At 43.6% G+C, this 72,089-nt stretch overlaps 1 protein-coding gene across 1 annotated transcript; it reads right to left on the reverse strand.

Annotated features, from left to right (window-relative positions):
- Positions 1-6,472: 6,472 nt before the first annotated feature.
- SMC3 (structural maintenance of chromosomes 3) lies at positions 6,473-51,321 on the reverse strand. The gene is made up of 29 exons (XM_044297349.1): positions 50,968-51,321; positions 48,976-49,051; positions 48,744-48,782; positions 44,526-44,593; positions 43,064-43,135; positions 42,891-42,970; positions 42,314-42,392; positions 38,822-38,939; positions 38,566-38,741; positions 38,297-38,377; positions 36,276-36,440; positions 35,992-36,113; positions 35,595-35,808; positions 35,251-35,354; positions 31,875-31,974; positions 29,564-29,724; positions 29,228-29,369; positions 27,711-27,861; positions 26,342-26,494; positions 24,576-24,727; positions 24,288-24,446; positions 23,880-23,987; positions 23,680-23,788; positions 19,092-19,339; positions 18,613-18,825; positions 18,347-18,538; positions 18,068-18,245; positions 16,283-16,389; positions 6,473-6,878 (listed from the first exon to the last, which is right to left on the reverse strand). The coding sequence occupies exons 1-29, from the start codon at positions 50,980-50,982 to the stop codon at positions 6,807-6,809; spliced, it is 3,654 nt and encodes a 1,217-aa protein (XP_044153284.1). The 5' UTR covers positions 50,983-51,321; the 3' UTR covers positions 6,473-6,806.
- Between the last annotated feature and the right edge of the window lie 20,768 nt (positions 51,322-72,089).

Consider the following 72,089-nt stretch of genomic DNA (forward strand, 5'->3'; position numbering starts at 1 on the left):
TACCCTCCTGATAGAGGTGATGGCCACCAAAAAGACCACCTTCCAGGTGAGAAGACTCAGGGAAATGTTCCTCAGGGGCTCAAAAGGAGCCGTCTGGAGAGAAGACAGAACCAGGTTCAGATCCCAGGGAGGCAGGGGAGGGACATACGGAGGGACCAGAGATCGCTGAAAGAAAATGGCCAGAGCAGAGACCTGACCCTTCAGAGAGCTCAGGGACATTCCCATCTCAAGACCCGACTGGAGAAAGGAGAGGACCACTGGAACGGAGAAACGAAGGGGAAAAAACACCTAACTTCCCGCAAAAGGCAAGAAAGGCCTTCCAGGTACAATAGTATATCCGGGAGGAAGCTGGTTTCCTGGCTCTTATCATGGTCTTCACGACAGAGTCTGAGAAGCCCCTCTTCTTCAAGATGGAGGTCTCAACAGCCACGTCGTTAAACGAAGCAGTTGTAAATTCTGGTGGAAGAGCGGCCCTTGAGACAGCAGGTCATCCCTGAGAGGAAGAGGCCACGGAACGTCTGCCAGCATCCGAGTGACCTCCGAGAACCAGGCGCGGCAAGGCCAATCGGGGGCGATGAGTATGGTCGGGATCCCTTCCGCCGCGACCCTGCAAAGAACCTTTGGGAGTAGAGGCAGTGGTGGGAAGACATAGAGGAGCGCAAAGTCTTGCCACGGAGGCACCAGAGCGTCCACCCTGTACGCCTCCAGATCCTGAGCTCGGGCCAGGAACGTGGGAACCTTGTTGTTGAGCCTGGACGCCATCAGGTCCACGTCCGGGCGGCCCTAACGGCGACAGACGTCCTCGAATATGTCCGGATGCAGAGACCACTCTCCTGGATTCACCCTGTTGCGGCTGAGAAATTCTGCCGTCCAGTTTTCAACCGCTGGGATGTACACTGCAGACAATATTGGAACATGAGTTTCCGCCCACTGGAGGATCCTTTTCACCTCTTGCATCACCGTCCGGCTGCAGGTTCCGCCCTGATGATTGATGTAGGCCACAGCTGTGGCATTTTCCGACTGGACCCTTACCGGGAGACCCGCTGGGAGTGGGGTCCAATGAGACAGAGAGGAAAATTGCTCTGAGCTCCGGAGAACGCCACCCCAACCCAGGAGACTGGCATCGGTGGTGACGACTGTCCAGGAGATTGGGAGGAAGGATCTCCCTAAAGCCAGATTCTGAGGGGACAGCCACCACGGGAGTTCAATGCGAACCCGAGGAGGTAGGCGGATCTGAGAGTCCAGACCCCTCGATGTCCTGTCCCAGAGGCCGAGTGTGAACCTGGGCAAAGGGGACAGCCTCGAATGAGGCCACCATAAGCCACAGAACCTGCATGCACTCCCTGATGGAGATACACGGGGAATGCAAAAGGCGAGACACCGACTCCTGTATCCGTGAGAACTTGTAATCCGGAACGAATACCCGGGCTGCAGTGGTGTCCAGAATCATCCCCAGGAAGGTCCCCCTCTGGGAAGGTTGGAGAGAGGACTTCGGGAAGTTGATCAGCCAGCCGAACTGTTGCAGAGTCTGAACAGTGATCCTGACGCTGTCTTCGGCCTGGGGACGAGAGGGAGCCTTTATCAGTATGTTGTCCAGGTAGGGCAACAGGTAGGTAGGGTGCGAAGGAGCGCCATGAGCGGCGCTAAGATCTTTGTTAATACCCGCAGGGCTGTCGCCAGCCAAAAGGGAAGGGCGACAAACTGATAATGACGGCCGCCAATGGCGAAGCGCAGGAATCTGTGGTGAGATTCTGCGATAGGGACATGCAGATAGGCGTCCCGGATATCCACTGACACGAGGAACTCCCCTGGAAGAAGAGAAGCAATAACTGAGCGGAGGGATTCCATCCGGAACCTCCGCACCCGCAGGGACTTGTTTAAGAGCTTCAGGTCTAGGACCGGACGTACTGATCCCTAAGGCGGTGGGGGCGCCCCTTCGGGCGGAGGACTGCACGGGAGCTGCGGGGTGGGCAGAACTCTCCTGGAATTGTGCCCGCGGGCGCCAGGAAGGTTGAGGCTTAAAGGAAGGCTTCTTGCGGGAGTCCTGAGAGCCGCCGGAGGAGGGGGCTGTCGCAGACCTGGAGGAGGAGAAGTGCCAAAAGGACTGGTTTCTAGAGCCAAAGGGGGCGAGCTCTGAAGGCGCGCTTGGATCTAGGATTGGGGCAGGTGTGTGCTCTTGCCCCTCGTAGCGTCAGAGATAATCTCGTCCAGCTTAGCACCGAAGAGCCTGGAGCCTGCAAAGGGGAGGTTAGTGAGGGAGCGCTTGGAGGAAGCGTCGGCGTCCCAGACCTTCAACCAGACCACCAGAGAGTGCTGATGTCCAATGAGGCCTCACAGAGGAATGTTGTCACTTGGGACATCTGGAGGACGAAGTTCAGGGTGTCCGCAGAGGCATCCTGCTCCACGAGGTCCTGATGATGGCGCTGCAACCACACCGAAAGCGCCCTGGCTACCCAGGCCGAGGCGAACGCGGGCCGCAAACCTCGCCCGCCAGAGTAAAGATGGCTTTGGAAAGAAAGTCCAAATGCCTGTCAACGGAGTCCTGTAGGGAGGACCCGTCCGGGATTGGTATTGCCGTATTCTTAGCCAATCTGGCCACCAAGCCTTTGAAAGGACCTTGGCGAACTCGCCATGAATGGGGAATGTGACTGCCTCTGGTGCGCCACCCCTTCTGGAGTAAAAAAAAGGGGGAATTCCTGGCTACTAGCAGAAGGAGGTTCCCCCTAGATGTCAAAAGTGTCACGGACCGCTGTGACCAAGCCTGCCACCATGGTAGAGAGCTTAGGCAAGGGTTCCGGCTCCGTGTCCTTGTCCGAGCTGGACCTTTCCCCTTCAGACCTATAGTCCCTTCGAGGGGGAGAGGCTGAACACGCCTCCAGGCGAGGGGGAGAAAAAGAGTCATCCGAGGAGGGATGCTTCTGCGTACGCTGCCTCTTAACGGTCGAGCGTCCTCTGTGGGGGGTACCGGGAGGTGGAGCGGTGCCAACCACAGGCACCGCAGGCGGTGGATCCGTGCCCGCCATGCGTTCCATAAAGGCTATGGCCACGCGCGAGACTTGGGCATAGTCCGCAGCCGCCCTAGCTATGGCAGAGGCCCAAGAGGGCTCCGAAGGGGCGGAGGAGGGACTGGGCTGGTTTGGTGGAGGAGGTGGATGATCCTGTCCCGAGGCGAGGCAAAGCAAGAGTCACAGGAGCCTGTAACCGATAGTGGCAAGCAGCAGACCTTACAGGATCCCAGTGGGACCTGAGGTGTCGCTTCAGGTTTTTGGGGGGGCCCCAGGTCTTGGCATGACGGCGGCAATCCCGGAGTCAGGGTCTCCTACAGTTTTGCGGAACACTATCTGTCCTACCGTGACATGTGAGGAGCTGGAGTAGCAGCCAAGCGTGGAGAAGCGCTGGAGCTGACGCGATAGGCTCCGCCCCCAGTCGCGTCACAGATAGCGCGCGCGGGAAAACACAAAAAAAAAAAAGCCAGACCCCGACTTTGAAAATGACGCATGCCGAGCAGGGGTTAAGGAGCCCTCCAAACAAAACGGAAAAGGCGCAGCAGCATGGCGCTGCGAATAGCCACTGCCCCAAGAAGGAATCCCTCCTCCCTCTCACCCAGCAGGCCCTCCCAGATCCACAGGTAAGCACTAAAGAACCGTGTCACAGTGTGAGCCACGGGGGTAGGAGGAGTTTGCAGGAGAGCCATTGTACTTATCTGAGTCCTGCAGTCTTCACCCTCTGTTCCAGACCAGCAGGGGGTCACCTCTTCAGTCATCTGGCACAAGGAGTGGCAGTGCACTGGATAGAGGGCAGGACTAGGTGACCACGGATCTGGTAGGCCACCGGAGCTGCAGGTCGAGCCCGGTTCCACTTATCTTCTGGGGGGAAAGGGAGGTAGCCTGGGACGGTCATTCGACCCGAGCGCTCGCTCCGCTCAGAGACCAGGGATGCACCATGCGACCCTGCGTCCTCTGTTTAGAAAAAAAACAAAAAACAGGAGAAGTAAAAACTACAGGGACAACCCTGCAGGAGCAGGAGTGTCACCTCCTTATCCGACACTAAGCTAAAACTGAGGTCCTCCTGTTGGAGCATGGGGGTATAGCCAGTGGAGGAGGAGCATTTTTTTCTTATTTGCATTGTGTCTCCTCCTAGTGGTAGCCTAAGCCAGTGGTCGGCAAAAAGCGGCTCTTTAGAACCTTCAATGCGGCTCTTGCGGATGGGCGGCCGCGCAGCCATATCGCGCCGCTCAAGCTGCTTGCAAAAATGTCCGTCATGCGCCTCCTGCCCAGTCTGTCTACTCCTTCCACTTTATGAATGAAGCAGGCAGGTGGGGCAGGAAGCGCATGACGGAGGGTGAAATGTCACGCTGTGCACAGCAGCAGAAGGGCGGGCAGCGGCGCTCTAGTTCGGCTGCCCACTGCCGGCCATGTGAGGAGTGGTGGAGTGGTGAAGAGGCCGCCGCTCAGGAGACTTGGAGCGAAATGTCCTGCAGCAGAAAGGTAGGAGCTGCCCCCTGGTGTGTGCACAGTGCCGGGCACTGCACCGGCCCCGCCGCAAGTGTCCCTGCCTCCTCCCTTCCCCCCACTAATACATTACTTTACTTACTAGAAGGCACTTATGGGGGATATCTGTGGAGGGCACATATATAGCATTTTATGCTATATGTGCGTCATCCACAGATATCCCCTATAAGTGCGTCATCCACATCTGCAGACAAGTTTAATAAAAGTAAAAAATGATAACGATAAGATGAAATAATAATCAAGATCCAAATAAAAGAAAGTACATATAAAAAGTATGTAAAAACACACTCTGGGCTCATGCCCACGAATGTAAGGGCGCCGTGCCTGTGCTGCAGACCGCAAATAGCGGTCCGCAATGCACGGACACAGACCATGGGGCAGCTGCATGAGGATCGCGGACCCATTCACTTAAATGGGGATGGCGATCCACATCCGACTGCCCGCAACGCAAAAAAGTAGCGCATGCTGAAGTGAATGGGTCCGTGTGCAGCCCGCATCATGGACCTATTCACTTTAATGGGTCCAGGATCCGGGATATATGAGTGCTACAGTGTGCTTCCGTGGTGCTTCTGGTTGTGCCTCCGCACCGCTAAAAAGTAGTGCATGCGCTACTTTTTTGCGGTGCGGAGGCACAGCCAGAAGCACCACGGAAGCACACTGTAGCACTCATATCCCGGATCCTGGACCCATTGAAGTGAATGGGTCCTTAATGCGGGCTGCACACGGCCAGTGCCCGTGTATTGCGGACCCGCCGTATGCGGCCTGCAATATGGCAACGTCGGGCACACGGTCGTGTGCATGAGCCCTAATAGTCCTCACTGGTACTGTTGACAATATTTTAGGTTTTAAAAATGTGGCTCTCGAAAGAAATTTCAATCGTGGTTTTGGGGATATTTGGCTCAGTTGACAAAAAAGTTTGCCCACCACTGGCCTAAGCTATATCCATGGTCTGTGTCCCCCAATAGAATGGGCGAGAAAAACAGGTTCCACTGCTGAACTAGTGGCAGATTTTGCCCCTGTGAACATCCGATTCTGCTTTAAATCTGCAGCAGAATCAAAGTTGTGGAATTCATAATGTAAATGTTACAGGTTAGATTTTACTCTCTGCCTTGCAAAATCCATATCAACATGCTGCGAATATGGAATGTGCACTGCAGTTCAAGTACGGCTTCTGTTTCGCTCTGCTGTGTACATGTTGCAGATTTTCGTACACAACTCCACTGCAGAAAATCTGCAACTTACCTGCTACGCGTGGCTGTATGTATCTGTAGGTTGGTTTCTCACACAGCATTTTTCAGTTTTTGAAGTCCAAAAACATAAGTGCACAAAAAGCTGCGTGTGAAAGGGGATTTCCATCCATGGACTTCTATGCAATAAAATGTGCCATAAGAAATGTAAACAGAGGGCCATCCCACCATGGAGACCCCAACCATCCAGAGAATCCTTGCCGGTGAAAGGTCATTGAGGGATGACAGCTGAGGTTGGTGAGGACCCAACCAGCTGTGGCTCATTATTGATTAGATTATCCCCCACCCCCCAAGTCATATCCTCTACTGCAAGTATAAACGTGGACGCCTCACTATGCAGAATAAAGTGCAATGTGATCTCTCAGAAAACCTGGGGAGTGGAGGGAGGAAACTGAGGATCCAGGAACATCATTTACTATAAGCGCCTCTCACACCCCCATAAAGTAAATGCAGTAAAATGTGCAATAATTATGGACGTATGAACCCCTCCTGGTGATGTGCGGAGCCTGAGCTCACTGCACTATATCAGGAATGTCAGATCGGCTCCTGTAATCGCTCTCCACCTCATATGACACTCTGGAATGAGCTCTGGGATTGCTGTCTGATGATTAAATGCCGTCTGTCTGGAGCTTCAAGTGGATCCTCTCCACGGGGAAAGGCGATTACCCAGACACTTCCCGGTGGGCAGCAGCGCGAGAAATCTTACACAAGGTCTTTATTAACCAAAGCCATAAAATCAACAGTTTATTGACGCTACTTAAAAGGTTCACACAAGGCAGGAATGGTAAAAACAAGGCTTGAAATGCAAATGGTAAAGCATAAAAACATGGCGCGGGAATCAGAAACAAACAGATACATAAAACCGCGTAACGACGAAATAGCGCAACTTCATGGTACAAAACATTGAAAAATCTGCGCTACAACGTATTAAAACAGCTCCTGAAACGAGACCAAATGAGAGCGAAATTATACAGTTATAAATATACAGAACCTGGTGCAAATATGACACCGGGTAACACTTTGTACAGCGTCCTGCAGGGGGCGGCACTCAGCCGTGGGTAGTGTCATCCTCCACAAAGTCCTTGGCCTGTTCGGCTGTGATCACGTCAATATGACTGACCTGGGGGGAGAAAGAGTAAAATGAATGACTTCCTCCCTGTTTCTTCAGAGCACAGACAGTGATATCACTCATGCCTGGCATTTCAAGTGCATCTGTGAACATGTTATCTTATCAGAGAGAGGGGCGGCACATGCCTGCGAGCGGCTGCGTTATCCGACACTGGCAGGGAATTCTGCCCCTGTAACAACAGCCAAGTCTCCGCTGCGAGGACGGCTTCCTATATCACTGAGCACATACTTACAGGCTGCGAAAATACAGGACGCACTGCGGAGATTACAGACTGCATTTCTCCAAGGTTTATTTTTATACAGCAGGGGTTAAAACACTGGAAAAACAACCTGTCTTCTATTTAACCAGTTCAGGACCGCACTATTTTCTCTTCGCAACCACATTTTCAGTCTTTTTAATTTATGTGGTTACGAAAGCAACATCTTTTTCATTTGGTAGTGGGGTCGAACTGGGGTCGAACTGGAAAAACCCTGCAATTCTGCCATAGTTTTATGGAGTTCCATATGTGGTAAAACTGACTTGTTTTCCATATATATTGATGACCCATCGTCGGGATAGGTCATCAGTGTCTGACTGGCGGGGATCCGACTCCTGGCACCCCCGCCGTTCCGCTGATTGAAGAGGAGATTTTTACATTAATATTAAATATTTAGAAAGGCTCCACCAGCAGACTACTGGAGCTCAGCCTTTCAGTTACCAGCTGAAAAAAAGGAATAAATCAATAGTAATATAGGCTGGCTCACAGTATTTTTGCATAAAATTTTTATTAATGCACTAAATCAAAACAAACTGACTTGTTAGCATATCAGCATACATACATAAATAAATGTGTGAAATAGGTATATAAGTGCGGAGCTCACGCACAAACCTAAATAGCTGGAGTACTCCTAAGAATAAGACCTAATGGCTAGAGTGAGGCTGTAGACAGACACACTTTGATGGAAACATAAAACAGATAATATCAACGTCCTATAATTTTAAATGGGAAATCAAAGAAATTTTGTCATGCAATAGTAAGGCAGTAATCTACATTATTCAGTGCCCATGCCCAAAACAGTATATTGGCCGTACTAAAAGGGTATTCAAGACCAGAATAGCCGAACATATCAATAATATCAAAAAACAATCTGAAACGCATCCTCTATCCAAACATTTTAAACTATATCATGCAGGTGATCCCAGTAATATGAGCTATATGGCTATTCAATCGGTCAAACAAGACTGGAGAGGAGGAGACTTTGTGGCCAAAATGTCTAGACAGGAGTCCAAGAAAATATTCGAGTTTGGGTCCTTGATGCCTCAGGGTCTCAACTTGGAGATTGAAATTTTTGGGTTCCTTTAGGTGAGATGGGTTGGTGTACACGGGGAGTCAATGCCGGGCTGTTTTCCAGCGCATTGACCCCTCCTGCATCCCTTCCCTTCTCCCCCTAACACCACACTCCAGACATCCCAGCATGTGATATAATGTCATTTTTATTTGTAATTTTTAAATATATATTTTTTCAACATGTATTTGTGTAATGTAACATTGCAAGATGTATGTTGCAATGTACTGGTGTTTATTGACCACCTATGCAATATAGGGTGAAAACTGAGACTGTGTAGTCATCCCAGTTCGCAATCCGATCCACATGTTACATCAAATCTCCCTAATGCTACAATCCAGTCATTCCAGCATGTGCTACAATTCAATTTTAATTGTTTTTATTTTTATCTTTTGTTTCAGCATGTATTTTGAACATGTATCTATATAATGTGATAGTAAGATATATGTTGCAATAGATATGTGGTTAATCATTGTCCATGCTATACAGGGTGGAGATTGAGACTGTGCAATTAAGCCCAGTCCGCAATCAGACCCATATTTTATATCAAACCTAAAAGGGTATTTAAAGTCAAGACTTGTGTCTGCATTCAGCATTCTACATTTATCTACTGAAGAAGGAACTTGTTTCCGAAACGCGTCTAGTGTGTATAAAGACCTGGCTATTGGTGCGGTTTTTACAAATACGCAAGAAGAGGATTTTTCTTCAATCTTTTTCAAGCCTTGTAAGACGTCCTATACCGCTTCAAAAAGACCCCATCTATGAACTATAGGTAAAGTGGACTAAATCTGTGTTGATACATTCAACGTTGCCGCAAATACAAAGTGAACTCTGCTGTGTCCACTTCCGCTGGTCCGACAAGTTCAGGCAATTACCAGCTCAGCTCAGCTTCCGCCAGCCCGACGGCTCTAAGCGCCTACTTCACTAACCAGCGATTGACTATCTAGCTGGACACGTGGGACGCTGAGCGAACGGGTCTAAAGTTTTGCTCCGCAAGTAACAAGTAAGTGGAGCACCGCTGACCGGAGGAAGTGCGGTTACTATTTGTCCCTGTGGGAGATCACAGCAAGGACGCTTTTGAACCTTTCTGGTTCCAACTACCCGGTAAATCGGCATTTAATGTTATGGACATCTGAGCGGTCTAATTGAATAACTCTTGCAGCCTCACTCTAGCCATTAGGTCTTATTCTTAGGAGTACTCCAGCTATTTAGGTTTGTGCGTGAGCTCCGCACTTATATACCTATTTAACACATTTATTTATGTATGTATGCTGATATGCTGACAACAAGTCAGTTTGTTTTGATTTAGTGCATTAATAAAAATTTTATGCAAAAATACTGTGAGCCAGCCTATATTACTATTGATTTTTACATTAATCATGGGATAACCTCTTTAACCACTTCAGCCCCGCTAGGTGAAACCCCCTTCATGACCAGGCCACTTTTTACACTTCGGCACTACACTCCTTTCACCGTTTATCGCTCGGTCATGCAACTTACCACCCAAATGAATTTTACCTCCTTTTCTTCTCACTAATGGAGCTTTCATTTGGTGGTATTTTATTGCTGCTGACATTTTAACTTTTTTTGTTATTAATCAAAATATAACGATTTTTTTGCAAAAAAATGACATTTTTCACTTTCAGCTGTGAAATTTTGCAAAAAAAACGACATCCATATATAAATTTTTCGCTAAATTTATAGTTCTACATGTCTTTGATAAAAAAAAAATGTTTGGGCAAAAAAAAAAAATGGTTTGGGTAAAAGTTATAGCATTTACAAACTATGGTACAAAAATGTGAATTTCCGCTTTTTGAAACAGCTCTGACTTTCTGAGCACCTGTCATGTTTCCTGAGGTTCTACAATGCCCAAACAGTAGAAAACCCCACAAATGACCCCATTTCGGAAAGTAGACACCCTAAGGTATTCGCTGATGGGCATAGTGAGTTCATAGAACTTTTTATTTTTTGTCACAAGTTAGCGGAAAATGATGATGATTTTTTTATTTTATTTTTTTCTTACAAAGTCTCATATTCCACTAACTTGCGACAAAAAATAAAAAATTCTAGGAACTTGCCATGCCCCTCACAGAATACCTTGGGGTGTCTTCTTTCCAAAATGGGGTCACTTGTGGCGTAGTTATACTGCCCTGGCAATTTAGGGGCCCAAATGTGTGAGAAGAACTTTGCAATCAAAATGTGTAAGAAATGACCGGTGAAATCCGAAAGGTGCACTTTGGAATATGCGCCCCTTTGCCCACCTTGGCTGCAAAAAAGTGCCACACATGTGGTATCGCCGTACTCAGGAGAAGTTGGGGAATGTGTTTTGGGGTGTCATTTTACATATACCCATGCTGGGTGAGAGAAATATCTTGGCAAAAGACAACTTTTCCCATTTTTTTATACAAAGTTGGCATTTGACCAAGATATTTTTCTCACCCAGCATGGGTATATGTAAAATAACACCCCAAAACACATTCCCCAACTTCTCCTGAGTACGGCGATACCAGATGTGTCACACTTTTTTGCTGCCAAGGTGGGCAAAGGGGCACATATTCCAAAGTGCACCTTTCGGATTTTGCAGGGCATTTTTTACACATTTTGATTGCAAGGTACTTCTCACACATTTGGGCCCCTAAATTGCCAGGGCAGTATAACTACGCCACAAGTGACCCCATTTTGGAAAGAAGACACCCCAAGGTATTCCGTGAAGGGCACGGCGAGTTCCTAGAATTTTTTATTTTTTGTCACAAGTTAGCGGAAAATGATGATTTTTTTTTTTTTCTCTTTTTTCCTTACAAAGTCTCATATTCCACTAACTTGCGACAAAAAATAAAAAATTCTAGGAACTCGCCATGCCCCTCACAGAATACCTTGGGGTGTCTTCTTTCCAAAATGGGGTCACTTGTGGCGTAGTTATACTGCCCTGGCAATTTAGGGGCCCAAATGTGTGAGAAGAACTTTGCAATCAAAATGTGTAAGAAATGACCGGTGAAATCCGAAAGGTGCACTTTGGAATATGCGCCCCTTTGCCCACCTTGGCTGCAAAAAAGTGCCACACATGTGGTATCGCCGTACTCAGGAGAAGTTGGGGAATGTGTTTTGGGGTGTCATTTTACATATACCCATGCTGGGTGAGAGAAATATCTTGGCAAAAGACAACTTTTCCCATTTTTTTATACAAAGTTGGCATTTGACCAAGATATTTTTCTCACCCAGCATGGGTATATGTAAAATAACACCCCAAAACACATTCCCCAACTTCTCCTGAGTACGGCGATACCAGATGTGTCACACTTTTTTGCTGCCAAGGTGGGCAAAGGGGCACATATTCCAAAGTGCACCTTTCGGATTTTGCAGGGCATTTTTTACACATTTTGATTGCAAGGTACTTCTCACACATTTGGGCCCCTAAATTGCCAGGGCAGTATAACTACGCCACAAGTGACCCCATTTTGGAAAGAAGAACAAACCTCTCCTTCCCCATGGGTCAATGTGCAAAGCGCAAATCGCCCAAAGATGTGGCGAAGTGCGTTATGCACTTTGTCCCATGTGAAAGGAGACGTTTGCAGCAGCAGTGAGTGAATGGGCCCTAATAGCCCTGTGTGCCTGTCCTGGTGAGATGATCCCTATGCTAAGTGTACCTGTGAGTGGTACTTCCGGAAACACTCTCCAAAGCATAGGGCAGGGTGGTCCGGACAGTCAGGACAGAAATAGCGGGTGTCACGCCTTATTCCACTCCTGCTACAGACACGACATCTTTTTCGGGGTGACGGTTGGGTTGAGGTACCAGGAACGACATTGGGGAAATGTCGCTCGTGTAGACGGCTAACTACACTGGTGGTTGGGGCCACGGAACCTCCTGGATACAGGAGGTTCTCGATGATCTCTTCCTGAAATTTGAGGAAGGATCCAGTTCTCCCAGCCTTACTGTAGAGAACAAAACTATTGTACAGAGCCAATTGAATTAAATATACAGACACCTTCTTATACCAGCGTCTGGTGCGTCGGGAAACTAAATACGGAGACAACATCTGGTCATTGAAGTCGACCCCTCCCATGTGGAGGTTATAGTCGTGGACTGAGAGGGGCTTTTCAATGACACGGGTTGCTCGCTCAATTAGTATTGTCGTGTCTGCGTGAATGGAGGAGAGCATGTAAACGTCACGCTTGTCTCTCCATTTCACCGCGAGCAGTTCTTCATTACACAGTGCGGCCCTCTGCCCCCTTGCAAGACGGGTGCTAACGAGCCGTTGGGGGAAGCCCGCGCGACTAGTTCGCGCGGTACCACAGGCGCCAATCCGTTCTAGAAACAAATGCCTAAAGAGGGCCACACTTGTGTAAAAATTGTCCACATAAAGATGGTACCCCTTGCCGAATAAGGGTGACACCAAGTCCCAAACTGTCTTCCCACTGCTCCCCAGGTAGTCAGGGCAACCGACCGGCTCCAGGGTCTGATCTTTTCCCTCATAGACCCGAAATTTGTGGGTATAGCCTGTGGCCCTTTCACAGAGCTTATACAATTTGACCCCATACCGGGCGCGCTTGCTTGGGATGTATTGTTTGAAGCCAAGGCGCCCGGTAAAATGTATCAGGGACTCGTCTATGCAGATGTTTTGCTCTGGGGTATAAATATCTGCAAATTTCTGGTTGAAATGGTCTATGAGGGGCCGAATTTTGTGGAGCCGGTCAAAAGCAGGGTGGCCCCTGGGACGGGAGGCGGTGTTGTCACTAAAGTGCAGGAACCGCAGGATGGCCTCAAAACGTGCCCTGGACATGGCAGCAGAGAACATGGGCATGTGATGAATCGGGTTCGTGGACCAATATGACCGCAATTCATGTTTTTTTGTCAGGCCCATGTTGAGGAGGAGGCCCAGAAAAGTTTTAAGTTCGGAAACTTGGACTGGTTTCCACCGGAAAGGCTGGGCATAAAAGCTTCCCGGGTTAGCGGTGATAAATTGTGTGGCATACCTGTTTGTTTCGGCCACAACTATGTCTAAAAGCTCCGCAGTCAAGAACAGCTCAAAAAATCCCAGGGCCGAACCGATCTGAGCCGTCTCAACCCGAACTCCAGACTGGGCAGTGAAAGGGAAAACTACAGGTGCGGCTGAAGTTGGGGACTGCCAATCAGGGTTTGCCAGCACCTCTGGGATTCTAGGGGCTCTACGGGCACGTCTTTGCGGTGGCTGCGACGGGGTCACTACTGCACGTGCCACCGTACCAGTTTCAACTGCCCTTCTGGTGCTCGCTACTTCACCAGGTTGTACGGCAGTGCTGGTACTAGGTCCAGGAAGGGCTGCGCTGCTGGTGTATGCCTCACCACGTAATCCGACAGCACCAGCCCCACTCTGCTGCTCTTGAAGCGGATCCTGCGCAACCTGCGGTCTAGCGACACGGGGCCGGGTACGCCTGGTGGTATCAGGGACCTCAGCCTCCTCGTCCGAACTTTGGGTCAGAGAGCCACTGCTTTCTACAGGTTCGTATTCTGACCCGCTGGATTCATCAGATGAGGGCTCCCACTCCTCATCCGACTGGGTCAGAAGCCTGTAGGCCTCTTCAGAGGAATACCCCCTGTTAGACATGTGGGCAACTAAATTTAGGGGTATTCCCTGAGACTACCCAAGAAAAAAAAAGCAAGCCTGTCTTACAAAGGGGAGGCTAGCGAAGTACCGGAGGCCGCTGCGGTTGATAAAAAATATCAAAACTGATTTTTTTTATCGCCGCAGTGCGTGTAAAGTGAATGTGCAGTGATCAAAAAAAAATTTTTTTTTTGTCACTGCGGTGGGGCGGGTGTGGGTGAACACACGTGTGGGCGACCGATCAGGCCTGATCGGACAAACACTGCGTTTTGGGTGGAGGGCGAACTAAAGTGACACTAATACAATTATAGATCTGACCGTGATCAGTTTTGATCACTTCCAGATACTATAAAAGTACAAATGCTGATTAGCGATACGCTAATCAGCGAATAACGGACTGCGGTGCGGTGGGCTGGGCGCTAACTGATCCCTAACTACCTAACCAAGGGACCTAAACTATACCTAAAACCTAACGGTCAATAACAGTGAAAAAAAAAAGTGACAGTTTGCACTGATCACTTTTTTTTCACTTGTGATTGACAGGGGTGATCAAAGGGGTGATCAAAGGGGTGATCAAAGGGTTAATTGGGGTTCAGGGGGGTGATCAGGGGCTATAGTGTAGTGTTTGGTGTACTCACTGTGAAGCCTGCTCCTCTGCTGGATCCAACCGACGAAAAGAACCAGCAGAGGAGCAGGCAGCCATATAACAGATCATATTTACAAATATGATCTGCTATCTGGCACTTTGATTGGCTTTTTTAAAAATCAGCAACCTGCCAGCCACGATCATTGGCTGGCAGGTTGCTGACGAAATACCTCTCGATGAAATGCCGGCGCGAACTGCGCACGCGCGGGCGCATACTCGCGTCATCTCGCGTATATGCGTGACTGTGCGCAGCGCTGCCACCTCCGGAACGCACATGTGCGTTAGGCGGTCCGGAGGTGGTTAAGTCTCCTTAGGGGACTTGAACATGTGATTGTCCCATAGACTGCAGTGAAATATCATTGCAGCCTATGAGACATTCAATATGTTCCTATGGAGCCCTGCTTCTTTCAGAGGGACCGAGGTTACCACAGCAAACTAATGGCTTCCCTGTTCTCAGCATACGGAAGGCGTTTAGGTCACATAAGCGCATCACTCCTGGGAAAAATTCCCTTAGATGCCGTGATCACAACTGACCAAGGCATTTGAGGGGCTAAATGTCTGATCAGTGTTATCACCAATCACAGACACTAGCCCCAGGTATCTGCTGTTTAAAACAGAACAAACCCGCTGCGCTCTGGAGCAGGGCCAGTGACATCAGGAAGGGGTTAATTACGCTTGTGAGGGCTCATTTTTTACGGAGAAATCTGTAGTTTTTATTAATACCATTCTGGAGTGTGTATGACTTTTTGATCGCAAATTTTTATATTCTTAAAAACTTTTTTTTCACACTTATTTTTAGTCCCTGTAAGGGACTTTAACATGTGACTGTCATTGCAGTTTATCCAAGAAATGCTACATTCCTGCGGCAAGCAGGACCTGATAAGAATATTGCTAAACTTTACTATGACAGACCTCAGCCTTCAGAAGGTCCAAGGCTGTCATGGCAACCAAACAGCTCCCTCAATACAGGGGGAGCTGTTTGGTCAGGGACAGTCAGATGCTGTGTTCACAATTACCCATCGCATCTGAGGGGTTAAACGGTTAATCCAGGAATGCTTGACCTATCCTCAAAAGTCATTATCATCACATCAGAGGGGGTCCAAGTTCCGGCATCACCGCCGATCAGCTGTTTCACCATACATGTACGGGGCAAGTCAGGAATTGATTAAATAATTTTTTGTCTTTCTTTTGAGTGATGCAAGTGACTTCATTTTTATGCCTCTTCTTATTTTAGTATTTATGTTCAAATTTTTTAATTTATTAAATAGCACAAATCTGAAATACATTTTTAAAACTGTGTGCTCTTTCCATTATGGGCCTTCATATACGGCATATATAGTTTACTGCTGGCTTTTTCTGTACACGCTGTCATACCCGACCTGCCGAGGGCATTTCATCACTACATTACTTTTTATGCAATGAGCGTTAGTTACGTCCAAACGCATCTGTGGTTTTAATTATGATCGACAGTCACGTTCCAGGGGTAACAACTAGCAAATCAGAAGAGTCTATGCCAGATGTTTAACCTTTTAGATGCCACAGTCAATAGTAACCGTGACACTTAAAGAAGGCTCTATCATCCCACAGGCCCTAAAACAGCCAACCACACAGCTGACGTGAATCTGGGTTACAAATATATACATGGGGCGTATCCACACCAGACCCTTATAGAAGTAAGACGTATACTAGGACAACCACATAGTTTATGTAACCAAAAGTTGCTGAAAGTCTCAGTTTTCAGAAACCGTCCCAGTGTCCTGACCGATCACATCTCTACATTATATCCGCCCTGTATAGAATAAATACAGAATTATGTTTAACTTCTCAGCACTTCTAGTTACTCACCTTGTTCCTAAATTTCACCCCATAGAACTTGTCAGCAGATTCCAGCAGTTCTGGCCTGAAAGTCGTCGTAATGAACTGAGCATGAGAAGCAAGTTCCATGATCATATCTGCAGGGGGAAGGAGACAGGGATTACAAGGGGGACCTGCGAGGAGATCGCTGCCAAACTAACACTAAAACAATTGTATCGTTGTAGTACCGATAAAACCATTAATATTTACAGATTCTGGTGGGCAGAACACAAGATAGCGGTCAGGCCTAGGGGTGGGTGATATGGCCTAAAATCTATATTGCGATATAATTGTAAGCATGTGCAAAAGGGAATATAGATCGCAATATATTCTATATTTCAGGAGGGGTTAAACTTTTTTTTTTTTTCATTTCTTATTTAATAACTTTTGTCCTATTCACCCCGATAGATCTCTATTATGGTGAATAGGACCTCACACTCTCCCTGCTGCCCTGTGTATAGTGCACACAGCAGCAGGGAGCCGACTATGGCAGCCAGGGCTTGAGTAGGGTCCTGGCTGCAATGGTGACCAATCGGAGCCCTGCGATTACACTGCTGGGGCTCCAATCAGAAGCTGCCACCCTGGGGCCACTGCCAGCAATGATTTAATCGTGTGGAGAGGGGGGGGGGGGGGGGGGGGGGCGCAATTAATATAATACTTAGAAGAGGGGGAGTAAAAGGCAGGGGCTGTGGCCACTGCGCCACCAATAAATATAGTTAATATGCCTGAATACAAACGTAGCCTGCATGTGTCAGCCATATCTGGCCTCTATTACTGCGCGCCGTGATCCGGGTTAATTGCGGCGGATCACGGCGCGCACAGTAATAGAGGCCAGGTATAGGATATGGCCGACACATGCAGGCTACGTTTGTATTCAGGCATATTAACTATATTCATTGGTGGCGCAGTGGCCACAGTCCCTCCTCCTCCTACTCTGTTCTTATTGGTGGCGCAGTGGCCACAGTCCCTCCTCCTCCTACTCTGTTCTCATTGGTGGCACAGTGGCTACAGCCCCCCCTTCTCATCCTAGTTTGTTCTCATTGGTGGTCAGCAGAAGCCGCACACAGTGGGGAGGGACTCCCTCCTTCTCCACTGTGCCGGCTCTGGAGAACATGGTGCGTGCCGAGAGCGGCACATGCCATGTTCTACCGCGATATAAACGAAATCTCTATCGTTGGCCAAATTTATATCGTTTATATTGCATATTGTCTATATCGCCCGCCCCTAGTCAGGCCGATACAATTTTTTATGCCCCAAATGTTTTAATTCCCTTAAAGAATAACTACACTTTTTTCAATTTTTTTGTATATCATAGGGACATATCAGAAGTGTTGATCTGAATCGCGAAAGGCAAAGGCTTATTTTGGAGATCCGGTGACGTACCGGGCTCTCCATGGGGAAAGCTAGGAGGAGGAAAAGCCTCATTCACACGTCAGTGTTTTGGTCAGTAATTTCCATCAGTGACTGAGAGCCAAAACCAGGATTGGAGCTACACAAAGATCCGGTATGAGGGAAAGATCAGCTCCTGTTCTGCATTTAGAGCCGCACCTAGTTTTGGCTCAAAATCACCGATAGAAATCACTGACTAAACACTGATGTGTGAATAAGGCATTACAGCGAGAATTTCATTTTATGAACTATTTCACTACATCTGGTCACTAAGGAACTTAGTGGCCTAAAAAAAAAAATGAACCACTGGTAAATGCCCCTTTTTATGTGCACCCATACTTGAATTAACACTACAAAAGCTAAGCCTATTTGTGAGCCATCTCATACCTGACACGGCCTTCCTGTGCTGAGCATCCAAAGCCTGGTCAATCTCATCAAAAAGGTAAAAGGGAGCTGGATCACATTTCTGGATGGCAAATATCAGAGCCAATGCCACCAAAGACTTCTGACCTCCGGAGAGCTGCTGCATCTCTCTCATCTCTGCCTGTTTCCCCGTGAACGACACCTACAGAAGAGACACCGAGGAGACAGTTAACATCTTCACATCATATCCACTCAATCTGGAAAGTCTTAGACAAAACCGGAGAGATAACAGTTATTAGTTACCCGTATCCCTACGCCAGTGAACTGGTCGACAGACGGCACGCTGCTCTGCGAGCTGGAACCCTTCTCGCTCTCCGCACTGCCCTCCCCCTCATCTTGAGACTGACTTCCTTCCACATCTCCTTTCTTCATCACCAATGTGGCCTTACCACTCGGCACCAGCTTTGTGAACACTTCACTGAAGTTCTTGGACACCTGGGAGGACAGATTGTCAGGTTACAGCTCTAGAGACCGGAGCAACATTAGAAGAATCAGGAGAAGCATCAAACCTGCTTGAACGTCAGCTGGATGGCTTCATATTTGCGGAGTTCCAGGACATTCATCAGCTCCATGATTGATTTATGGCCTCGGTCAAGTTCCTCTTGACGTTTAATCAGCTTCTCTTTCTGCTCCGAGAAGTTAACAAACTGGTCCAGGGCCTTCTTGTTGACATGGCTGTACTTCTTCAGCTCGGTGTTACACTGCTCTAACTTACGAAATAACTGGAAACCAAAACAGCGAACACAATCAACAGATTATTGGCCTGACGACTTCATCACAGCTGACAAATCACTGACATCAAAGACTACAGGGTGTGTAAATTTATTTTCTGGTTTGTAGGTTAAAGAGGTCTTTACATTTACCCGTGGACAGATCAGCAGAGTTATTAAAGTCACTGCAGTAACAGTCCACAGAAGCATCCACGTGTCTGGTACTGCAGCTCAGCTCCGTGCAAGTAGTGCCCATTGTTTAGCCGGTGCTGAATTACCTGCTTTAAACTCAGGGTCTGATACTTTTCAAAAGCCTCCTGAGGAAGTGAGCCCAACTCTCTTATCTTCTTCATACATTCCTCTTTCTTCTTCAGAAGCATGCCTTGCCGGTTGGTCATTTTCTCCAGTTCTTTTGTGTCATGGTTAATGGCGTCCATATGATCCTTCTCCATGTTCTTCCACCGATCCATACTCTTCACAAGGTCTTTTATCTCTGCTTCAGTTTTATCGATGGTAACATCAAGACCTAAAAAAAGAGACATCTTCATGAGAGGCCATATATATACACAGCAGACATAAAAGCCTACAGGCATCTCCAAACTCCAATATACACTGCCTGTCCAAAAAAAAAAAAAAAAAAGTCGCCACCTGGATTTAACTAAGCAAATAGTTCTGAGCCTCCTATTGGATAATTACTACATGGGCGATCATCTTTCAGCTGGCAACAAGTTATTTAACCCCGACTGGTGCAATGAGTTGCTTTTCATTTCTTATACAACCATGTCGAAAGACACATCTCGTGGTCATGGAAAAGATGTTAGTCTGTCTGAGAAGGGTCAAATTATTGGCATCAAGGAGATTGCAGAAACTACTAAAATTGGGTTAAGAACTGTCCAACACATTATTAAAAACTGGAAGGATAGTGAGGGCCCATCGTATTCGAGGAAGAAATGTGACGGGAAAAAATCCTGAATGATCGTGATCGGTGATTACTTAAACGTTTGGTGAAATCAAATCGAAGAAAAACAACAGTAGAACTTAGGGCTATGTCTAATAGTGAAAATAAGAGCATTTCCACACGCACAATGCGAAGGGAGCTCAAGGGATTGGGACTGAACAGCTGTGTAGCCGTAAGAAAACCACTAATCAGTGAGGAAACCAGAAAAAAAAGTCTTCAATTTGCTAGGGAGCATAAAGATTGGACTCTGGAGCAATGGAAGAAGGTGATGTGGTCTGATGAGTCCAGATTTTCCAGAGTGATGGGCGCATCAGGGTAAGAAGAGAGGCAGATGAAGTGATGCATCCATCATGCCTAGTGCCTCCTGTACAAGCCTGTGGGGGCAGTGCTATGATCTGGGGTTGCTGCAGTTGGTCAGGTCTAGGTTCAGCAACAGTATGTGCTCCAAGAATGAGGTCAGCGACTACCTGAACATACTGAGTGACCAGGTTATTCCATCAATGGATTTGTTCTTTCCTAACGGCACGGGTGTATTCCAAGATGACAATGCCAGGATTCATCGGGCTCAGATTGTGAAAGAGTGGTTCAGGGAGCATGAGACATCATTGTCACACATGGATTGGCCACCACAGAGTCCAGACCTTAACCCCATTGAGAATCTTTGGGATGTGCTGGAGAAGGATTTGCACAGCAGTCAGACTCTACCATCATCAATGCAAGATCTTGGTGAAAAATGTATGCAACGCTGGATGGAAATAAATCTTGTGACATTGCAGAAGCTTATCGAAACAATGCCACAGCGAATGTGTGCGTTATACAAAGCTAAAGGCGGTCCAATGAAATATTTTTGGTGGCGACCTTTTTTTTTGGATGGGCAGCGTATCGTCTGGTGAAGAAGAAAATGACACTTCCTACAATACAATACCACCAGAGCAAGCTCTGTACAAACAGGCGGGTGTTACTGGAAGTGTTCAGCTCTGAAGCCTGCAGAACAGTGACTGCAGCCCTGGAATATAACAGTCTCAGAACAAGATGATGAATAGTTATATGGATTTATAAAGTCTCAATGTAAGGGTTAAAGTTCGCTTAGTGTTAATATAAAATTGTGAAATTAGTTACTATTAAAAGTAAGTGAGGGGATTCGATACCTAAAACCCACAAACATACATGAGATATTAGCCGAGTAGATGTGTATGTTAGAGGCAGTGGTGCCTCTCAAATAAAACTACAATCACTCAGGCTATAGCTCTGAAAACGGCAATTTGTGCCACAAACAAGCCGCACAGCAGTGCGGTATACGCCAAATTGTAATGGTTATTGTCCGTCGCCATCAATTGGCATATACAGTCAGGTCCATAAATATTGGGATAGACACAATTCTAACATTTTTGGCTCTATACACCACCACAATGGATTTGAAATGAAACTAACAAGATGTCCTTTACCTGCAGACTGTCAGCTTTACCTGCAGACTGTCAGCTTTACCGGCAGACTGTCAGCTGTAATTTGAGGGTATTTACATCCAAATCAGGTGAACGGTGCAGGAATTACAGCAGTTTGCATCTGTGCCTCCCACTTGTTAAGGGACCAGAAGTTATATGACAATTGTCTTCTCAGCTGTTCCATGGCCGGTGTGTGTTATTCCCTCATTATCCCAATTACAATGAGCAGATAAAAGGTGCAGAGGTCATTTCCAGTCTCCTATTTGCATTTGGAATCTGTTGCTGTCAACTCTCAAGATGAGATCCGAAGAGCTGTCACCATCAGTGAAGCCATCATTAGGCTGAAAAAACACTACAAACCCATCAGAGAGATAGCAAAAACATTAGGCGCGGCCAAAACAACTGTTTGGAACAATCTTAAAAAGAAGGAACGCACCGGTGAGCTCAGCAACACCAAAAGACCCGGAAGACCACGGAAAACTACTGTGGGGGATGACCGAAGAATTCTTTCCCTGGTGAAGAAAACAACCTCCACAACAGTTGGCCAGATCAAGAACACTGTCCAGGAGGTAGGTGTATGTGTGTCAAAGTCGACAATCAAGAGAAGACTTCACCAGAGTGAATACAGAGGGTTCACCACAAGATGGAAACCATTGGTGAGCCTCAAAAACAGGAAGGCCAGATTAGAGTTTGCCAAACGACATCTAAAAAAGCCTTCACAGTTCTGGAACAACATCCTATGGACAGATGAGACTAAGATCAACTTGTACCAGAGTGATGGGAAGAGAAGAGTATGGAGAAGGAGAGGAACTGCTCATGGTCCTAAGCATGCCACCTCATCAGTGAAGCATGGTGGTGGTAGTGTCATGGCGTGGGCATGTATGGCTGCCAATGGAACTGCTTCTCTTGTATTTATTGATGATGTGACTGATGACAGAAGCAGCAGGATGAATTCTGAAGTGTTTCGGGCAATATTATCTGCTCATATTCAGCCCAATGCTTCAGAACTCATTGGACGGCGCTTCACACTGCAGATGGACAATGACCCAAAGCATCCTGCAAAAGCAACCAAAGAGTTGTTTAAGGGAAAGAAGTGGAATGTTCTGCAATGGCCGAGTCAATCACCGGACCTGAATCTGATTGAGCATTTCACTTGCTGAAGACAAAACTGAAGGGAAAATGCCCCAAGAACAAGCGGGAACTGAAGACAGCTGCAGTAGAGGCCGGGCAGAGCCTCACCAGGGATGAGACCAGCGTCTGGTGATGTCTATGTGTTCCAGACTTCAGGCTGTAACTGACTGCAAAGGATTTGCAGCCAAGTATTAAAAAGTGAAAGTTTTAGTTATGATTATTTATCCCATTACTTTTGGTCCCTTAACAAGTGGGAGGCACAGATGCAAACTGCTGTAATTGCTGCACCGTTCACCTGATCTGGATGTAAATACCCTCAAATTACAGCTGACAGTCTGCAGGTAAAGCTGACAGTCTGCAGGTAAAGCTGACAGTCTGCAGGTAAAGCTGACAGTCTGCAGGTAAAGCTGACAGTCTGCAGGTAAAGCTGACAGTCTGCAGGTAAAGCTGACAGTCTGCAGGTAAAGCACATCTTGTTCGTTTCATTTCAAATCCATTGTGGTGGTGTATAGAGCCAAAAATGTTTGAATTGTGTCGATGTCCCAATATTTATGGATCTGACTGTATGTGCGATTGCACACAAGAGAACGATAGTGCTAATGGTCTATGGGGTGGTCAATAATGCCTCTGGCTGATATACACAGTCAGCTACTCAGGAGACCACTGTATTGAATCTAAAGGGGTTAATAGGCATAGGGAGAGCAAGTCAGTTTGGGACGATAGTTAGGGTAGTAATTGGGCTTGAGGTTTAGGGGTCTTTGGTTTCGGCTGTTATGCCTATTAACCCCTGTAGATTCAATACAGTGGTCTCCTCCAGAGTAGCTGATTGTGTATATCAGCCAGAGGCATTAACCACCCCATAGACCCTTAGCACTATCGTCCGCTTGTTGTGTGCAGTCGCACATATATGCCAATTGATGGGACAGACAATAACCATTACAATTTGGCATATACCGCACTGCTGTGCAGCTTGTTTGTGGCATAAATTGCCGTTTTCAGAGCTATAGCCCGAATGATTGTAGTTTTATTTGAGAGGCACCACTGCCTCTAACATACACATCTACTCGGCTAATATCTCATGTATGTTTGTGGGTTTTAGATATCACATCCCCTCAATTACTTTTAATAGTAACTAATAAAAGTATAAGTTTTAGCACCTCTTCTCTTCCGTGATTCTCCTTAGTGCCGAGACGCACTATTTTTGTTTACTAATCTGGCCTTCAGTGAATTGATAATATAAATTGTAGCTTATAATTATCTGCGATACAAATTAATGAGCCAGGGTATCCAAGACTTCCATCACCCATCAGTACAGTGGGACATTGCAGCACGCACCATCTGACCGCGCCAGTGTCTCCTTCACCCGTTTGTTGATGGCCTCCAGTTCAGAAGTAGTCGCTGTGAGAACCGTCCCTCCTTCCGTTTCCCGCAACTCATTCAGTTCCTGTCAACAAATTACATTCATAACTCACCATAAAATCAGTAAAGGCTGTAATACACAAGTGTGGGGTCTCACTGACCCACTGGAGACTTACCTGCTCCACCTGGTCCAATCTCTTGCGCAGGTTCTCATTCAGATAAGTCTCCACACGGGTGATTGTCCCTTCCAGCTTGATTCTCTCGTTCAAAAGTTGTCGGTTTTCCTTAAGAAATGATAATATTTCTGAATGGCCCAATAGTGATCAACATGACATCTCCAATAATCAATACATTTCTCCTACAGACTTCCAAATACTGGATTAACAGCACATTCGAAATGACAAATCAGGAGTCCATGTGCATATTGTGTACCCCATTGTATCACACCGTTCACATGGAGCTTTACTTATTGCTACATCATAACATCCTTCCTGTAGTTTTCGCCATTAGTTTTATTAATCTGGTAATGCACGGACATTGTCCAGATCCAAATCTTGCTTCACACAGTTGGGTCTTTTAACTACCTGCTGTAGCTGTCGAATCTCATCATTCAGAGCATCCACCCTCTTCTGGTCATCCAGGCTAAGCTGAGACAATAAGTCTGTTCCCAGCTCGGCTTTCAGCGATTCCCGGGTCGACTCCATTGCATGTAAACTGGCCTCCAAGCTCTGTAAACTCCGTTGCTGTGAGGAAAGACACAGAGGTCAGCATGCAGTGTTCTACTCATGTAAGTCATTTCGTGCGGTGCCTAGTTTACGAGTTACCAATCCAATATACTATACACTTGACACACACACTGGGGTACATCTTACCTTTGGCATGAACGTCTTTTCTGACTGCAGTCGTTTCTCCTTCAGCATTTTCATCTCGGACAGGATACTGTCCCTGGAAGCTTTAAATTTTCTCTGTTGGGTTTCGATCTGTTGCATCTGATTCATCAGCTGATCGATTTCATTATTAATCCTTATACAGCGCTAAGGAACGTTCTGCACATCATGGAGGGTAGAGTATTTTATCAGGCCAGCTACTACAGGGCACAATGAAGCATGGGCAACAGGGAATAAGAAAAACTCTATTTTAAGGGGTTTTCTGATTACCTATCCTCAGGATAGACCATCAATAACAGGATTTTTGTGTTGGGAAGGGGGTCAACTCCTGAGACTACCACGAATCGTTTTCTTTTTAGAGCCACGGTGTAGTGGCCGCGCCTGGTTACTGCAGTGCTGCTCCCATTCACTTTAATTTCTCTTAATCGATTAAATCTAAAATTAGTTTCAGATCAGTGAGGGTCCAACCTGTGACAAAAATTGATAATTGTTACCCACTGGAGGAGATTTATCAAAACTGGTGTAAATGAATACTGGCTTAGTTACCCATAACAACAACCTAGATTACACCTTTCATTTTTCAGAGCTCCATTGGAAAATGAAAGGTGGAATCTGTGGGCAACTATGCCAGATCTACTTCACACCAATTTTGATAAATCTCCACCACTGTGCATCAGGAGATGCAACACAGCTCCATTATGAATCCTAACCCCACATACTACTTGTCTTCTTAGAAGTACCAGACAGGGGCGTAGCTAAAAGCTCATGGGCCCTAGAGCAAGAGTTCAGCTTGGGCCCCCCTTCCCTCAGTGCTTGTTGAAAAGGGGCAGGGGAGCACGTAGCCTTCCTGCTGCCTGAGGCAAACATTGAAAGGGCACCCCCTCATGCCAAATTCTTGACCTAACCCCTTCCCTACAGGCAGAGGTGTAAATTGACGAGAATGCACTTTCTATAATGCCAGTGTCTTATGTGGCACAAGGGTCTTTGGGCCCCTCAGGCTCCTGGGCCCGGTAGCGACTGCTACCTCTGCACCCCCTATAGCTACACCCCTGGTACCAGAGTATGGTGTTGGTTTGGAAAAGGTGCAGCAGGACACAGACAGCACATCACAGGACCTTGGGAGAAGGGCTGGATATTAAACATTATTTAATTTAATTCAGAGGAAGACAAATGATATTATTTTGCTAAAGGAAAGAATAAGAATTATTTTAATTATTTCTTTCCTTAAGAAACGCGTGGTATAAAAGTGCACATGTGGGTTTTGGTAGGTAGCATGTTGTGAATTAGGGGGGACATGCAAGAGTTTCTACGTTGGTAACTACACTTACTTACCTGCACCACATGAATCTATGAGGACAACATAAGGGCTAGCAACCCTCAGAGCCTGCTTGAACTAGTGTTTATGCATAAGGCCTGTTACAGAAATCCTAGACTCAGATCCGAGATCCCTACACCATGGCTCACTTTTCACAATTCTTCCTGTTCCAAACCAAATCCAGCCAATATAAGATGGGGCTGCCTGATCTGAGAAAATCCAGGATAGAAATGAGCATCTGAGGAGCAGAGACGTGTAGTTATGGCATATGGAGTTTTATGGATCCCATTGAATTCAGTGTGATCTATATTAATCTATATGCACTTTGTTCAGTATGAAAAAGAGCGAACATCACAGTCTATGGATTTTCTGTAAGAAAACACTGGTGACCCGAGACCAGCCATCATCTGCTCAGACTGGAACCATAAAAGGATATTCTCAATGTTCCTCCTCAAGTTCTCGTTCAATTTTGCCTCCAGAGCGTGGAGCTCGTCCTCTACCTTCCGGACATCTTTCTGCAGTTCCAATCTAGATTTCCTTGTGTCATAGTAACCGCCGGTCAGTGCACCACGATGGCTGACCTGATCCCCTGATGTGACAGAAAATCCAGTTAGAAAGAAAATAAAATGGACCTGAAAGCCGCAAACAAAACACAACAGTAATCACTGATGCTTAGATACACGGATTACCAGATTCAAGTGATTGCAACAAACGTTGACATGATTATACGTCGACATGATTAAAGCAGGTCAAACATACAAGTACATGTAAAGTCTAATTACACTGAGTAGGTACCCAAGGCCTGTTTCAGACTGGCGTTAGGAGATATGGCAGGCTGTCCGGCAAGGAAGAGCCTGCCGGGCGTCTCTGCATTCCGGCACTGCCGGAAGCAAGCGCATCATCATCCTGTCCCATTTACTATTATGGGGACCGGAGGCGATGCGTCCGCAACCTGGCTAATATGCCGAGAAGAGGATGGACAAATAGCACCGCGTGCAGCTGGTTTTGTCTGGCTGTTTCTCGGCATGTTTGCTGAGCCGTATTGCCGCCGGTCTCCATTACAGTAAATGGGGCCGGCGAGTGTCCAGAAGGCCGCTCCCATGCCGGAGATTGGTAACGCTAGTTTGAAGCTAGCCTAAGGCGAGTGCGACGCAGGAAGCCTCTTGTACCTAAGGAACACCACAGATGAATGTCTATTTGCTTAGTAGGGCAAAGCTTACAGTGACCAGGCTTCATCGTCACTCAATCTGCAGAAAATAAATATGTAGCCAGCATCTTCACCTTGTGTCTTTATTCCATACCCATCAGTACATCAAAAAGCAAACGTTTCAGCTTATTATGTTTTGAGAAAGGCTTGTAATAAGCTGAAACTTTGCCTTTTTGATGTACTGACGGGTATGGAAAAGACGCAAGGTGAAGATGCTGGCTACATGTTCTTTATTTTGCACAGTGCAGAGTTAGAAATAACCTTGTAATGAAGCCCCATAAATGGAGTGATGGCTACTGAAGTAGAAAAATCCAGCGTGAACAAATTAAAAGCTTGACCAATCTCATTAAGTGGAGTCTTTAGATTAAGGATTCTGCTGATGAGATCTGATCATGTTCTCAGCAACAGCTGCTGCATAAAGGAGAAATCTGATCACCTAATCCCATCTAGAGCTGCTGGGAATTCTTATTTATGTAGGATTGCCTCCAAGAACAAATTAAATCTATAAAATTACAATTTAAAATGCTAAACTGCTCTACTGACAGAAGCAGACAAGGTGGCGCAGCATTAAACAGCCAAATAAAGAGCCTGCACCTACCTTCGAGAGTGATGCAATCCATTGTAAATGCCCTGGCCAGCTGCGTGGACACCTCCATGCTGCGACAGATCAGAGTTCTCCCAAAAACATGTTTGAATGCTTTATCAAAGCGATGGTTGTATCGTAACTTGCTAATCATTGGAATAGCATCCTAGGAAGAAAATAAATATAATAAAAATGATAATGTGATAAAAATCATCAATCCTGTACCTGGTGAACGTTTGCAACTCAGTATAATAAATTATACTGGAATTCATATAGTCTAAACAGGTGTAATTCAAAACACCTTACAAATAGGGCGTTTGATGAGAGGACGTGCACATTTTATGATTGTTGTTTTATGGATCTTGCGAGTAGAATAAATCCTTGTATTTAAACTCAGTTGACAGTACTTCACTATGTCAGGCCATTTTTTCTGTTCTCTAGATTAGAGCATCGACTTTTGTGATAATCCACGCAGGATACTGAGGAATGACATCGCAAAGACGCTCATTTTTTACTACTAAATGTGAACTTATACCTATTCTGAGCAGCGTGGTTTTCTCTTTTTGTTTGGTAAGGCTACTTTCACACTTGCGTTCGGTGCGGATCCGTCTGGTATCTGCACAGACGGATCCGCACCTATAATGCAAACGCTTAGATCCGTTCAGAACGGATCCGTTTGCATTACCATGAACAAAAAAAAAATATATATATATTTTTTTTTCATGATAGTGCAAACGGATCCGTTTTTACTTTACATTGAAAGTCAATGGGGGACGGATCAGTTTGAAAATTGAGCCATACTGTGTCAACTTTAAACGGATCCGTCCCCATTGACTTACATTGTAAGTCTGGACGGATCCGTTTGCCTCCGCACGGCCAGGCGGACACCCGAACGCTGCAAGCAGCGTTCAAGTGTCCGCCTGCTGAGCGGAGCGAAGGACAAACGGTGCCAGACTGATGCATTCTGAGCGGATCCGCATCCACTCAGAATGCATTAGGGCTGGACGGATCCGTTTGCCTCCGCACGGCCAGGCGGACACCCGAACGCTGCAAGCAGCGTTCAAGTGTCCGCCTGCTGAGCGGAGCGAAGGACAAACGGTGCCAGACTGATGCATTCTGAGCGGATCCGCATCCACTCAGAATGCATTAGGGCTGGACGGATCCGTTCGGGGCCGCTTGTGAGAGCCTTCAAACGGAACTCACAAGCGGAGCCCCGAACGCAAGTGTGAAAGTAGCCTTAGGTGGAATCGAAAGTAAAAAGATATTATTACCCCCCCCCTCCCCAGTAAATAATCTAGATTAAAACATATCATTGCTCCCTGTCCCTAGTATATAATCCAGACTACAATGTATTATTCCTCATCAGTGTGTAATCCAGATCCAGAGAACCATGTATTCCTGCTCCCCAGCATATAATCCGGGATACAATGTATTATTCCTCATCAGTAAACAATCCAGGGTACAACTGCTCCTCACACATGCAGCAAAGTGATAGATCCAGACACTTTCTAAGCAGATAAACAATGACTCACATTAGTCTCGGGATATGCTGTATCTCTCACATCCAATTTGTTCAGAGGAAGGAAAGTAACTTCTCCGGGAAGGTTCATCTTGTTAAACTCCATCAAAATCTTGGTGCTGACTTCATCTGACTCTACAATATGGTAGAACAGCCTAAAGGAGAGGAAACAGGAGCTTTAATAGAGTGGACACAACAATAAATTAATAACATGGAAAATATCATTATAAATACGATGCTTCAGGTACACACCATAGTTGTATCCCAAGATCTCAGTCCTAACCTACATCTCCGGACACGTCTGAAGTATTGGTGCATTATGTAGGCAGGTTCATTAGTGAAACGTTACCTGTTCCCAGCAGTGACCTCAACACAAGTGTAGAAAGCCGCCTCACAGTCAAAATTATTCATGACAATCCCGTGGTAGCCGTTAATGACGTGCTGGTTGATGCCTTTCCTTCTGAAGTGCTCCAGGACCTTATTAATGCTGTCAATGCCATTTAATATAGCCTGCAAAACACAGAAATGTCAGAGCAGGAAACTTGAATAGACAGACAATATTTTGTCAATTTTTATAATTTTTTTGTTTGTTTATCAAACAACATTTGAAAGACCAAAGTTGTAGATTATTTTATGATTCTTATTAAGAAAATTAAATAGAAACTGAGTAGGGAAATCAATCATCTTGCCATATAACTGCAGTTGGAATGATGCAAGTGAATGCACTGGGGAAGTCAGTATAATGAAGTGGCTGAAGAGAAGTAAAAAAGGAAAAATTCTCAAATATAAAAACATTCCTACATCTCTGTTCCACTGAGGGAATAGCTTGCTTGCAGCAATACATACTAGATTTAGCCATTGGGACTGTAAGATTAAAATCACACATGCAGTTTTTATAAATGATACACAGTTAGGTCTCATGCACAAGACCGTATGTAATTTACGGTTTGCAAATTGTCAATCTGCAAAATACAAATACAGTCCATGTTGCATCCTCATCTCCATTCCAGATGGAAGAGAATATTTCCGCAATAGCAATGGGTACAGCACACGGACCCCTTACCCGTATTTTATGTATTTGATTTGCGGACTACAAAACTGATACGGTTGTGTGTATGAGGCCTTGAAGGTTACAAATGAAAAGATAAAAAAATAAAAATAAAAAGCATTTTTCTTCAAACCTTTTCTTTCTTTTGGATCTTCTGTGAAATAAACATTAAAGGGGTTGTCCGGGTTCAGAGCTGAACCTGCACACACCTCACCCAGGCAGCCCCCCTGACTTGAGCATTGGAGCAGTTCATGCTAAATTGCGCAGGGCAAAGGCATTTTCAAGAGTTACGGAGACAAACCGGGCTCTCCATGAGGCTGCCAGGAAGCCCGGTGACGTCATTGGCACTGATGGTTGGGCTTTAGCGCTGCCCTAGCCACTAAAACGGATAGGGCAGCGCTAAAGCACGCCAATCTGAGCCGGTGACGTCACCAAACACACTGCCGGGGGGTGGAAGCTTAGTTATTGGCTTAGTTTTACTCCAAAAACGCACCAAAAGTTTGGCACATGACACTGCATTACAGAGGACCTTTCATCAGTTTTAACATAGGATAATTAAGGTATTACCTTGTAGGGTGGCCCCCACTGATGCCATGGAGGTTTTCTTGTTTTTTAAACCCGCCCTACAAGGTGATACCATAATTATCCTATGTTAAAACTGATGAAAGGTCCTCTTTAAAGGGATTCTACCACCAGATTTGGTCCTATTTAGCTGACTGACACTAGCGATGTGCTAGCGTCAGCAGTCCATAACAGTGTTCTTACTTATCATCTGTCTGCTGCCGTTCACCTTAAAAACTTACTTTTATAGATATGCTAATGAGCCCCTAGGTGCTATGTGGACGTCATGAGCACCTAGAGGGCTCCGTCCACTAACCATTTCAGCCGCCCATCGCGTCCCTCCAGCCCGCCCCGCTCCTGTTGATTGACGTGAAACTTCTCAGTATCTCGTACCAATTCCCGCGCCTGCGCCGTGCGCTTCTGTATTCGGCGCAGGCGCAGTGAGTGAATGCCGCGCTCCTGGTGCCGGCTTCCTCACTGTAACGTAGTTGGCGCAGGCGCAGTGAGGAAGCTGGCGCCGGGAGAATACAGAAGCGCACGGCGCAGGAATTGGTACGAGATACTGAAAAATTTCAAGTCAATCAACAGGAGCGGGGCGGTCTGGAGGGACGCTATGGGCGGCTGAAATGGTTAGTGGACGGAGCCCTCTAGGTGCTCATGACGTCCACATAGCACCTAGGGGCTCATTAGCATATCTATAAAAGTAAGTTTTTAAGGTGAACGGCAGCAGACAGATGATAAGTAAGAACACTGTTATGGACTGCTGACGCTAGCACATCGCTAGTGTCAGTCAGCTAAATAGGACCAAATCTGGTGGTAGAAACCCTTTAAAAAGTCACGCCCCCTTTCCGGCAAAGCCATGCCCCCTTGTCAAACAAGGCACAAAAGAGTTAAAGTGTCTAAAACACTTCATAAATGCAGTACATGTACACCAGTTTTTTTTTTGTTTGTTTTTTTAGCAAACAGCCATAAAACAAGCACATTTTCAATATTACATCTCAATACCTCAATGTGTCCTCCAGTCTGAGGGTAATGGATGAATTGCTCTCACCTTTCCGGTTGCAGCACGAAGAAGTTGCTGTTTCTTTTCCAGATCCTCTCGCTTCGCAGCGAGTGCCTGTTGCTCTGCATTCTCTTCTCGCCATAAGTAACTGAAAAAAAGGAAATAAAATGTTATCAAGCCTCAGACACCACAGTATAAGGCCTCTTGCACACAACCGTATGGCTTTCAGTATTTTGCGGTCTGCAAAAAAATACGGATGATGTCTGTGTGCATTCCGTTTTTTACGGAACGGAACAGCTGGCCCCTGATAGAACAGTACTATCCTTGTCCGTTATGCAGACAATAATAGGACATGTTATATCTTTGAACGAGACAAAAAAAAAAAAATATGGAAATACGGAACCTTCCGGGTTTTTTTGCGGATCCATTAAAATGAATGGTTCTGTATAGGGTACGCAAGAAACGGAACATAAACGGGGGAGGGAAAAAACAAAACAAAAAAACGTTTGTGTGCAAGAGGCCTAAGATAGTTTCAATGACACCATATCAGACATTATCAAATGATTTAATGTTGTCCACAACAGCTTCTGGTTTCAGTTAAAAAGTCTTAGGGCTCTTTCACACCTGCGTTCTTTTGTTCCAGCATAGAGTTCCGTCGTCGCGGCTCTATGCCGGAAGAATCCTGACCAGGATTATCCCCATGCATTCTGAATGGAGAGAAATCCGTTCAGGATGCATCAGGATGTGTTCAGTTCCGGACCGGAATGTTTTTTGGCCGGAGAAAATACCGCAGCATGCAGCGCTTTTTGCTCCGGCCAAAAATCCTGAACACTTGCCGCAAGGCCGGATCCGGAATTAATGCCCATTGAAAAGCATTAATCTGGCCTTAAGCTAAACGTCGTTTCGGCGCATTGCCGGATCCGACGTTTAGCTTTTTCTGAATGGTTACCATGGCTGCCGGGACGCTAAAGTCCTGGCAGCCATGGTAAAGTGTAGTGGGGAGCGGGGGAGCAGTATACTTACCGTCCGTGCGGCTCCCGGGCGCTCCAGAGTGACGTCAGGGCGCCCCACGCGCATGGATCGCGTGATCGCATGGATCACGTCATCCATGCGCATGGGGCGCTCTGACGTCATTCTGGAGCGCCCCGGGAGCCGCACGGACTGTAAGTATACTGCTCCCCACTACTACTATGGCAACCAGGACTTTAATAGCGTCCTGGCTGCCATAGTAACACTGAACGCATTTTGAAGACGGATCCGTCTTCAAATGCTTTCAGTTCACTTGCGTTTTTCCGGATCCGGCGTGTAATTCCAGCAAATGGAGTACACGACGGATCCAGACAACGCAAGTGTGAAAGAGCCCTTAGGGCATTTTTTTTTCTGCTGAATTTTGGCATTGACAGACGTCAATCCTGCCGGCAAGCCGCATCCTTTCTGACTCAAATTTATTTCAATGTAAGGCAGTACTGAAGATTGCAGCCTTCCACTGAACTGAAGGGAAGGCAGAAACCAGCATGACACCATACGGAGGCCGGTAAAACTTCTGCAAAAGTGTGCGGGCCATAATTCCACAGAGAAGACGCTGGGTAAACATACCGTTAGTTTATAGCGACTGTGCACAACAGAGAATAAGACAATACAGGAGATTAACTTATTTTATATGGGTAGATTTCTGTCCTGTAATGAGCCCCGATCAAAATATAGCAAGGCAATCGACACTTGTTAAGAACGTTTGCTGTGACAAAAACCTATCCTCCATGTACTGCATAGGGCAGGGGTACTCAACTGGCAGACAGCGGTCCAAATCCAGACCGCGGTTGCCAGCTGTCCAGACACCTGCAGTGGGGGGCGGTACGCCCCTGGTACGACAATCCAGAAGCAATGAGCGCTTCCATCAATACATATGGAGGCGCTCATTGCTGGAGCGCAGGGAGCTGTGGTCCTGTCACTCACTGCTCAGCTCCCTGCGCCCCTCCCTTCTTCTTCAGGCCAGCCGCGCTCTGAATGGTGAAGCAGGAAGACTTTCTCCGTGCTCCACCATTCAGCCTGCATAGCCTCCGCCTACACAGTGCTGCAGAGTGATCTGTGTCTGCAGGGGAGAGAGAACTGTGAGCTTCAGGAGCGGGACAAGGCGAGTAGTTACTGTGTTTTTTTTGTTTTCGGTTTTGTTTTTAACACAAAGGGGGCCCAATGGACATTTCTACTCTGGAGGGGGCACAATGGGCATTATTACTTTGAGGGGGGCACAATGGGCATTATTACTTTGAGGGGGGCACAATGGGCATTATTACTTTGAGGGGGGCACAACGGGCATTATTACTTTGAGGGGGGCACAACGGGCATTACTATTATTAACGGGCATTATATTATTGGGGATTTTGACCATGAAGGGGGCACAATGGGGATTATTACTATGAGGGTGGCACAATGGAGATTATTACTATGAAGGGGCATTACAACTGTAAAGGGGCACAGAGAGGGCATTACTACTGTGAGGGGGCACGTAGGGTATTCATACTCTGTCAGGAGGAACTAAGGAGGTATCGCAATGTGTCAGGGGCACTAAGGAGAATCTCATGTGTGGGGGCACCAAGGGATCACCCTGCTGTGAGGGTGCACTTAGGGGTATCATACTCTGTGGAGCACTAAAGGGATATCATACTGTCTGAGGGGCATCATTATTTTTAGGGGGCACTGAAAGGACATTCTTACTGTTTGGTCGGCAGAAAGGAGATTAGGTGGGCTTGGAGGTGTGGATTATTGTAAAAAAAGATAAGAATAATGCAGCGCTACATGCCAATGGTGTTGTCCCTCCTTATATATTTTTTTGTTTTGCACCTCGGACCTTCATCCTTCAGCAGACTCAGGTATGTGGACCTTTACAAAAAGTACTTGAGTACCCCTGGCATAGGGGATAAGTGTCTTATTGGCAATGTGTAAACTAAGCGCTGGTCACACATGCGCAACATCACGTCATTAAACTCTAAGTGGCTTTGGGAAATAGCTGTGCATGTGCACAGTGCTGCTCCATAAGGGACAGCCAGAGATAACAGAGTACAGTGCTTGGCTATGCCCCAGCAGTCCCATAGAGAGCGAATGGAAAAGCAAGGTGCATGGTCCATCTGCTGCTCTATTAGGATCGGGGGAACGGGAACCCCAGTAGTTTGACACCCACCGTTCTCCTAATTATCCCCTGTCCTGTGGATAAAGGATGACTTTAAAAAAGGGAAGGACATTTAAGGAGTATCGACAGGTCATGTCATAAATAAATAGCGGACTCTGGTACTCGCTCTGATATCTATAACAAGACCCTACGGTGAATGAAGAGCATGCCGTGAATGTCGGCCAGCGCTATAGTAGTGAATGGAGAAAGCAAGATGAAAATAAAGACAAAATGTAGTGCACCTAGCAAAGAAGCCCTTACTTTCTCTCACTCTGCAACTCATCTTTCTTATTTTTAACTTCGTAGTACTTCTTGTCCAATTCTTCCACTCGAGCTTTGACTTCACTGAGATCTTGATCCAATTTCTAAAAAGTCAAAACATTTAATACAATACGCATATACACAAATCTCTCTCTAGATCAGGGTTCATTTCTATCTATATGAATTGGGGAGGAATGAAGAGCAGCGGGGGCCTTTGTAATTTATTCATATGCTGTAACTCTTAATGACACATCTTGTTCAAGATGTGTAAAGCCCCTTTCAGATCAGCCTATTATTTTTTTAATCTCAGTGTAAATTCAGGTATTACAATAAATGATACATACTGTGTATTGCTCTAGATTTTTCTCCTTATTTGCCTCGGTGTCTTCAAGATCTTTGTGTATTGCAGCGATCTGCCGTTTTTTGTCATTTATGGCCTGGTCTAAGGACTTCAGTTCTTTTTTAATCCACTTGTCTCTTTCTTCTTTAGATGTAAATTGACTGCCACGGCCTTGCTTGGCATATAGATCTGTTCTCTCCTGGGTAGCTTGTGCCAATCTAAACAGAAATAAAAGGAGTAAAAAAAACGTGGAAATGGAAATAAAAAGACATATTTAGACGCAGCTGGATAATAACCAATTGCCTTCACATTTGATATCACCAGATGCACAGATCTTACAGCCATGACATGCAGAGACAATATACGGTAAGAGCAAGCATGTTCAGCTTATGGATACAAACCTTGCAATGCCACTTTCTTCATTCTGTTTAACACTGCTAAACTTGGGCTCCGTCTCTGCCAGCTCTTTTTGCTTTTCTTCAATCTTTTCCAGTAATTTCTGTCTCTCTTTTAAGAGACGTTTCTTAAATGTAAAAAAAAAAAAAAAAAAAAGAAGATCACATTATCCAATGCTCATGTTGCCCGAGACTGCTCAGCTACCCTGAACCCACAGCTTTGTCAGATGGGCCCAGCTACTCAATGCCGGGTCCAAAAAGCCCCACCAAACTATGTCTGCTGCAGTTACCCTCTGCTCGCTGTTCCCAGCCAGTTCATCCTGCAGGTCCTTTGCTTTCAGCTCTAGTTTGGTCCTTTGCTTTATCTGTTCCTGTCTTTCAGAGCTCAGCTGCTCCTTCTCTTCTTTCATTGCAGAAATCTTTGATTTTAACTCTCGCACTTGACGTTCAATTTCCTACAGAAAACAATCAAAAAAAATAAAAAATTGGTAAGGGTACTTTCACACTAGCGTTTTTCTTTTCCGGCATAGAGTTCCGTCACAGGGGCTCTATATCGGAAAAGAACTGATCAGGCATATCCCCATGCATTCTGAATGGAGAGTAATCCGTTCAGTTTGCATCAGGATGTCTTCAGTTCAGTCGTTTTGACTGATCAGGCAAAAGAGAAAACCGTAGCATGCTACGGTTTTCTCTCCGGCGAAAAAAACTGAAGACATGCCTGAACGCCGGATCCGGCATTTTTTCCCATAGGAATGTATTAGCGCCGGATCCGGCATTCAGAATACCGGAATGCCGGATCCGTCGTTCCGGCATGCGCATGCGCAAATCAGTAAAAATGAGAAAAATGTACAAGACGGATCCGTCGGTCTGCATGACAAGCGGAGAGACGGATCCGTCCTTGCAATGCATTTGTGAGACGGATCTGCATCCGGATCCGTCTCACAAATGCTTTCAGTCAGCAGCAGATCGGCGGATCCGGCGGCCAGTTCCGACGACGGAACTGCCCGCCGGATCACACTGCCGCAAGTGTGAAAGTAGCCTAAATAAAGTCCACAGATTTTAACACAGAGTTTGTACTGTTTAATTTCTACTGTAGCGGCATTATTGAGAAACCGAACACTGCTGCCGAGCACCACCATAGATTATAGCTGCTGAACACCCTGTGATCAGCTTATCATTGGGGATCCACACAAACGCATTTGCAATCTGTATATGCAGTGTATTTTGCGTCCCAAATCTCCTGCTAATGTTAATGAATAGGGCTAGTCACACAGGCGTTATCATTTCTGTCAGTATTTAAAATATACAGCATGTCTAAGTTTTGTGGCATTTGCTTCAAATACGCTCATTATATTCTATAGGAGCATCAAAAATGCAGGAAGGAAAGAACACGCGTGTAAATCCGAATGAATTACTGAAGCAATACTGAAGACAATCTGGTAGGTATATCACCCAGAATCTGAGCATATACCAGAATCCAGAATACCAATGGATTTTAATAGGCTTGTGTGAAAGAGGCCAATAATGGGACTGCTTAAAGAGAACAGCCCGTGAACGCATAATGCCATACATGTACAGCATTATGCGCCTGCAATTGTATGGAGCGGGTTGCTGCAGTGAGCCCGCTCCATACACAGCGGGTACCGGCTGTATCATACAGCAGGCACCCGGCAGCACTGGATGAGGAACAGCAATCACTCCAAAATCCAGTCATTTAACCCCTCAGATGCCACGTTCATCGCTAATCGCAGCATCTATGTGGTAAGGCAAAGGGATGTGGGGCTCCGATCGGTTACCATAGCAGCCCGAACGCTTCTGAAGCATTGCAGGCCTGCCATACTTCTGTAACTGCTCCCATTTCTGGTGAATGAACTGTTCCGTGCTTCAACAGTGGAATCCTTGGCAGGCGAGAGCTGCTTAAACCATTTATTGCTTTGAACATACCACAAAAATGCTACGAAAAAAAAAAAAAAGCCCTCATACAGCAACTAAATAAAAACTATACAAATTTGGCATTGTCGTAATCGTATTGAGCTGCAGAACACTGACTTTTTTTTATTTTCAGCATACAGTGAACGCCGTGATGTGTTTTTTTTTTTTTTACCCCGCAACATCCCCCCCCATTTTCCAATACAAGACATGGTAAATTAAACAGTGGCATTAAAAAATGCATCTTGTCCCACAAAACATAAACCCTGATATCACTATGTGATTGGAAAAATTTAAAAAACTATGGTTATTGGAACGTGGCGAGATGAAATGCTGACTCAAACCATGTATCAGCAGTTCCAAAACTGGTAAGACTTCTCACCTCCATTTTATCTCTGGCATCCTGCTGTGCATCTCTCAGCTGCCTTGATTTTTCACCACTTGTCTCTCTTTTTGACGATAGCTAAAGAAAAAAAAGAAAGAAAAAAGAGCAATATTAGTTACTACCAACACCTGAAGGGATGGTCATATCAGCAAGTATCTCATTTGGTGGTGTCCTTTAGGTTGGAATCCCCCTAATTTAGCAGGAGCGGAGAGTTTCCAAAAACTTCCTGAGAATTTCAGCACGCAGATGCAGGTTTGGTCACTTGCCTCGTCAAGCTTGGCCCGTGTCTCATTCAGCTCCTGGTTGTAGATGGTGTACTCAAGGGCCCTCCTCATCTTATCCCACTTCTGGTATTGCGCTAGCTCTTCCTTCTCTTCCTCCAGAGTGTGCAGCCTCTCCTCAATGTATTTCAGCAGTTCATTAATCTTCTCTCGTTTACCCTCTGGAAGGAATCACATGACATGTCACCAAACAGCGGACACCATTCAGAGACACAAGCCTGTGCAGAGAAATATTACCGACCAGTTTCCTTCATTAGTGAGATACTTTCTTCTTTCCGCTCATCGTATACTCTGGTCCCGGCGACTTCACGGAGCAGTTTCAGCCTTTGAGAGTCTGGGGCAGTGGCCATTTGGTTAATCTATGAGTGTAAATGTAACATAATTATCTATCTAGTCTCAGATTCATGGTTAGATTTAAATTGCTTTGAGCACATTGATAAACCCTTATTGAGAGGACTTTACACAATGTAATATTCACATTATGTGGCGGTTATATCTTACGATGTCAAAATCAAAGCAAGGCAGAATTGCTGTCTAAAACTCTGTTCACACTTACATTCTGGGTTCAGTCTAGGATTTTTTTTTCTCCAAAATGGCAGAAGTGACAGCATTCAGTGGGTGAAATAAAACCGCCTTTATTCTTCCAGCATATAAATCTACGTTCCGACCTGCAGTTTTTCTAAAGCTTGCAGGTCATGATGTCACTATATAAGCTGGAGAAATAATGGATGTTTTATTTCACCCACTGGATGCTGTCACTTCTACCATCTTGTGTATGTTGTCCATTAACCCCTCAGTGACCAAGCGTTTTTCTTCCTTTTTTAATCGTCGTGTTCCAAGAGCTATAACTTTTTTATTTTTCCACCTATATAGCTTTATGAGGGCTTGTTTTTTACGGGACAAATTGTAGTTTTGATGGCTCCATTTTGGCATACACATAAGTTTCTGATTAACTTTTATTAACTCTTTCTATGAGTGAGATGGGAAAAAAAAAAGCAATACTGCCACTGCGTTTTTACGTTATAAATTTTATGGCGTTCATTTTTCTGTATAAATAACATAATATACAGTACAGACCAAAAGTTTGGACACACCTTCTCATTCAAAGAGTCTTCTTTATTTTCATGACTATGAAAATTGTAGATTCACACTGAAGGCATCAAAACTATGAATTAACACATGTGGAATTATATACATAACAAAAAAGTGTGAAACAACTGAAAATATGTCATATTCTAGGTTCTTCAAAGTAGCCGCCTTTTGCTTTGATTACTGCTTTGCACACTCTTGGCATTCTCTTGATGAGCTTCAAGAGGTAGTCACCTGAAATGGTCTTCACTTCACAGGTGTGCCCTGTCAGGTTTAATAAGTGGGATTTCTTGCCTTATAAATGGGGTTGGGACCATCAGTTGGGTTGTGGAGAAGTCAGGTGGATGCACAGCTGATAGTCCTACTGAATAGACTGTTAGAATTTGTATTATGGCAAGAAAAAAGCAGCTAAGTAAAGAAAAACGAGTGGCCATCATTACTTTAAGAAATGAAGGTCAGTCAGTCCGAAAAATTGGGAAAACTTTGAAAGTGTCCCCAAGTGCAGTCACAAAAACCATCAAGCGCTACAAAGAAACTGGCTCACATGCGGACCGCCCCAGGAAAGGAAGACCAAGAGTCACCTCTGCTGCGGAGGATAAGTTCACCCGAGTCACCAGCCTCAGAAATCGCAGGTTAACAGCAGCTCAGATTAGAGACCAGGTCAATGCCACACAGAGTTCTAGCAGCAGACACATCTCTAGAACAACTGTTAAGAGGAGACTGTGTGAATCAGGCCTTTATGGTAGAAGATCTGCTAGGAAACCACTGCTAAGGACAGGCAACAAGCAGAAGAGACTTGTTTGGGCTAAAGAACACAAGGAATGGACATTAGACATGCCTGGTTCCCACCGTGAAGCATGGAGGAGGAGGTGTGATGGTGTGGGGGTGCTTTGCTGGTGACACTGTTGGGGATTTATTCAAAATTGAAGGCATACTGAACCAGCATGGCTGCCACAGCATCTTGCAGCGGCATGCTATTCCATCCGATTTGCGTTTAGTTGGACCATCATTTATTTTTCAACAGGACAATGACCCCAAACACACCTCCAGGCTGTGTAAGGGCTATTTCACCATGAAGGAGAGTGATGGGGTGCTGCGCCAGATGACCTGGCCTCCACAGTCACCGGACCTGAACCCAATCGAGATGGTTTGGGGTGAGCTGGACCGCAGAGTGAAGGCAAAAGGGCCAACAAGTGCTAAGCATCTCTGCATATAATTCCACATGTGTTAATTCATAGTCATGAAAATAAAGAAAACTCTTTGAATGAGAAGGTGTGTCCAAACTTTTGGTCTGTACTGTATATTTATTCTCTCGGTCAGTATGATTACAGTGATATTAAATACATACAGTTTTTTTATGTTTTACAACTTTTTTTGCAATAAAACCCCTTTTTAAAAAGTGTTTTTGCATTGCCGATTCCCAAGACCCATGGGAATGCAGTGCATTATCCCTATAGTGCATTGCATTTTAATGGCAATGCTACTCTAACATTGACCAGCAGGCTGCGCCATAGAGGCGCAGCCTGCTGGAAATTACTACAGCCGGGACCAGGGCCTACAACAGATGCTAGGTAGCCTTCAAACACATCGGCACCTCGCGATTGCATTTGCAGGGCACCGATGGGAGACAGAGGGAGCCGCACCCTCTGTCAGCACTTACTTTCTTTCTATGTTCCTAACTAAGCAAATGTAACAGCTTTCCAATTCACTCACTTTATCTCCAGGGGCTGGTTTCTCAGATTTCACTGAGGGTCACATGACCTGTGATGTCAGCTTCTCTCCCTGCTCTGATAAAGGTAAACGAGACGTCACTGCTGGCCACACCCCCCCTTCACTGCTGTCTACTCTCTGCTAGGATTCTTAACCCCTTCAGATGCAAAGCTCTATAGGCAGTGAGGAGACAATTCTGGGCACTGGAGCTGAATGACTAGAGAGAACATTGCACAAGAAGCAGCTCAGCCCCATAGAAATGAATGGGGCTGAGCGTGATACCAAACACAGCCATTATACAAAGTACAGTACTTGGTAAGCTGACAGAAACCCACCTGAGGGTATTAATTCTCTGAAAACTCTTAATCCCTCAAGAAATATGAATCAAATGAAATTTAAAAAGGACCTGTCACCACACCTGGCGTGTCTGTTTTAATAGCTCCATACATTCCCTATGTAATAACAATTCTGCAGCATCTATTCTTATGGCTCTATGTTGTGCCGTTCCTTTATTATTTCTACTAGAAGTTATGAATGAATTGCTATTAGCCTTTAGTAAGGGTACAGAGGGGAGGTAACCAGTTGGGGGGGGGGGGGGGGGGGGTACCTGCACAGACTCACTCTATCCAATCAGTGCTGCCATTGTCAGACTGTGCAGGTACACCCCCCCCACCCCCAAACTGGTTACCTCCCCTCTGTACCCTTACTGTAGACTGCTATAAATTCATTCATAACTTCTAGTATAAATAATACAGGAATGGCACAACACAGACATAAGAATAGTTGCTCCAGAATTGTTATTACATGGGGAATGAATGAACCTATTAAAATAGGCATGTCAGGTGTGGGGAGAGGTCCTCTTTAATGAATTTGCAGACATAATATTCTGTTTAGTATGTGTTAGACATCAGTGTATACAGTGACCATACCTTACCTTGCCCTGTTTCACGATGTAATAAGGATTACTGCGAGAAAATCCAGCACTTTCCAACAGATTCATAACATCGTTCTTACTACAAAAATAATAAGATGACAATTATAAGGATTCTCTGCAAAGACTGTATATTACAAACTGCACAGCAGACACTGTCTGGTATAATCCTGGATTAAATAAATATATAAAAATTGCTGTGTGGACTGATGAGGGATGGCCACATTTCACAGATATGCTTTGAAATTTTTGAAAGCCTGCATACAACTTCACCTGTAATATGCAGCATGTCAATGTATGTGGAATGCAGAAGGTGAAATCTGCAGCAAACCCACAGCATTTATGCTATGAATTCTGCAACAAAATCTGAATCATATGGTGCAGATTTTAATACTGCAGGGTCCCATCAGTCAAGCTGAAAACTCTCTGTCCTGTCTGACTTCCCATTTGGGCAATTAAATTATTAGCCCTAGCGAATTCAATGTTATAGAAAACCAGGGTCTCAGTCATGAAATAATGGATATACTAGGGCAGCTTATATGCCTGCTGATGCCTGGGGCACCTCAACACAAAGACTTACGTCACCATTTTCTTGTCTAAGAAATACTGATCCTTTTTGGCCCCAATAACTCTTCGAAGGGAAACCTCCTCCTTGTCAATCTATTGAAAAATAAATTAATTATTGTAATGAAGGAAAGAACATCAACCTATGAGAGCAAAAGACAAGGAGCATTTATCTGTGACATTTCTCACCGGCAGTCGGTTGTCAGAGTTATCAAATATGATTTCCACAAAAGCAGAAATGACGCGGGGCCCTGTTCCTTCCTGAAAGACAAGAAAAATCAGTTCTTCCCATAAACAGAATAAGTTTTAGTCATTATTACAGAGTTCAAAATGTGTGACCTGAAGAAGTGTTACGGGGGTCCTTGCCCCTTCTGTTACTAAGGGTTCGTTGCCATCTCCATTTTGTAACAGCAGAGGAGCAGACTACTGGAGTTACCATATCTAGCATAGCTGGACACGGCAGGACCCCCATTCACAATAATGGGATCCGTCAGGTTTTGGGCACAAATGCTGGCTCTCTGCTGGAAACTTGCCAAATCCCAATATAGTGAATGGGGATCCGGTGATGCCTGGCTATGCCGGATATGGTTACTTCAGTGAATGGGGATCCGGTGGCCCCTGGCTATGCCGGATACGGTAACTTCAAAAGTCTGTTCTGCTTCTACGTATACTGGAGCTATAAAACATAGATGTGACCCAAGCCTAATGGTTTACGCGGAACAATGAAGCAGGAGGTTGTCAGGAAGGAAATATTTCTCCCGACAAATGCCCCTTCATTTGCGTGCAGATAGGGTTGAGCGAAGGGATTCGTTCCAAAACTTTGTAAATAATATGCGCTACGGCCTTACAATGTATTGGCTCAGCTGAGGTACTAGTAATGTTAGACTTGTTTAGCCTCGTGCTTGGCCCATTAGTTAGTTTTTGCACATACATTAATGTTTCAAAATCCAAACTGGAACTCGGGTTCACTAATGGTGAGATAGGTTGAACATCTAATGAGTATTATAGCTTCCCGACTCTTCCCAGACGGCAAAAATCAGGGGAGTCAAGGATCAGTATGTTGGATTTCAGCATGTTCGGACCTTGGGGAGATAAGTCACCCAACAACGGTCTCTGGAAGCTGCTTTTTCCCCCCATTCACAACAAACGCATGCTTGGCCAACGGTAATCTGCAACTTCATGCACATGAATGATAAGTGTCAGCAGACGGCAATCTCCCGATTCCGCCTCATACACATGCATGCTCGTCAGAGGGGAGTAGGCTGCTGCCAAACTGAGAAGAAGAAAAAAATTTTTTTTTATATATATATATATATATATATATATATATATATAGAAACCCAACAGTCTGATCCTTATCTCCATCGACATCTGTTTTTGGGAGACCCCCATACACACAAGCTGGTCTCGCTGAATGCACATAATTTAGGAAAATGGGCTGCGAGACAATGACACAATCACAGCAACGCAGCACACGTGGCTTTGCAGCAAAGGGTGACTTTTTCTCCCTAATAGTTCTAATGAATATTTGCTGGAATGCAAAGTCAATACAAAAAAATAATTCAAACCAGTGAACAAATCCAACGTATGTGGAGGCAGTGTGAACTTTGAGTAATTGACCAAAACTGCTAAAGAAATCAGATTTACTCACATGTAGGAGAGCCAGGCGCTGCTCCGGGCGTAAGTGACTGAACTCATCACTCAGGACAAACTGAATGGCTGCAAAATAGGAAGACACATGAGGAGCGGAACCAAACCTGCCAAAATCAGAGACTGTGCTGAGAGTGGGATGACGGAGCATCTAGGAGATGGCGGGGAGAGCAGCTTACCAATACCACAGGAACGCACTGTATTTCAGATGCGAGTACAGTATATGGCCTTCTTGCAGCAGTGGTTTTGCAAGCAAGTTCAGTCAGTTTTATCTGCAATAGCGTTCAATTTTTTTTTCATGCGTGTGATAAAACTGAAGGTTTACAAACAACATCTCTTAGCAACCATCAGTGAAAAACGCATCACATCCTCACTTGCTTGCGGATGCCATGCGTTTTTCACTGAAGCCCCATTAACTTCTATGGGACCAGGGGTCTGTGAAAAACACTGAATATAGAAAATGCTACGATTTTCACGCAACGCAGAAGTGATGTCTTGGGGAAAAAAAAAAAAAAAAAAAAAAAAAACCAACAACACGGTCCTGTACACAGACCCATTGAAATAAATAGGTCAGGATTCAGTGCAGGTGCGATGCATTCAAGTCCTGCATTGCACCCGCGCAGAAAACTCGCTCGTGTGAAAAGGACCTAAGGGTTCCAAAAGGTTTAACCCCATAATGACCAGGCTATTTTCCATATTCGTTTTTTTACTCCCAGCCTTTCCAAAGAAATAACTTTTTTATTTTTTTTATTTCCCTTCACATAGCCGTATGAGAGCTTGTTGTTTTGCGGGACAAGTTGTATTTTTTTTTTTATGTAACCATTTACGGTTGCATGCAATGTAGTGGAAAGCTGCAAAACAATTCTGAATGTAGTGGAATTATTTTAAAAAAAAAAATTTAAAAAAATTCTGTCAGTTTTGCAGCAAAACTGGCCTGTTCCCTTCATTCTCTGGGTCAGTACGATTACAATGATACCACATATACATAGTTTTCTTGTATTTTTATATACCGTATTTTTCGCTTTATAAGACACACTTTTTGCAAGGTACTGCTTTACTTTTTTCACAAAAATTTTACAAAACCAAAATAATCCACTGATATTGCTTAAAGGAGTATTCTGGTAGGTTCAAGTTATCCTCTGTCCACAGGATAGGGGATAACTATCAACTTGGTGGGGGTCCTACCACTGGGACCCCCACCGATCACAAGAACAGGGACCCCCTCCCCCCTGCTGCTCCACTGAAATGACTGGAGCGCCAGTCGCACATGTGCACGGCCGCTCCATTCATTTTTATGGGAGTTTCGGATCTCCCAAAAAAAATTTGCGGAGCGGCCATGCACATGTTCAACCAGCCTCTCTGGTGATTTATGGGGGGCATGGGGCAACCATTCTCATGATCTGTGGGGGTCCCAGTGGTAGGACCCATATCAATCTGATATTTATCCCCCATCCTATGGATAGAAGATAACTTGTACCTACCGGAATAGCCCTTTAAATGTTGAAAAGTGTGTTTCATCCCTAACTTTATGCCTTTCGGAGATCATTTCGACTTGCTTAACTGTTCACACTGACAGATTTTAACCAGAGGTGCTCAAACTACAATCCTGATCAAAAGTTCAAGACCACTTTAAAAATGGCAAAAGCACAGCTGGATCTTAACAAGGTTCCAAGTAGAGCTTCAACATGCAACAAGAAGACATGGGAGTGAGACAAAACATTTTTTGAGCATTCAATTAATTGAAAATAACGAATCAACTGAAACAGGCTGTTTTTCAGCTGATCAAAATTTTAGGACCACAAGCCTTTAAAAGGCCAAATCTGTGCAAAGATGTGGATTCATTGTCATTTTCTGTAGTCACACCTTGTGATGGCAAAGGCAAAAAAACTCTCCCTTTTTGAACGTGGTTGGGTTGTCGAACTGCATAAGCAGGGTCTCTCACAGCGCGCCATCGCTGCTGAGGGGGGACGCAGTAAGACAGTCATTTGGAATTTCTTAAATGATCCTGAGGGTATTAACCTACAAAAGGCCACCTGTCGACTAGACAGTTAACAAAAACCACTTGTATGACATCCAAGGTGAACCAAAACTAACAAGTGGGGAATGGTATAAAAATGTAAATTTATTGATAAAAATACAAAAGATGGAGCTACTACAGAATTACAAGAATACAGAGAAGCACAGGGTCACAGACGCCACAGTTCACCAAAGTGTCAATGAATAATGACACATTCTGCAGGTACCAAAGTAAAGTGCTGATGTGCATTTAAAGGTGACCAAAATGGCCCAATATAAGGTAACTACACAATATCTACAAACGAATAATGCAATTTGCCCTGTTGATGACAGGGGAAAGGCACAGCGTATCCACACATGGCATTGAAACCGGAAAGCAGCAAACCATGGAAGTGAGATTCTCAGATGGAAATCACTATGTAAACAGTAGTAAACATGGATATATAAAGAGACTCACTATGGATACGTGCAGAGTCACTAGCAAGAGTTAGGACAGGGAGATATCAATGTAGAACGTACCTGAAGACATGATGGTGAGTGGGCGTGAGGACCCTGAGCTCAGGGTCCTCACGCCCACTCACCATCATGTCTTCAGGTACGTTCTACATTGATATCTCCCTGTCCTAACTCTTGCTAGTGACTCTGCACGTATCCATAGTGAGTCTCTTTATATATCCATGTTTACTACTGTTTACATAGTGATTTCCATCTGAGAATCTCACTTCCATGGTTTGCTGCTTTCCGGTTTCAATGCCATGTGTGGATACGCTGTGCCTTTCCCCTGTCATCAACAGGGCAAATTGCATTATTCGTTTGTAGATATTGTGTAGTTACCTTATATTGGGCCATTTTGGTCACCTTTAAATGCACATCAGCACTTTACTTTGGTACCTGCAGAATGTGTCATTATTCATTGACACTTTGGTGAACTGTGGCGTCTGTGACCCTGTGCTTCTCTGTATTCTTGTAATTCTGTAGTAGCTCCATCTTTTGTATTTTTATCAATAAATTTTCATTTTTATACCATTCCCCACTTGTTAGTTTTGATGATCCTGAGGGTTATGGAACAAAAAAGTCAAGTGGAAGACCCCCAAAAAATTAATCAGGACTGAGGCGGAGGATCCAATTGGCTGTCCGTCAAGACACTGGACGATCCTCGACCCAAATTAAGGCCCTTACTGGTGCTGACTGCAGCCCCATCTCCATCAGACGGCATCTGAGACTGAAGAGCTTCAAAAACAAAAACTTCTTCAAAGACCTCGTCTCCTTGAACGCCGCAGAACTGCTCGTTTGGACTTTGCAAGAGAGCACCAAACATGGGACATTCAAAGGTGGGAGAAAGTTTTATTCTCTGATGAGAAAAAATGTAACCTTGATGGTCCTGATGGTTTCCAACGTTACTGGCATGACAAGCAGATCCCACCTGAGATGTCTTCTACGCGCCACAGTGGAGGGGGTGCCATAATGGTCTGGGGTGCTTTTTCCTTCAGTGGAACAATGGAGCTTTAGGAAGTGCAGGGGCGTCAAACGGCCGCTGGCTATGTCCAGATGTTGCAGAGAGCATTCCTCATGACTGAGGGCCCTCGTCTGTGTGGTAACGACTGGGTTTTTCAACAGGACAACGCTACAGTACACAATGCCCGCAGGACAAGGGACTTCTTCCAGGAGAATAACATCACTCTTTTGGCCCATCCTGTGTGTTCCCCTGATCTAAATCCAATTGAGAACCTTTGGGGATGAATGGCAAGGGAAGTTTACAAAAATGGACAACAGTTCCAGACAGTAGATGGCCTTCGTGCGGCCGTCTTCACCACTTGGAGGAATGTTCCCACTCACCTCATGGAAACGCTTGCATCAAGCATGCCGAAACAATAACAGCGGAGCTACTCATTACTGAGGTCATGTTTGGAAGTTGGATTTCTGTTTTGGGTTGGGGGGGGGGGGGGGGTTCGTGTTTTTTTTTGGGGGTGTGGGCCTTAACTTTTGATCAGCTGAAAAACAGCCTGTTTCAGTTTATTCGTTGTTTTCATTAAATTGAATGCTCAAAAATTTTTCTGTCTCACTCCCATCTCTTCTTGTTGCATGTTGAAGCTCTACTTGGAACCTTGTTAAGATACAGCCATGCTACATAGGATTTTTTGCCATCTCCATTTACTCCAAGAGCCGTATAAGCAGCTCGACAAAAGGAAGCGGCTGAACTCACCGTAGAAAAAGTTGCTTTTGCCGGATCCGTTTCTTCCCACTGAAATAGAATAAGCAGAGACAGGTAAGTTACTGCACCGAGGAAGTGAGGGGTCCGCACATCACATAGAGACCGCCGCTCTGGAGACTACAGGAGCAGCTCAAGGAAGTGTACTCACACCCGGGATACCCGACCACCCTCTTCTGGTGACCAATATCACCCCTCCGTGTCTCTACTGCAGTGCTATACTCACCGATCACATTGTGCTTAGAACTGAAGGGATCCACAATGGTCTGATCTCTGTAGCTGCGGAAGCCCTGGATGATCACCTGGAAAACAGATCATCATAGATCAACACAAGAGAAGCAACTACAGACACCATCTACCCATCCCCCGACCCCTGTGCATGTGATTTATCAAAAGGTGATGATTAGAGATGAGCGAACTTCTGTTTTAAGTTCGGCGTCTAAAGTTCGGGTTCGGGTTAGCGGAGAATCCCGATCTGGAACCGGATATGGATTCTGACTTCCGTTGTGGTCCGTGGTAGCGGAATCAATAATGGCCGATTATTGATTCCGCTACCACGGACCACAACGGAAGTCGGAATCCATATCCGGATCCATATCGGGATTCTCCGCTAACCTGAACCCGAACTTTAGACGCCGAACTTAAAACAGAAGTTCGCTCATCTCTAGTGATGATCTATCCTCAGGATAACATTCACTTCAATAGGAGCAGCACTGGAGCCTCAGGAGACGCAAGGTAACAGCTGATTGGTGGGGGTACAGGGAGCCCCACACCTGAAGAGGCGCCAACAGGGGGGGGAGCCCCCACACCTGAAGAGGCGCCAACAGGGGGGGAGCCCCCACACCTGAAGAGGCGCCAACAGGGGGGGAGCCCCCACACCTGAAGAGGCGCCAACAGGGGGGGAGCCCCCACACCTGAAGAGGCGCCAACAGGGGGGGAGCCCCCACACCTGAAGAGGCGCCAACAGGGGGGGAGCCCCCACACCTGAAGACGCGCTCTCCGACAGCATCATTCATTATTACCAATGATGTCCTGCAGCTTTCTCTTATACTTTGTGTTCCATTTCATGCTTGCTGTCAGTGAACATTCCCTCTTCTACCTTTCCAGCTGGAAACAGCTGTAGGATCGTTACCACTGTATCCAGTCTAGACAATCCTCGAAGATACAATGTATCACTGCAGGTGAAATGTGACAAACTATCAGGACGGGACAGAGGCGTTCACCTCACAGAAACATAGTCCAGACTGGACACAACTGCAACAAACTCTCAGCTGTGAGAAGCATTAGGTCAGGAGAGGTATTCAGCCTCTGGATGTAAAATATCAGTGCTCCTATTCACTGACAGCCAGCAGAGGTCTTGAAGCACAGAGTACATTAGGGCCTTTTCGTATGTGCTGCTGGTTCTCGGCCAGACCTGAGACGCTCAGTCTTTACTTTTTTTGTTGAGGATTTCGGTGTGAAAGACGCAACTAAACCGTAGTCATAAAAACGCAGTGTGAACACGGCCTTACTGAAGAACCATCAGTAAGGCTCCATTCACACGTCCGCAACGTGTTTTTCGGATCCACGGATCCACAAAACGGCAATGTGCGTTCTGCATTTTGCGGACTGCACATCGCCGGCACTAATAGAATATGCCTGTTCTTGTCCACAATTGCGGACAAGAATAGGACATGTTCTATTTTTTTGCGGACCCGGAAGTGCGGATCCGCAATTTCGTGTCCCCTTGAATGGAATGAATGGGTCCGCAATTCCGTTCTGCAAAATGCGGAACGAAATTGCGGACGTGTGAATGGAGCCTAAGGCAATGATTAACCCTTAGAGGACGACCAGAAACCGCCATCAGATGCGACTCCAGTCTTTATTCAATCTGTACTCTGACAACCGTTTATTAAATCGGTTTATTAGGCGGTGTCAGAACCCGGAGAATGGCGCTCACCGCCGGTGACAATCCCCAGGAACAGCTTCTGTGGGATTGTCACAAAACACTGGAGAAATGGCAGCAAGCTGTCAGCCAACCACTGCAGCACTACAACTCCCAGCAGACAAGGAGGCCCAGGACTCTAGTGCGTGCTGGGGGAGTTCCTCAAGTGGAGGGACTACAACCCCCAGCACGCCTGTCAGTAGGACCCCACAGGGAGCTCCTCACACAGGGGCAGCCGCAGGACTCCAGGCCCCGGCCCCTCCGCGGCGCACAGGCCTCCTCCCCGCCGCTCACCTGTTTGATGTACATGGCTGCCGGCGGCCTCGGGCCCCTCGTGTGACGCTCCGGGCAGCTCAGGTGTGCACGGGCTGCTCTCCCCGGTCTTCGGTTTCTCCGCTCAGTCTCCCGCCAGCATACAAAATGGCGGCGGTCTTCTCCTTCTGAGGCGACAAGGACCGGAGCAAGTGGCGGGGGAGAGGCGCTTCTCTCAAAGACTGCGGGGCAGATACCGGGGAGCGGGAGAGCGCGGAGACACGGTTACAGGAGCGAACGAAGGCCCAGCAAACACAGGAGTTGCGTCCCCGTGCTTTCAGAAGATACAAAGAGAAGTGACTCCCCCCGGGAGATGGTACGGTCTGGCGGAGGCCGCTTGGCGCCAAACTAGCGTCAACAAGACGGAAAGCGAAGCCGCGCTGTGTGTATGTGTCTGTATACAGTGCAGACATGGATGTATAATGTACTGTATATAGTGTGCTGTACACTGTACTGTATATAGTGTGCTGTACACTGTACTGTATATAGTGTGCTGTATAATGTACTGTATATAGTGTGCTGTACACTGTACTGTATATAGTGTGCTGTACACTGTACTGTATATAGTGTGCTGTACACTGTACTGTATATAGTGTGCTGTATACTGTACTGTATATAGTGTGCTGTATAATGTACTGTATATAGTGTGCTGTATAATGTACTGTATATAGTGTGCTGTATAATGTACTGTATATAGTGTGCTGTATAATGTACTGTATATAGTGTGCTGTATAATGTACTGTATATAGTGTGCTGTATAATGTACTGTATATAGTGTGCTGTATAATGTACTGTATATAGTGTGCTGTATAATGTACTGTATATAGTGTGCTGTATATAGTGTGTATAATGTACTGTATATAGTGTTCTGTGTATAATGTACTGTATATAGTGTGCTGTATATAGTGTGTATAATTTACTGTATATAGTGTGCTGTGTATAATGTACTGTATATAGTGTGCTGTATATAGTGTGTATAATTTACTGTGTATAATGTACTGTATCTAGTGTGTATAATGTACTGTATATGGTGTGCTGTACAATGTACTGTGTATAATGTACTGTATATAGTGTGCTGTATATAATGTGTATAATGTACTGTATATAGTGTACTGTATATAGTGTGTATAATGTACTGTATATAATGTACTGTATATAGTGTGTATAATGTACTGTATATAGTGTGCTGTATAATGTACTGTATATAATGTGCTGTGTATAATGTACTGTATATAGTGTGCTGTAAAATGTACTGTATATAGTGTGCTGTATAATGTACTGTATATAATGTGCTGTGTATAATGTACTGTATATAGTGTGCTGTAAAATGTACTGTATATAGTGTGTATAATGTGCTGTGTGTATATAGTGTACTGTATATAGTGTGTATAGTGTGCTGTAAAATGTACTGTGTATAGTGTACTGTATATAGTGTGTATAATGTGCTGTATATAGTGTGCTGTGTATAATGTACTGTATATAGTGTGCTGTGTATAGTGTGCTGTGTATAATGTACTGTATATAGTGTATAATGTGCTATGTATATAGTGTGTATAATGTACTGTATATAGTGTGCTGTGTATAATGTACTGTATCTAGTGTGTATAATGTACTGTGTATAGTGTGCTGTGTACTGTGTATAGTGTGCTGTGTATAATGTACTGTATATAGTGTGCTGTATATAGTGTGTATAATGTGCTATGTATATAGTGTGTATAATGTACTGTATATAGTGTGCTGTGTATAATGTACTGTATCTAGTGTGTATAATGTACTGTGTATAGTGTACTGTATATAGTGTGTATAATGTACTGTATATAGTGTGCTGTGTATAATGTACTGTATCTAGTGTGTATAATGTACTGTGTATAGTGTACTGTATATAGTGTGCATAATGTACTGTATATAGTGTGCTGTGTATAATGTACTGTATATAGTGTGCATAATGTACTGTATATAGTGTGCTGTGTATAATGTACTGTATATAGTGTGCTGTGTATAATGTACTGTATATAGTGTGCATAATGTACTGTATATAGTGTGCTGTGTATAATGTACTGTATCTAGTGTGTATAATGTACTGTATATAGTGTGTATAATGTGCTATGTATATAGTGTCGTATCGACCGCCTCTATAAAAATATCACATGACCTAACCCCCTCAGATGAACACCGTAAAAAATAAAAACTGTGCTAAATAAACCATTTTTTTTTGTCACCTTACATCACAAAAAGTGTAATAGCAAGTGATCAAAAAGTCATGTGCACCCCCAAAATAGTGCCAATCAAACCGTCATCTTATCCCGCAAAAAATGAGACCCTAGCTAAGATAATCACCCAAAAACTCAAAAAAAACTATGGCTCTCAGAATATGGTGACACTAAAACATGATTTTCTTTTGTTTAAAAAATGATATTGTGTAAAACTTAAATATATTTTTTTATAAATATTAGGTATTGCCTTGTCCGTAATAACCTGCTCTATAAAAATATCACATGACCTAACCCCTCAGGTGAATACAGTAAAAAAATAAAGTGTAAAAAAAGCAATTTTTGGTCACCTTACATCACAAAAAGTGTAATAGCAAGCGATCAAAAAGTCATACGCACCCCAAAATAGTGCCAATCAAACCGTCATCTGATCCCGCAGAAAAATCATACCCTACCCAAGATAATCGCCCAAAAACTATGGCTTTCAGACTATGGAAACACTAAAACATGATTTTTTTGGTTTCAAAAATAAAAATCATTGTGTAAAACTTAAATAAATAAAAAGTATACATATAAGGTATCGCCGCGTCCGTGACAACCTGCTCTATAAAAATACCACATGATCTAACCTGTCAGATGAATGTTGTAAATAACAAAAAATAAAAACGGTGCCAAAACAGCTATTTCTTGTTACCTTGCCTCACAAAAAGTGTAATATAGAGCCACCAAAAATCATATGTACCCTAAAATAGTACCAACAGAACTGCCACCCTTTCCCGTAGTTTCTTAAATAGGGCCACTTATTTGGAGTTTCTACTCTAGGCGTGCATTTGGGGGGTCTTCAAATGGGATATGGTGTCAAAAAACCAGTCCAGCAAAACCTGCCTTCCAAAAACCGTATGGCATTCCTTTCCTTCTACACCCTGCCGTGTGCCCGTACAGCGGTTTACGACCACATATGGGGTGTTTCTGTAAACTACAGAATCAGAGCCATAAATATTCAGTTTTGTTCGGCTGTTAACCCTTGCTTTTTAACTGGAAAAAAATTATTAAAATGGAAAATCTGCCAAAAAAGTTAAAATTTGAAATTGTATCTCTATTTTCCATTAATTCTTGTGGAACACCTAAAGGGTTAACAAAGTTTGTAAAATCAGTTTTGATTACCTTGAGGGGTGTAGTTTCTAGAATAAGGTCATTTTTGGGTGGTTTCTATTATGTAAGTCTCACAAAATGACTTCAGAACTGAACTGGTCTTTGAAAAGTGGGATTTTAAAAATTCTAATTCAATTGAATTTTTTATCCAATTAACTGCTAATCAATTAGAGACCCCCCTAAGCCTCTATAAGGACACCTAACCCTAAGGCCTCTTTCACACGGGCGTTGCGGGAAAATGTGCGGGTGCGTTACGGGAACACCCGTGATTTTTCTGCGCAAGTGCAAAACATTGTAATGCGTTTTGCACTCGCGTGAAAAAAATCGCGCATGTTTGGTACCCAAACCCGAACTTCGGGCTTGGGATCGGTGTATAATGCACTGTAGATTGTATTATTTTCCCTAATAACATGGTTATAAGGGAAAATAATAGCATTCTGAATACAGAATGCATAGTAAAATAGCGCTGGAGGGGTTAATAAAAAATAATTTAACTCACCTTAGTCCACTTGCTCGCGTAGCCGGCATCTCCTTCTGTCTCCTTTGCTGAACAGGACCTGTGGTGAGCATTCATTCCAGGAACAGGACCTGTGGTGACGTCACTCCAGTCATCACATGATCCATCACCATGGTTAAAGATCATGTGACGTCACCAAAGGTCCTTTACCTGTAATTAATGCTCACCCCTGGTCCTTTTCAGCAAAGGAGACAGAAGGAGATGCCGGGCTACGCGAGCAAGTGGATTAAGGTGAGTTAAATAATTTGTTTTGTTTTTTTTAACCCCTCCAGCGCTATTTTACTATGCATTCTGTATATTTTGCAGGAAAATGTGCGTTGCGGGAACAAGCGCGATTGCAAAACATTGTAATGCATTTTGCACTCGTGTGAGAAAAATTGCGCATGTTTGGTACCCAAACCCGAACTTCTTCACAGAAATTCGGGCTTGGGATCGGTGTTCTGTAGATTGTATTATTTTCCCTTATAACATGGTTATAAGGGAAAATAATAGCATTCTGAAAACAGAATGCATAGTAAAATAGCGCTGGAGGGGTTAAAAAAATAAAATAAAATTTAACTCGCCTTAGTCCACTTGATCGCGCAGCCGGCATCTCCTTCTGTCTTCATCTTAGCTGTGTGGAGGAACAGGACCTGTGGTGACGTCACTCTGGTCCATCACATGATCCATCACCATGGTAAAATATCATGTGATGACTGGAGTGACGTCACCACAGGTCCTGTTACTGCACGCAGAGCTAAGATGAAGACAGAAGGAGATGCCGGCTGTGCAATCCAGTGGATTAAGGTGAGTTAAATTATTATTTTTTAACCCCTCCAGCGCTATTGTACTATGCATTCTGTATTCAGAATGCTATTATTTTCCCTTATAACCATGTTTTAAGGGAAAATAATAATGATCGGGTCCCCATCCCGATCGTCTCCTAGCAACCGTGCGTGAAAATCGCACCGCATCCGCACTTGCTTGCGGATGTTTGAGATTTTCACGCAACCCCATTCATTTCTATGGGGCCTGCGTTGCGTGAAAATCACCGCTCATGTGAACAGCCCCATAGAAATGAATGGGTCCGGATTCAGTGCGGGTGCAATGCGTTCAACTCGCGCATCGCATCCGCGTGGAATACTCGCCCGTGTGAAAGGGGCCTAAAGGTCTCTTTCATATGAGTGTGACAGATCGGCTCCGGATGCGTTCAGTGAAACTCGCACCATTTTGCAAGCAAGTTTTGTCTGCAATTGCGTTCAGTTGTTCAGTGGTTTTCCGCGCGGGTGCAATGCGTTTTGATGCGTTTTTCACGCAGGAGAGGCATGTTAGAGTAGGCCTCATCTGATTAGAAGCCACCGTCTCGTCTGGTAGATGGGCCCGACATATTTTTGATCAATTACACTCACCTAAAGAATTATTAGGAACACCATACTAATACAGTGTTGGACCCCCTTTTGCCTACAGAACTGGAGTTCAGGAGATTGTCTTGACCAGGACCACAACCCTACAGGCATTGAAGCGACTGCCATGTGATTGGCTGACTAGATAATCGCATTAATGAGAAATAGAACAGGTGTTCCTGATAATTCTTTAGGTGAGTGTATACGCGCAAAGAGCTTCTAACTGCCCTTGCAGTAAGTATGGCCACCAAGCAGCTATTTTTTATTTATTATTTGCTTATATCTTTGTGCAATTGACTAGCAGTGTGCTGTTACTTATAGTTCTACTAATCCCATTGTGTTTTTCACGCGTAGGATAAAAACCGAAGGTTTACAAACATCTCCTAGCAACCATCAGTGAAAAAACGCATTGCATCCGCACTTGCTTCCGGATGCAATGCGTTTTCCACTGAAGCCCTATTCACTTCTAGTGCCAGGGCTGCGTGAAAAACGCAGAATATAGAACATGCTGCGTTTTTCATGTAACGCAGAACTGATGCGTGAAAAAAAACGCTCATGTACACAGACCCATTGAAATGAATGGGTCAGGATTCAGTGCGGGTGCTATGCGTTCACGTCTTGAAAGGGGCCTAAGGGAAAACAGATTGTGAAACCAAAGCTTCACTTATGTCCTAACTAGCAGCACAACAACAGGGACGGCACTCTTGTGTGGTTGAGCTCTAATAGACCGCCACGGAGCTGTCTCTTAAGAGAACCATAACTTTAACATACAGGGCGGGCTCCATGCTACTTGTAAAAATCTGCTCCAGCAGGATCAGGCTTCATCAGCTCAATAGGTGAACACTGCTCTAAAAGGGACAGAATTAGGCTTCTTTCACACGGCTGTTGTGGTTCCGTTCCGTGCATTGGGGACCGCAATTTGTGGTCGGCAGCTGGGACGGATCCAGACCCATTCAACTTGAATGGGTCCATGATCCGTTCGTTCCGCAAAAAGATAGAACAAGTTCTATTTTTTTGCGGATCGGAACCTGTCATATATCTTCCATATGAAATAATCTTCATATAAAAGAGAGGATAAAAAAAATATAAAAATTATATTATCCTCCAGGCGGACATAAAAAACGCCTCTAAGTTCTTTTTATCAAGTATCTTAATTTGATTTGTGCAAGCAGTGAAACAAAGGGACAATTGTATGTGCAAAAATATATAATTGTTTATTATAAAAACCAAGAATATAAAAACAATACAACTGCAAAACAAATGATGAAGTTACAAAGTAACACCCAAAATGTACCACACGGTGGTGCTAACACACCCCTATCTGATCAGCACTGTATGATTTATGACAACCAGTGTCATACTTGTAACAAACGGACTCATATACCAGGAGAAACTTAGGATCTTCTGTTATCAAATAAACTAATAGGCTATAACAATAAAACACGGATTTACAGGAAAATAACTGTTATCCCTTGACTCTGTTTTCCTATGACCAATCAAAAATATATGATATTAATATGATAAAATATTCAGCTCGGCAATCAGACTAAGGAAAATAACTTTCCATGGGTTTAGTCCTCTTTTCAAATAATGTCAGATCTTCCATTAACAATATGCATCTTTGCTAAGAGAATAATCAGCATTATGGAGGCACCTAAGACTATATATTCCCACAGTATGGGAACTCTTGGCTATATACTGAGAGAAATATCTTATTAATATCATGAGTAGTAAACAAAATATACGTTACCGGGTCAAAGGTAGACAGAGTTCAGATGGGACCAGTTCTGAAGAACTTTCCTAGTAATCCATAAAGAATAATCCAAGTTTCTTCTGAATTTTTTTTTAACTTTTTGATTATATATATATGGATCTTTTTCCTCTTTCTCTAGTTTTCTTTTGCTACCCCGAACACGAGTAATTATTCCCCCCCTTATCTAAGAATCATCCCCTTTAGATTAGGGATTCCCAATCAGGTAAGGTGGGTGTACTTGCATGCTAATAATACCATGATGTCATATCAACTCCTAATATGGTCAAGAACAAATAATGAAATAATATAATATTGTCCTTCTGCCTCCGAGTGGCACTGCGGTATTGTAAATGAACATCACAACTTTTAAGCATTAAAATTAAATATCTAATAATATGTTTCCAGGACCTTGTTGACCTTTCTATATAAATCATTGAGGAAGGTCTTTCCCTGACACTTTTAATTACCTATATCCTGGACTTGTTGGAGTTGACTGTCTTCTCCTATCTTTTTGAAATATAGTTTGACTTGATGAAAATTTTATATAGCGGCTTTAATGCTTGGCATCGGAACTTGTACATTTCACTTATCTACATCCATGAAAAACTATTGTTTTGAAATGGCATTTACTCTTCCCAGAAATCCAATTAACATAAACTTACTTGTTTCTATACCTTCTCCAATACCTTCTAAATGGTAAATACATGGTATGACATATATATATAAATCGATACATTGTTACACATAGATAATACATTATATGAATTATTGATTAACATATGTTGTAAACTAAATATACCATGCAGAAATATATATATATATAATATAATTATGAATATATAAATTGAACTTCATATAGCAGGTGTGCCTCAAGGACATGAAACCTTATCAAGTAACCTTGTTCCCTCCAGACAGATATGTCTTAGGGATTTGACTTACTCCTTACAGATGGTCCCATATCTTTAGCAATAACTTTTAAACACAATGTCCGTTTATGTTCACAATTATTTTTTTATAAATTGAACTTGCCATGAACTCACCTTGGCTTCCTCAGCCACATAATAGAACTTTGGTTCAGGCCGATTTTATTCTTAACCACTTAAGGACCACAGGTTTATACCCCCCTAGTGACCAGGCCCTTTTTTTACAAATCGGCACTCCACAACTTTAGCGGTTTATTGCTCGGTCATGCAACTTACCACCCAAATGAATTTTACCTCCTTTTCTTCTCACTAATAGAGCTTTCATTTGGTGGTATTTCATTGCTGCTGACATTTTTACTTTTTTTGTTATTAATCGAAATTTTACGATTTTTTTGCAAAAAAAATGACATTTTTCACTTTAAGTTGTAAAATTTTGCAAAAAAAACGACATCCATATATAAATTTTTCGCTAAATTTATTGTTCTACATGTCTTTGATAAAAAAAAAAATGGTTTGGGTAAAAGTTATAGCGTTTACAAACTATGGTACAAAAATGTGAATTTCCGCTTTTTGAAGCAGCTCTGACTTTCTGAGCACCTGTCATGTTTCCTGAGGTTCTACAATGCCCAGACAGTACAAACACCCCACAAATGACCCCATTTCGGAAAGTAGACACCCTAAGGTATTCGCTGATGGGCATAGTGAGTTCATAGAACTTTTTATTTTTTGTCACAAGTTAGCGGAAAATGATGATGATTTTATTTTTTTTATTTTTTTCTTACAAAGTCTCATATTCCACTAACTTGTGACAAAAAATAAAAACTTCCATGAACTCACTATGCCCATCACGAAATACCTTGGGGTGTCTTCTTTCCAAAATGGGGTCACTTGTGGGGTAGTTATACTGCCCTGGCATTCTAGGGGCCCTAATGTGTGGTTAGTAGTTTGAAATCAAAATGTGTAAAAAATGGCCTGTGAAACCCGAAAGGTGCTCTTTGGAATGTGTGCCCCTTTGCCCACCTAGGCGGCAAAAAAGTGACACACATCTGGTATCGCCGTACTCGGGAGAAGTTCGGGAATGTGTTTTGGGGTGTCATTTTACATATACCCATGCTGGGTGAGAGAAATATCTTGGCAAAAGACAACTTTTCCCATTTTTTTATACAAAGTTGGCATTTGACCAAGATATTTATATCACCCAGCATGGGTATATGTAAAATGACACCCCAAAACACATTGCCCAACTTCTCCTGAGTACGGCGATACCAGATGTGTGACACTTTTTTGCAGCCTAGGTGGGCAAAGGGGCACACATTCCAAAGAGCACCTTTAGGATTTCACCGGCCATTTTTTACAGATTTTGATTTCAAACTACTTCGCACACATTAGGGCCCCTAAATTGCCAGGGCAGTATAACTACCCCACAAGTGACCCCATTTTGGAAAGAAGACACCCCAAGGTATTCCGTGAGGGGCATGGCGAGTTCCTGGAATTTTTTATTTTTTGTCACAAGTTAGTGGAATCTGAGACTTTGTAAGAAAAGAAAATAAAAAAATAAAAATCATAATTTTCCGCTAACTTGTGACAAAAAATAAAAAATTCTAGGAACTCACCATGCCCCTCACGGAATACCTTGGGGTGTCTTCTTTCCAAAATGGGGTCACTTGTGGCGTAGTTATACTGCCCTGGCATTCTAGGGGCCCAAATGTGTGAGAAGAACTTTGCAATCAAAATGTGTAAAAAATGACCGGTGAAATCCGAAAGGTGCTCTTTGGAATGTGTGCCCCTTTGCCCACCTAGGCGGCAAAAAAGTGACACACATCTGGTATCGCCGTACTCGGGAGAAGTTCGGGAATGTGTTTTGGGGTGTCATTTTACATATACCCATGCTGGGTGAGAGAAATATCTTGGCAAAAGACAACTTTTCCCATTTTTTTATACAAAGTTGGCATTTGACCAAGATATTTATCTCACCCAGCATGGGTATATGTAAAATGACACCCCAAAACACATTGCCCAACTTCTCCTGAGTACGGCGATACCAGATGTGTGACACTTTTTTGCAGCCTAGATGCGCAAAGGGGCCCAAATTCCTTTTAGGGGGGCATTTTTAGACGTTTGGATCCCAGACTTCTTCTCACGGTTTCGGGCCCCTAAAATGCCAGGGCAGTATAAATACCCCACATGTGACCCCATTTTGGAAAGAAGGCACCCCAAGGTATTCAATGAGGGGCATGGCGAGTTCATAGAAATTTTTTTTTTGGGCACAAGTTTGCGGAAATTTTTTAATTTTTTATTTTTCTCACAAAGTCTCCCTTTCCGCTAACTTGGGACAAAAATGTAAATCTTTCATGGACTCAATATGCCCCTCACGGAATACCTTGGGGTGTCTTCTTTCCGAAATGGGGTCACATGTGGGGTATTTATACTGCCCTGGCTTTTTAGGGGCCCTAAAGCGTGAGAAGAAGTCTGGAATATAAATGTCTAAAAAATGTTACGCATTTGGATTCCGTGAGGGGTATGGCGAGTTCATGTGAGATTTTATTTTTTGACACAAGTTAGTGGAATATGAGACTTTGTAAGAAAAAATAAAATAAAAAATATTTCCGCTAACTTGGGCCAAAAAAAATTCTGAATGGAGCCTTACAGGGGGGTGATCAATGACAGGGGGGTGATCAATGACAGGGGGGTGATCAATGACAGGGGGGCGATCAATGACAGGGGGGCGATCAGGGAGTGTATATGGGGTGATCACCCCTCTGTCATTGACCACCCCTCTGAAAGGCTCCATTCAGACGTCTACAGGTCCTTCTCAAAAAATTAGCATATTGTGATAAAGTTCATTATTTTCTGTAATGTACTGATAAACATTAGACTTTCATATATTTTAGATTCATTACACACAACTGAAGTAGTTCAAGCCTTTTATTGTTTTAATATTGATGATTTTGGCATACAGCTCATGAAAAACCACATTTCCTATCTAAAAAAATTAGCATATTTCATCCGACCAATAAAAGAAAAGTGTTTTTAATACAAAAAAGTCAACCTTCAAATAATTATGTTCAGTTATGCACTCAATACTTGGTCGGGAATCCTTTTGCAGAAATGACTGCTTCAATGCAGCGTGGCATGGAGGCAATCAGCCTGTGGCACTGCTGAGGTGTTATGGAGGCCCAGGAGGCTTCAATGCGGCGTGGCATGGAGGCAATCAGCCTGTGGCACTGCTGAGGTGTTATGGAGGCCCAGGATGCTTCGATAGCGGCCTTAAGCTCATCCAGAGTGTTGGGTCTTGCGTCTCTCAACTTTCTCTTCCCAATATCCCACAGATTCTCTATGGGGTTCAGTCGGAGAGTTGGCAGGCCAATTGAGCACAGAAATACAATGGTCAGTAAACCATTTACCAGTGGTTTTGGCACTGTGAGCAGGTGCCAGGTCGTGCTGAAATATGAAATCTTCATCTCCATAAAGCTTTTCAGCAGATGGAAGCATGAAGTGCTCCAACATCTCCTGATAGCTAGCTGCATTGACCCTGCCCTTGATAAAACACAGTGGACCAACACCAGCAGCTGACATGGCACCCCAGACCATCACTGACTGTGGGTACTTGACACTGGACTTCAGGCATTTTGGCATTTCCCTCTCCCCAGTCTTCCTCCAGACTCTGGCACCTTGATTTCCGAATGACATGCAACAGTTCAGTGCTGCCTCTCTGTAGCCCAGGTCAGGCGCTTCTGCCGCTGTTTCTGGTTCAAAAGTGGCTTGACCTGGGGAATGCGGCACCTGTAGCCCATTTCCTGCACACACCTGTACACGGTGGCTCTGGATGTTTCTACTCCAGACTCAGTCCACTGCTTCCGCAGGTCCCCCAAGGTCTGAAATCGGTCCTTCTCCACAATCTTCCTCAGGGTCCGGTCACCTCTTCTCGTTGTGCAGCGTTTTCTGCCACACTTTTTCCTTCCCACAGACTTCCCACTGAGGTGCCTTGATACAGCACTCTGGGAACAGCCTATTCGTTCAGAAATTTCTTTCTGTGTCTTACCCTCTTGCTTGAGGGTGTCAATGATGGCCTTCTGGACAGCAGTCAGGTCGGCAGTCTTACCCATGATTGCGGTTTTGAGTAATGAACCAGGCTGGGAGTTTTTAAAAGCCTCAGGAATCTTTTGCAGGTCTTTAGAGTTAATTAGTTGATTCAGATGATTAGGTTAATAGCTCGTTTAGAGAACCTTTTCATGATATGCTAATTTTTTGAGATAGGAATTTGGGGTTTTCATGAGCTGTATGCCAAAATCATCAATATTAAAGCAATAAAAGGCTTGAACTACTTCAGTTGGTGTGTAATGAATCTAAAATATATGAAAGTCTAATGTTTATCAGTACATTACAGAAAATAATGAACTTTATCACAATATGCTAATTTTTTGAGAAGGACCTGTATATGTTTTTTACGGATCCACGGATACATGGATCAGAACCGCAAAACACATACGGACGTCTGAATGGAGCCTTACATGGGGGTGATCAATGAAAGGGGGGTGATCAGGGAGTGTATATGGGGTGATCACCCCCCTGTCATTGATCACCCCCCTGTAAGGCTCCATTCAGACGTCCGTATGCGTTTTGCGGATCCGATCCATGGATGCGTGGATCCGTAAAACACATATGGGCGTCTGAATGGAGCCTTACAGGGGGGTGATCAATGACAGGGGGGTGATCAATGACAGGGGGTGATCAGGGAGTGTATATGAGGGGATCACCCCCCTGTCACTGATCACCCCCCCTGTAAGGCTCCATTCAGACGTCCGTATGCGTTTTGCGGATCCGATTCATAGATGCGTGGATCCGTAAAACACATACAGACGTCTGAATGGAGCCTTACAGGGGGGTGATCATCCCATATAGACTCCCTGATCACCCCCCTGTAAGGCTCCATTCAGACGTCCGTATGTGTTTTGCGGATCCGATCCATGTATCCGTGAAAATCATACGGACGTCTGAATGGAGCCTTACAGGGGGGTGATCAATGACGGAGGTGATCAGGGAGTCTATATGGGTGATCACTCCTCTGTCATTGATCACCCCCCTGTAAGGCTCCATTCAGACGTCCGCATGTGTTTTGCGGATCCGATCCATGTATCAGTGGATCCGTAAAAATCATACGGACGTCTGAATGGAGCCTTACAGGGGGGTGATCAATGACAGGGAAGTGATCAGGAAGTCTATATGCGTGATCACCCCATTGTCATTGATCACCCCCCTGTAAGGCTCCATTCAGACGTCCGTATGCGTTTTGCGGATCCGATCCATGTATCCGTGGATCCGTAAAAATCATACGGACGTCTGAATGGAGCCTTACAGGGGCGTGATCAATGACGGAGGTGATCAGGGAGTCTATATGGGTGATCACTCCTCTGTCATTGATCACCCCCCTGTAAGGCTCCATTCAGACGTCCGCATGTGTTTTGCGGATCCGATCCATGTATCAGTGGATCCGTAAAAATCATACGGACGTCTGAATGGAGCCTCACAGGGGGGTGATCAATGACAGGGGGGTGATCAGGGAGTCTATATGGGGTGATCAGTGGTTCATAAAGGGTTAATAAGTGACAGGGGGGTGTAGTGTAGTGTAGTGGTGTTTGGTGCTACTTTACTGAGCTGCCTGAGTCCTCTGGTGGTCGATCCAAACAAAAGGGACCACCAGAGGACCAGGTAGCAGGTATATTAGACGCTGTTATCAAAACAGCGTCTAATATACCTGTTAGGGGTTAAAAAAATCACATCTCCAGCCTGCCAGCGAGCGATCGCCGCTGGCAGGCTGGAGATCCACTCGCTTACCTTCCGTTCCTGTGAGCGCGCACGCCTGTGTGCGCGCGTTCACAGGAAATCTCGCGTCTCGCGAGATGACGCCTATTGGCGTTAGTGTGACCTGGGAGAGCCGCCGCGATGACGCCTTTTGGCGTTAGCGTGGCGGCAAGCGGTTAAAGGCAATGAGATGAGCATTCATTTTGATCATAATGTCATTAGATAATATTGTATACGTATGAAAATGCACAACAAATCCCCCTTTATTCCAAAACGTTCCATAACGTATGAATGTATTTGGAATGCATAAAAGGGCTTTTCATATGTCTTCTTCTAAAGATTGTTTGTACCACAACTTGGCCAAAGTCTTTTTGAATAATCTTATCCAACGCACCACTTGGATGGTCAATAGACTCAACCATCCTATTATGATGATAAACAATATGCCCCATATATAATCTCCCCCCCCGTGCCCAAACTGAGGGATATAATATATCATTGTCCGATGGTGAATACTGTAATGTGTCCATGGTGACGTTGTCCTTCCTGATTACCATTCGGATAGTATGGCTAGGTTTGTTATCTAGCAAATATCTTAAGTCTGGGTTTATGGCAATATCCTGGTTTTGGAAGGCATCAATACTCTCCACTTCTCCTTCAATGTCCTCTAGGTCAACAGGATATAGAGTACGATTTCCAATCATAATCCTGGAATTTTAAGGTACTTTTATAATGGATACACGAGAAGGCAGGGCGATGACTTTCACCATTACGTGGTCATTTGAGAAAACAGTCATGTCTGGTAGGCGAGTACTAACAAGCCATTTATTTTTAATTAAGACCGTATTTACCACGTTTCCCTCCTCGATTTTTGACAGGGTCACCTGGCACTTTTCTGATCCATGTTTCTCATATTCAAGGCCACACAACGCGTTAGTCGCGTCATAGTTAAATGGATCACCCTCGCATTGAAAATTGTTGTCCCGGAACATCACACAATTATCCAGATTTTTGACGATTTCCGATAGGGACTCGTAAGCCGCCAGCGGAAGTCGGTATTGTTTGACAAAGACAGGGGGTGCATCAGGATCTGTCTGGATTCTTGCGACATGCAGGTCTGTTTCCCCACAATCATAAGAATCCTTGGCAAACATGTCCTGGAATTCTGTGAAGAGCTCCTTTAGCTGTTGACGCTCTGACTAACCCCATGGAAGCACTCTGCAGTGCTTCCGTTCCGCTCAGGATTTGCGTACCCATTCAAGTGAATGGGTCCGCATCCGTGATGCTGAATGCGCACGGCCGGTGCCCCGTGTATTGTGGAACCGCCGTATGCGGCCCGCAATACGGCCACGGGAGCACAGCGGCCGTGTGAACGAGGCCTTAGGCAGATCCGAATTCTGAACGAAATGGAGCAGTCTAATGACAGCCATAAAATACCAGGGTGTGTAAGGTGGCTCCCACGTAATCCATTCTCAACCTTCCTGATCTCTTTACTTCAGGCTAACTAGATCTCAGGGCATCCGGAAAGATCTAGGGATTGGAGATTATATTCCTGATTAGGGGAAAACTCATAACAGACATTGGGAGGAGACGACCTGATCACAGATACCAAAGAACAATCCTTTGGAGTCAAGTCTGATAATACCATTAACAAAAACCTTGCCAGGAAGTAAGGCTCCACTGATGACAAGACTAGGATCTCCCCATGGCCAGATGGAAATAGCCTTTTTTGGTTAGATATGTATCTGAGACCTCATTCAGATGGAGTGTTCCCTATCCTGCTCGCAAGCGGGGGAGATCTCTGCTATTACATGCATGATCTCCTCCACAACATGGGGAGGAACGATCACTATGCCATCGCCCGTCCTCATGCTGTAAAGAGGTCTGCCGGCGACAAAGGGAGATTTTAAAGCCTGCTTAAAAATCAGAATTGCCCGATGAACAATCGTTTGCTCAGTCATAGTATTACACTGCAAGATGGTTGCTAATGAGCAGTCATGCAAACGTGAGAGATCACTCTGTGTATAATGTATCTATAGAATATATGAGAGATCACTCTGTGTATAATCTATAGGATATATGAGAGATCACTCTGTGTATAATGTATCTATAGAATATATGAGAGATCACTCTGTGTATAATCTATAGGATATATGAGAGATCACTGTGTGTATAATGAATGTATAGGATATATGAGAGATCACTCTGTGTATAATGTATCTATAGAATATATGAGAGATCACTCTGTGTATAATCTATAGGATATATGAGAGATCACTCTGTGTATAATGAATGTATAGAATATATGAGAGATCACTCTGTGTAATGAATCTATAGAATATATGAGAGATCACTCTGTGTATAATGAATAATAGAATATATGAGAGATCACTGTGTATAATGTATCTATAGAATATATGAGAGATCACTCTGTGTATAATGTATCTATAGAATATATGAGAGATCACTGTGTATATGAATCTATAGAATATATGAGAGATCACTGTGTATAATGAATCTATAGAATATATGAGAGATCACTGTGTATAATGTATCTATAGAATATATGAGAGATCACTGTGTGTATAATGAATGTATAGAATATATGAGAGATCACTCTGTGTATAATGAATCTATAGAATATATGAGAGATCACTCTGTGTATAATGAATCTATAGAATATATGAGAGATCACTCTGTGTAATGAATCTATAGAATATATGAGAGATCACTCTGTGTATAATGAATCTATAGAATATATGAGAGATCACTCTGTGTATAATGAATCTATAGAATATATGAGAGATCACTCTGTGTATAATGAATCTATAGAATATATGAGAGATCACTCTGTGTAATGAATCTATAGAATATATGAGAGATCACTCTGTGTATAATGAATCTATAGAATATATGAGAGATCACTCTGTGTATAATGAATCTATAGAATATATGAGAGATCACTGTGTGTATAATCTATAGGATATATGAGAGATCACTGTGTATAATGAATCTATAGAATATATGAGAGATCACTCTGTGTAATGAATCTATAGAATATATGAGAGATCACTCTGTATATAATGAATCTATAGGATATATGAGAGATCACTCTGTGTATAATGAATCTATAGAATATATGAGAGATCACTGTGTATAATGAATCTATAGAATATATGAGAGATCACTGTGTATAATGAATCTATAGAATATATGAGAGATCACTGTGTATAATGATCTATAGAATATATGAGAGATCACTGTGTATAATGAATCTATAGAATATATGAGAGATCACTGTGTATAATGAATCTATAGAATATATGAGAGATCACTGTGTATAATGAATCTATAGAATATATGAGAGATCACTGTGTATAATGTATCTATAGAATATATGAGAGATCACTGTGTATAATGTATCTATAGAATATATGAGAGATCTCTGTGTATAATGGATCTATAGAATATATGAGAGATCACTCTGTGTATAATGAATCTATAGGATATATGAGAGATCACTCTGTGTATAATGTATCTATAGAATATATGAGAGATCACTCTGTGTATAATGAATCTATAGAATATATGAGAGATCACTGTGTATAATGTATCTATAGAATATATGAGAGATCACTCTGTGTATAATGATCTATAGAATATATGAGAGATCACTCTGTATAATGAATCTATAGAATATATGAGAGATCACTCTGTGTATAATGAATCTATAGAATATATGAGAGATCACTCTGTGTATAATGAATCTATAGAATATATGAGAGATCACTCTGTGTATAATGAATCTATAGAATATATGAGAGATCACTCTGTGTATAATGAATCTATAGAATATATGAGAGATCACTCTGTGTTAATGAATCTATAGAATATATGAGAGATCACTCTGTGTATAATGAATCTATAGAATATATGAGAGATCACTCTGTGTATAATGAATCTATAGAATATATGAGAGATCACTCTGTGTATAATGAATCTATAGAATATATGAGAGATCACTCTGTGTATAATGAATCTATAGAATATATGAGAGATCACTCTGTGTATAATGAATCTATAGAATATATGAGAGATCACTCTGTGTATAATGAATCTATAGAATATATGAGAGATCACTCTGTGTATAATGAATCTATAGAATATATGAGAGATCACTCTGTGTATAATGAATCTATAGAATATATGAGAGATCACTCTGTGTATAATGAATCTATAGAATATATGAGAGATCACTGTGTATAATGAATCTATAGATATATGAGAGATCACTGTGTATAATGATCTATAGAATATATGAGAGATCACTCTGTGTATAATGAATCTATAGAATATATGAGAGATCACTCTGTGTATAATGAATCTATAGAATATATGAGAGATCACTCTGTGTATAATGAATCTATAGAATATATGAGAGATCACTGTGTATAATGAATCTATAGAATATATGAGAGATCACTGTGTATAATGAATCTATAGAATATATGAGAGATCACTGTGTATATGAATCTATAGAATATATGAGAGATCACTGTGTATAATGAATCTATAGAATATATGAGAGATCACTGTGTATAATGAATCTATAGAATATATGAGAGATCACTGTGTATAATGTATCTATAGAATATATGAGAGATCACTCTGTGTATAATGAATCTATAGGATATATGAGCGATCACTCTGTGTATAATGTATCTATAGAATATATGAGAGATCACTCTGTGTATAATGAATCTATAGAATATATGAGAGATCACTCTGTGTATAATGAATCTATAGAATATATGAGAGATCACTCTGTGTATAATGAATCTATAGAATATATGAGAGATCACTGTGTGTATAATCTATAGGATATATGAGAGATCACTGTGTATAATGAATCTATAGAATATATGAGAGATCACTGTGTATAATGAATCTATAGAATATATGAGAGATCACTGTGTATAATGAATCTATAGAATATATGAGAGATCACTCGTGTATAATGAATCTATAGAATATATGAGAGATCACTCTGTGTATAATGAATCTATAGGATATATGAGAGATCACTCTGTGTATAATGAATCTATAGAATATATGAGAGATCACTTGTGTAATGAATCTATAGGAATATATGAGAGATCACTGTGTATAATGAATCTATAGAATATATGAGAGATCACTGTGTATAATGAATCTATAGAATATATGAGAGATCACTGTGTATAATGATATATCTACTAGAATATATGAGAGAATCACTGTGTAATGAATCTATAGAATATATGAGAGATCACTGTGTATAATGAATCTATAGAATATGAGAGATCACTGTGTATAATGAATCTATAGAATATATGAGAGATCACTGTGTATAATGAATCTATAGAATTATAGAGAGATCACTGTGTATAATGAATCTATAGAATATATGAGAGATCACTCGTGTATAATGAATCTATAGATATATGAGAGATCACTGTGTATAATGAATCTATAGAATATATGAGAGATCACTCTGTGTATAATGAATCTATAGAATATATGAGAGATCACTGTGTATAATGAATCTATAGAATATATGAGAGATCACTGTGTATAATGAATCTATAGAATATATGAGAGATCACTGTGTATAATGATCTATAGAATATATGAGAGATCACTGTGTATAATGAATCTATAGAATATATGAGAGATCACTGTGTATAATGAATCTATAGAATATATGAGAGATCACTGTGTATAATGTATCTATAGAATATATGAGAGATCACTCTGTGTATAATGAATCTATAGGATATATGAGCGATCACTCTGTGTATAATGTATCTATAGAATATATGAGAGATCACTCTGTATAATGTATCTATAGAATATATGAGAGATCACTCTGTGTATAATGAATCTATAGAATATATGAGAGATCACTGTGTATAATGTATCTATAGAATATATGAGAGATCACTCTGTGTATAATGAATCTATAGAATATATGAGAGATCGCTCTGTGTATAATGAATCTATAGAATATATGAGAGATCACTGTGTATAATGTATCTATAGAATATATGAGAGATCACTCTGTGTATAATGAATCTATAGAATATATGAGAGATCACTGTGTATAATGTATCTATAGAATATATGAGAGATCACTCTGTGTATAATGAATCTATAGAATATATGAGAGATCACTGTGTATAATGTATCTATAGGATATATGAGAAATCACTCTGTGTATAATGAATGTATAGAATATACAGTACAGACCAAAAGTTTGGACGCACCTTCTCATTCAAAGAGTTTTCTTTATTTTAATGACTATGAAAATTGTAGATTCACACTGAAGGCATCAAAACTATGAATTAACACATGTTGAATTATATACATAACAAAAAAGTGTGAAACAACTGAAAATATGTCATATTCTAGGTTCTTCAAAGTAGCCACCTTTTGCTTTGATTACTGCTTTGCACACTCTTGGCATTCTCTTGATGAGCTTCAAGAGGTAGTCACCTGAAATGGTCTTCCAACAGTCTTGAAGGAGTTCCCAGAGATGCTTAGCACTTGTCGGCCCTTTTGCCTTCACTCTGCGGTCCAGCTCACCCCAAACCATCTCGATTGGGTTCAGGTCCGGTGACTGTGGAGGCCAGGTCATCTGGCGCAGCACCCCATCACTCTCCTTCATGGTCAAATAGCCCTTACTGTCAAAGTTTTCCCAATTTTTCGGACTGACTGACCTTCATTTCTTAAAGTAATGATGGCCACTCGTTTTTCTTTACTTTTCTTTGCTTTTTCTTGCCATAATACAAATTCTAACAGTCTATTCAGTAGGACTATCAGCTGTGTATCCACCTGACTTCTCCACAACGCAACTGATGGTCCCAACCCCATTTATAAGGCAAGAAATCCCGCTTATTAAACCTGCCAGGGCACACCTGTGAAGTGAAAACCATTTCAGGTGACTACCTCTTGAAGCTCATCAAGAGAATGCCAAGAGTGTGCAAAGCAGTAATCAAAGCAAAAGGTGGCTACTTTGGAGAACCTAGAATATGACATATTTTCAGTTGTTTCACACTTGTTTGTTATGTATATAATTCCACATGTGTTAATTCATAGTTTTGATACCTTCAGTGTGAATCTACAATTTTCATAGTCATTAAAATAAAGAAAACTCTTTGAATAAGAAGGTGTCCAAACTTTTGGTCTGTACTGTATATTAATTAGCTGACTAGGTGACACTTTGAGCCGAAAATATTCAACCTTTTCACAATATTCTAATATTTAAGTTGCATTACTGAAATAAATGAAGTTTTGCACAATGTTCAAATTTTTCGAGTTCCACCT

This window comes from Bufo gargarizans, chromosome 6 (assembly GCF_014858855.1).
Source record: "Bufo gargarizans isolate SCDJY-AF-19 chromosome 6, ASM1485885v1, whole genome shotgun sequence".
Lineage (NCBI taxonomy): Eukaryota > Metazoa > Chordata > Amphibia > Anura > Bufonidae > Bufo > Bufo gargarizans.

What these genes read in the sequence shown, in the direction of transcription:
- SMC3 (XM_044297349.1), bottom strand. An exon ending in GATTGGACCAGGTGGAGCAG is followed by an intron (nt 23,789 to 23,879) that starts GTAAGTCTCCAG and finishes ATTTGTTGACAG; the next exon opens with GAACTGAATGAGTTGCGGGA. An exon ending in AGACCCTGAGTTTAAAGCAG is followed by an intron (nt 18,826 to 19,091) that starts GTAATTCAGCAC and finishes TTTGGTTTCCAG; the next exon opens with TTATTTCGTAAGTTAGAGCA.